The 60948-nt window shown below is 35.9% G+C and overlaps 6 protein-coding genes across 12 annotated transcripts; 1 reads left to right on the top strand and 5 right to left on the bottom strand.

The window, feature by feature from the left end:
• Positions 1–464: 464 nt before the first annotated feature.
• Positions 465–1358, bottom strand: LOC113706515 (phytosulfokines 2-like). The gene is made up of 3 exons (XM_027228439.2): positions 1113–1358; positions 917–996; positions 465–823 (listed from the first exon to the last, which is right to left on the bottom strand). The coding sequence occupies exons 1-3, from the start codon at positions 1210–1212 to the stop codon at positions 710–712; spliced, it is 294 nt and encodes a 97-aa protein (XP_027084240.1). The 5' UTR covers positions 1213–1358; the 3' UTR covers positions 465–709.
• Positions 1359–13479: 12121 nt separating this feature from the next.
• LOC113706507 (arogenate dehydratase 3-like) lies at positions 13480–15434 on the bottom strand. The gene has a single exon (XM_027228429.2). It carries the CDS (start codon positions 15165–15167, stop codon positions 13860–13862), a length of 1308 nt encoding a protein of 435 aa, XP_027084230.1. The 5' UTR covers positions 15168–15434; the 3' UTR covers positions 13480–13859.
• Positions 15435–25012: 9578 nt separating this feature from the next.
• Positions 25013–32523, bottom strand: LOC113706500 (nucleobase-ascorbate transporter 12). Its single transcript, XM_027228416.2, has 10 exons — positions 31652–32523; positions 30994–31091; positions 30718–30888; positions 29779–29879; positions 28808–28943; positions 28613–28663; positions 28228–28515; positions 26804–27038; positions 25741–26027; positions 25013–25607 (listed from the first exon to the last, which is right to left on the bottom strand). The coding sequence occupies exons 1-10, from the start codon at positions 32214–32216 to the stop codon at positions 25386–25388; spliced, it is 2154 nt and encodes a 717-aa protein (XP_027084217.2). The 5' UTR covers positions 32217–32523; the 3' UTR covers positions 25013–25385.
• A 251-nt stretch (positions 32524–32774) lies between these two features.
• On the bottom strand, positions 32775–34385 carry LOC140010579 (uncharacterized). 2 transcript variants are annotated; one of them, XM_072057874.1, is made up of 5 exons: positions 34031–34385; positions 33811–33928; positions 33425–33716; positions 33218–33342; positions 32775–33111 (listed from the first exon to the last, which is right to left on the bottom strand). In XM_072057874.1, exons 2-5 carry the CDS (start codon positions 33895–33897, stop codon positions 32836–32838), a joined length of 780 nt encoding a protein of 259 aa, XP_071913975.1. In that variant the 5' UTR covers positions 33898–33928; positions 34031–34385; the 3' UTR covers positions 32775–32835. The 2 variants fall into 2 exon arrangements, with proteins under 2 accessions (XP_071913975.1, XP_071913978.1); XM_072057877.1 differs by having other exon boundaries at positions 33425–33706.
• Positions 34386–34533: 148 nt separating this feature from the next.
• Positions 34534–44871, bottom strand: LOC113689525 (replication protein A 70 kDa DNA-binding subunit B-like). Of its 4 annotated transcripts, XM_072057871.1 has the most exons (14): positions 44494–44546; positions 44315–44351; positions 44007–44055; positions 37290–37385; positions 37048–37193; positions 36677–36947; positions 36500–36596; positions 36270–36394; positions 36114–36192; positions 35885–36014; positions 35652–35803; positions 35429–35549; positions 35124–35370; positions 34534–35036 (listed from the first exon to the last, which is right to left on the bottom strand). In XM_072057871.1, exons 5-14 carry the CDS (start codon positions 37189–37191, stop codon positions 34909–34911), a joined length of 1494 nt encoding a protein of 497 aa, XP_071913972.1. In that variant the 5' UTR covers positions 37192–37193; positions 37290–37385; positions 44007–44055; positions 44315–44351; positions 44494–44546; the 3' UTR covers positions 34534–34908. The 4 variants fall into 4 exon arrangements, with proteins under 4 accessions (XP_071913972.1, XP_071913971.1, XP_071913970.1 ...); XM_072057870.1 differs by lacking the exon at positions 37290–37385 and having other exon boundaries at positions 37048–37124; positions 44494–44871; XM_072057869.1 differs by lacking the exon at positions 37290–37385 and having other exon boundaries at positions 44494–44869.
• Positions 44872–54380: 9509 nt separating this feature from the next.
• On the top strand, positions 54381–59497 carry LOC113706479 (probable 2-carboxy-D-arabinitol-1-phosphatase). Of its 3 annotated transcripts, none has more exons than XM_027228405.2 (9): positions 54381–54867; positions 55800–55905; positions 56108–56265; positions 56458–56554; positions 56890–56988; positions 58012–58065; positions 58151–58249; positions 58328–58435; positions 58929–59497. In XM_027228405.2, exons 1-9 carry the CDS (start codon positions 54455–54457, stop codon positions 59304–59306), a joined length of 1512 nt encoding a protein of 503 aa, XP_027084206.1. In that variant the 5' UTR covers positions 54381–54454; the 3' UTR covers positions 59307–59497. The 3 variants fall into 3 exon arrangements, with proteins under 3 accessions (XP_027084206.1, XP_027084200.1, XP_027084194.1); XM_027228399.2 differs by having other exon boundaries at positions 54382–54867; positions 56108–56324; positions 56436–56554; positions 58932–59497; XM_027228393.2 differs by having other exon boundaries at positions 54382–54867; positions 56108–56324; positions 56436–56554.
• The last annotated feature ends 1451 nt before the right edge of the window (positions 59498–60948 follow it).

Below are 60948 nucleotides of genomic sequence, written 5' to 3'. Positions count from 1 at the left end.
ATTCGAATCTATCTTAATAAGTGTCCCTTGTGGCCAAATCTGTAATGAAAAACTAAGTATTATTTTTTTTAAGGGCACAAATTAAAATTATTTAGGCCACAATTACATAAATATTGCACGATTCCTAAATCTGCATCCGGTATTTGGCGTTTCTTGATCGCCCACAGAATTGAAGTACTTGGAAATTCGCAGATGCCTCTTATGACGCATGCTAGCAAATGGTGTCCATTATCCAGCAAAAGGAAAAAGAAAAGCCAAAGAGATATAGCGTCCTCAGGCTCCACTTCCCAGCTGTCTTCATTGAAACTGTGTAAAACGTCTACTAATGATGACTGATACTAAAATATGTCTTAAACATAGATGCCATCATCATAACTTCTCAGCTCCAAGCTTTAATAGATGAAGAGGTATAAAAATTAATAATGGAACTTAATAGTTAATAGGATTTATCAGCTCAGCCACAGTAGGGTAATAAAATCTATACTGCGTAGTTGTAATTTGTAAAATAACTAGAAGCTACTACAAATTAATGAGTTCAAATAGTTACAAAAACTCTGATTTGCATTTTGCCCACCTTCAAGATCTGTGGGAGTTCACATACTCCGCCTGGAAGAGGACTGCAACAAGGACACAGAATCCTAAGACATTTTTCTACATACAGCACAATATTGACTTCTTGAATTCAAAAACTGTTGCCTGTTTATAACTTCTAAGGCCCCTTATAATGCTGAGTATAGATATAGTCCAGGTGAGCCTCTGCAAGAACCCTTCTGTTAAAGCACTCTCTCTCTCCATTTTCACATTCTTCCAGCCCCATCAACTTCTAAAAAGTATTTATAAAGAAAAAAAATCAGTTAGATAAATAGGCATTTGAGTTTTAGTGGAAGGAAAACAAGTAGAAGGTTGAGGATATTACCTCAATAGATTCTGTGGTTTCCATGTTCAGAAAAGAACTTTCATCTGCTACAGCATAAACATTGATTAGCTTTCCTTCTCCTGCAAAGAGTATAGAACCTCATGTTGTTGAAGGTACCCATTTAGATATTAATCTCCAGTGTAGGGAAAAGGGAAAGAAGTATATATATCTATGAGCTAAATATGACAAAACTTACCTCCTTGGCTTGCTAGATAACGAGCAGCTATCTGTGAGGAGGCGAGCAGGAGAATCATTAGGATTAAGAGAAGAAAAGAAGAAAAATTTCTGTGCTTCATGTGTTTTTCTGGCTTTAGTTTTAGCTAAGTTGATTGTATAATCCTGTGTCTGTGAAAGAGAGACTTTGTTTGAGGGTAAGTTTCTGTGGGTATGTGTGTGTGATTGTAGGTGTTTTGGGAGTTGGAGGTGGTGAAGGGGCCAGATGCTCGGTATAAATAGATAGACTTGCATACAACAGAAGGCACAAGGTCCTTTAAGCCAACGGAAGAAGGCCCCTCCTTTTTTATTTTTTTGGGAAGAAAGTGAGTGTAATAAAATAAAGTAACCAAGATACAGTAATCCAGTGTTTGGTCCAAACAATGCAGTCACCAACACATATGAAGGCCCCATAAAATGCGGTCACCAAGTTACAAAAATGGGATAATTTCAGAAACCTCCATGAGATTTCTAACAATTTCACCGAGTTCTCTTGAGGTTTGAAAAATTACAGATACCTTTTTTGATTTGACAGTTTTAATAACAAAACTTTAAAATAATATTGACTTGGTCAAATTTTTAAATGAATATCCAAAAATACCCTTATGTAATGAGTTATAATTTACTTTCCTATAGAATTATAAGATTATTTAATGTAATTATAAGAACAAGGAGCCGAATTTTTCATATTCATACCTACTATTTAATAAACGACTATAATAGTAAATTTATCACTATGATATGATACTTTTGATAATATTTTATTATGAATTTAGATAGAGGTATGTATGTATAATTTTTCAAACCTCAGAGGAGTTTATTGAAATTGTTAGAAATCTCATGAAAGATTTCTGAAATTATCCCTACAAAAATTGGCCCAAACAACCATCATCTTATTTTATGCTCTCCATGCTCAAGCGACAACGCCACTCACTATCTAGAGAGAGAGAGAGAGAGAGAGAGAGGAGAGGCTTGTTTGCTTTAGTCATTGTCAAGATAGTGGTCCAAGTAAAGTTCAGACAATCCAAAAATCAATGCAGTATAGTGGCTGACAGAATCAAGTCATCAACAAGTCAACCTTTTGGGCATGCAGACAACTGTTTCCCATCAAGATTTTCCTTTTATACAATCCATGGACAAGTTCCCTTCCTTAAGTACTAAATTAAGGTGTTAATATATTCTATTTTAGTGATAGGCACTATAGCAAACCAAATTAAGAAAGTAATCGACTCTTAATTACACGGATGAATCTAATTGCTTCCCACATGCATGCAACCAATGTAGTGGCACCTCCACCTTCATTTAGTTAAATTGTCAAGTCATTTATCAGCTGACCATTTTAAGTCACACACAAGCATATGCATACATTGGCATCTGTTACTCAAGAATGGTTCAATACTGCTATCCTACCAAACTTCATCCTTTACTTGATGGAATGGGAATGGTGGAACACAGTACTGGACATGGAATACTACTGTATTCGTTTTTGGGTTGAATTTGACGGGCAATGCAATAGTTATCTAGTGAAGTTTTGAACTTTCAACGCCTAGTGAACAGTCAGTCAACTCTCACATGCATGATTCCTTTGGACATGGGGCATCGATGTTTCAAATTTCCATACAGATTACAGACTAGTGCGCTCGTTATTCTCCAATTTGGCCTCTCAGTTATGGCATGATTTTCAATGATGATTTGAATGTTTATGTATTAGCCGAAGGAAGATCACGTTTGTGCATGTAAACAATTCCTAGTACTCCATAAAGAATGTTAAATTTTTTTTTTTTTTATAGATTTTGGATACACTAAATAATTGATTTTCCTAGTGCTCTATGATTTGAGATAATTCCCTCGAAAATGCAGCATACAACAATACTTAAAATGTTTGTCTGCTAGTTCCAGACAGGTCTGGTTAGAAAATCATGCATGTGTTCAACACACAAGAGATACTTAGACGATATATATCATAATGTGTTCAACTGCTGATGCTTTGGGACTTGATAAATTTCTTTTCTTTGACGACATACAAATTGCCATCCCAGCTATCAGTTCTATATATAGTGTGCTTCTCCCCATGTTATTATTGCATGGTGAATGATGATTTTGCACTATAATGGGAGGATAATGCTGTTTGAAGGTGGAGCTTATAAGCATATGATTTTAAGTACCCCCACAACAGGCATGGTCTGCAGCCTGCTAGAATTTGCTTTCGTATATCACTACTCACTAGAGATATGTAAAATGTTTCTTTTGTTTATGCGCCAGTAATCTGTATAGATATCAAGATTGTGTCCTACACATACCAACCACTGATACATATTAACTTGATATCCATTGGTTTGAATCCTCTTCCTCCCTCTTCCCCTCTAATAATATGTGGCTCATGTTTAATTTCGTGGACTATATATATATATATATCAATTTATTAGCTTCGCCTGCCAATAATCTAATTAATTAGTTCACGATTTAGATTAGGATTATTGGATGATATATGCGAAGGTAATCTATTCTTTTGTGGACAATCTCATTCGTCTTATAAAAGAAGCAACTATTACTGCAGTTCTTTCTTTTTGGTTGACAATCATCAAAAGGGCAGATGGTTTAACTCTAACATTGACAAATTTCAAAAGAATCTTTGTTCCCACTTTAGCTTTATGTTTATGCCTTTGTCAGTAAAGAAGCCCACATTCTGATTACATTAGGGCAACTAACCCAACTTTAAAGCACAAAAGCATCTGGTATAATACTTCATTGCCAGAGAACAAATTAATCTGTTCGATGCCTTTTCTTCCTTGAAAAACTGTGACGAATAATTTGTGGGTGTGGCTGTCCTTGGCACCCCTGAAAGTTTGTGTTCCCTAAAGAATAGTCACTAAGCTTTTTCAACTTATTAAAGATTTGCAGGGCAGGACTTTTTGCCATGAAAGTCATCGCATTTCAAAGCCAAACTCCTGCCAATAATTGATGTCCTCCTGGCTACATGCTAAGCTTGTGTCGGTGATTATACTGGAGTCCCCAAGCAGCTGATAAGATTCTTTTTTGGTGAATTTACCCTTATATTGCTAAGATAAATTTTTCCCTTCTCAAAAACTTTACAAGGTTGTCCATATGTGAAGGGATTTATTGGACACAACTGTCATGTATTGAAAAATGAAAACATCGAAGGACACTAGACTGTAAAAGCACAAAAACGTACTGCCGAACTAACCTGGTGAGGAAGAAGACAGTTCATAACAAGCCTTCATAAGAAACCTGCACCTGCATGAACGAACTATTTATGAGAGAAGCAGTATATTGAGTGGATACCTTTAATGGCATATACCTTTATTTTATAGGGTTCAAGGGATAGGTGATAAACCACTGAGCTCGACTCAGTGGCACCAAGGTGGGTCTTAAGATCCTGCTTGGGTTGTAGGTGAGGGTTTAAATCTCACTTGTAGTAAAAAAAAATTCAAGGGTTGTGCCAAAGCACTTCCTTAATCTAGTAAGGTCTGTGTACCTACTAACTCCTAACACAAAACCTTTTTAGGCTCCCCTCCCCTCTAGTTTAGGATAGATAGGTTATACACTAGTTGTCGTCTCAAAAAAAAAAAACAAGGGATAGGTGATAGAGTGTAGAATGATTATCAATAACTTTTCACTATTATGGAATTGTTAGAGATAATTGCCACAACCAACAGGGGTTGGTCCGAGTGGTAAGCGGCTCGGATTCGCTTAAGCAGGTCTCGTGTTCGAGTCCTAGTGTATGCAGACACTCCTGTTGGGAGACTCTCCCACCATAACCAGGTGCGCGACGCGGGTCGGGTCCGGATTAGTCGGGACAAAGTTTCGGATACCGGGCGGGCAACCAAAAAAAAGAAGAGATAATTGCCACAAAACTAGTATTTACCAAATTATGGCTGGCATGGCATAAGTGGTTATGTCAAAATTCATAGTTTGATGTATACATTTCAGTGTTGGATGGGGGCAACTCCAGCTCATCCATGTCCCAAATAGAAAAACGGGCCAGGTAGTGTACTGCCAAATCCATTGAGGTTATTGACGTACCAAGCCTATCACAAAGTGCAATGTGCGCTGGAACTCAATTTGATTGCCAATCATCAAAATGGCTACTAACTACTCACAAGAACAAGTTCCCATTTTGGCCCATTTAAACAGCAATTCCAGTATTTAAGTTTGATAGACATATGTCGATTTGTGCTATGATTATACCAAAGCAGTACTATAATCTTTCATTTGTGGAGTTGAAGAATGCATTTCTTCAAACTTTGGGCCCCAACAAGATAGGCATTAGCAGAGCCTGCTTAGGCCTGCTCGGCTAACGGACCAGGAATTCAACAAATGAAATAGACTTGTCTATTTTGTGGGGGTTCAATCTGGATAGTTTTGGGCTTTTCAGTTTTCAGAGAAATGTATTAAGGCTATTCCATAACTTCATCAACCCCGTTGGTTGATAAATGAGAAAATCGTTGAAAATGTCTCTCGTATTTCATCAAATGAATTTTTTCGTTCCTTATTTTTTAAAATATTAATTTTATTTTTATTATAAACTCAAGTCAGCAAAATTTAATTCCAACTTAAATTTTCGATCACTTTTTAGTCTGAAATCACTAGTTAACCCACATATAATCATCTTTTGCTGGTCTTTTCAATTTTTAAAATAATGACTTTACTCACATACCCAAAGGAGCCTCAAAAAAAAAAAAAATGGATACTACAAATTTTGTTACCTAAAAGCCCTGTCTTAAATTTAGATACACAACAAGAAGCCTATCAAAAATCCCCTCCCTTCTGCAGGGAAAAGTCAAACCAAACATATTGACTGAGAATTTAGTAGTTTGAAGTTCAAAGCATCTTCACAAGCACACAGACGTTTTAGAGAATTCTTAAATCAAATTTGTCTTCAACCTAATGCAACTGCAGGCATGACATCACTCTATTACTTGTTCCTTAAACTAAATTAAAAGGTACAATGAGATTTTAACAAGTACTGAATCAGACAACTTACCCCAGGGACCACTATTTAACAAGTACTAAATCAAAAAGCTAATTTTGTTTGTAAGGGTTGCATCTAAATTTTGACACCATTTTCATAATACAGAAGAATTTGAGGCAAGATGGTAACTGGGCATAGCTGCAAGTGAGAAAAAGTCTTCCTCTTTGTTGTCATTCTTCGCCATATCCACCTTTGTGGTTTGTGCAAGAACTTTCCAGGGATGCTTCCAATTAAGCTCAGCAGGAGCAGGGTAACTTTCTATCCTTCTTCCCATGGACCAAGAAGGGCCATTTCATATTTGCTTTAATTTCTACCAAACTTATAAAGACAAACCCCAAAATTTAAATATTAGTCGTCTTGGATGACTTCATCTCACCAGTCATACAAACTGCAACAATACCTTTCTTTAAGTTTTATTTAACTAATACCACTAAACAAACAAACCAAAGGAGTAGACAGCAAAGAAGCTGTTGGTTGATTCAAACCTTCCATACATATATCTCAACCACCAACCTCTGGTAAACCAATCTTATTGAGTTTTAATTCGACAGCAAGTTTTTAACAAGATTAGTGTTTTCTTTTGTTTTAATCACAATTTGGTACGTATTTGAATAACATACATGATACCAACCCACACCAAAAAAAAACAAAAGATAGAATAATCTTGGAAGAAGTTATACACTTCTTTACCTGTTTAATATAGTAGGGGTATTTTCTCTACCCCTTGAAAGTTTATTCTGATGTTATCTCCAAATTTCTGAAATCTAATCATTCATATTCTTTCTTGCACCTTAGGTACACTGTCTAAGAATCTCACCTTCTACTGTTTCGCAATTTGAAGTGGTCAATCAAACATTAAAAAAAAAAAAAAAAAAAAAACCACCAAATGTGCGAGTTCAACAACTTCATGATGCCTTTATTATCAGTAAATTTCTTTCAATATGCCTTTTTTTTTTCAAACGAAAAGTGGAAAGATCTTTAAGCGAATCTCAGAGCACTGTGATCAAGAGTAGGTGTGAAGATTGAGATTTTGTCATTGCTAAAGGTAGGTGAAGGCCATTTCAGATCAAAACAGTGTGGTGTCCATGTCAATGATCTTTAGACAATCTAAAGCCAAGTGCAAAGTCATTAGACTAGTGCAACATTTAACTTCTACTGTTCGTGCAAATTATCTCATAGTTGAATATATATATTCAGATTTTTTTGAGTTATCCCACAAATTGTCAATTTTTGGCCGAAAACTACTGCACCATTTTTCCTTTTCAATCGGAGTAATTAGGTTTTAGTTTTCACCAACCACAAGTAAGAAGTCGCTAATCCAGATGTCACTGAGACAAAATTGGCAAGCGAAGGAAGGGGTAAAAAATATATATATATATATAGGTAAAGACTATATTGAAACACTCTTGTCGTTTTCTTTGTTAACTCGTCATTGTTGTTGTGTTTAGAGCAAAATCTTTCCAAGTTTTCATTCTCGAGAGACATAGAATTTCATGTTTGTCAAAATTAATCAACACGCCATTGTTTTTCTCTCGAAAATATTTAATAGGAAGAGGAAGAAAAGTTGCATGTTTCTCTCAGATCTAGCATATTTCAAATTGCTAAGGTTCAGATCCCAGAACGTAGAGATTATGAGTTTTAATTATCTGCTTCCTCTCTGTTTCTTAAATTCTATCATTTCTCTGTTAAAAAAAAAAAACATTCTTTTTTTTTAAAAATAGCATATTTCTCTCTTCTTTGCAAATCTTTTAATATTGTCAAAAACAACTTTTAATAGGCGTGCACGGGCACACAGTGCTCTTAAACTCAAGAATTTCTTTTACTAACTATGAACGAAAGGTACTATTTACACCTTGTTGCATTTATTTTCTAGTATTGAACATTAACAAAAATTACTTAAGGAAGAGGAGCTTATCTCCCCAAAAAAAAACTCCGTAGATTGTTGAGCTCATTGAACTGACTAAAATTATTGACCAATAAATTTCAGGTGAAGACCATATACGATTAAAAGATGACCCGGACAACGTCCAAGTAATTAATTAAGGTAGTTTTCTGAGGGGGAAAAGATGAATCATTTACTATAAACCACGTTTAAAATTAAACGATTTGAGGTTGCAGAATATGAAATTATCTTACTGCAAAAATATTAGTTTTTTCTAGACTATTATTGATCAACTGCCTTCTTTATACTGCCTCAGTTTAATTTTTAATTGACCATGCCTATCTTCCTTATTAATTTATATCTTCAAACAAAGACCTAGATAACACTTAAACACGTTTATTTGCAAGCGCAAGAATTTGTATTTAAAAAAAAAAGGATTTTTCTAACAAATGCCCTTCGTTAAGACACCTACATTCCATCTAACCTATTATGTATATGCACACATTAATAATTGTTACTTTCTCTTGCATTTATACATTTTTCCTAGTTAATCCCTTGCATTTATACACTTTCCTTAAATAATCTTATATTTCTAAAATACTAACACCTGAAATATATTTTAATGAGTGTCCATAGGACACCTATTAGACAGAACATTTAAAAAAAAAAACACTTCTATCAAGATGTGACCCTGAAACCCACTATAGCAATCATGTTAGAGTAAAAAATTAAGGTTCTAGTTCAAGTGCTAACTATTTGAAAAGGTAAAGTTAATTATGGATAGTTTATAAATACAATAGTGGGTAATAATTGTTAATGTGCATTCACATGGTAGGTTATGTATGATTTAGGTGTGTTAATATGGTAGGTTAGGTACTCTTTAATACTGACTAATTATTTATACGGTATTGATTTAATTGCCATCACTTCTTAAATATGGCAAAAGCAAAAGAAAAGAAAATGAAGGCAAAATTTTATTTATGACGCCCACCTCTTATATATTTGCTCAAGAAATATATTCGCTCATTGATCTGACAGATTAGAAAATGGGTGTAGATTTTCTTTAAGTGACGACATTCACCTTAAGTGCCGAGAAGGTCTTGATCTGACGACTAATGTTGAAGACTCAAAGAATTAGAGATTCTGAAATCAAATCTTTCTTCTTCCTCCCTATTTCATAAATCCCATCACTTTCCTACTGAAAAATAAATAAAGATGTCCACTCTTGGCTGCATTTTTTTTTTTTCCCAAAAAGAACGGATGGCTTTTGTTTCATCCATCCACCTGAACAAGTCATTTGGTGTCTATTGATAATTCCGGTTCAACTTAAAATAAACAAATACCAAACTAGGGCGGCCATTACATGCACATTCTTTTTCCCTGAAATTTCCACAGTGGAAAAGCCACAAATAACACCTTGAGAGTATATGATAGTGTTATAGCAATTGCCTGGACACCTTGAGAGTATATGATAGTGTTATGTTTGTGGTTTATTTATTATTAAATTATTGTTGTGTACTTGTTTTCTTAGTAGATGGGTCTGTTTGGATTGTAAGTTATTTGGGATATTTTTACTGTAGCACTTTTTGTGATGTGATGTATGTGAGATAAAAAGATATTGGGAAGATAAAAATGTGTGTTGGAAATTGTAATGATGATGTAAGTAAATAAATTTTGGTTAATAAGAAGCAATGTTTACTTCGGGTCTAGATCCCAACACAAATGAACCACACTGATGTATTAATACTTGGATATCTTGTACCTGTTTGCTTTCGTTTATAAATAATTAATATGGTCGTTACAGTGGTGGCAAACACAAGAATTATGCGTTTGTTAAACATAAATAATGATTAAGAGTGTGTTTGATAAAATTGAAATCTGAATCCATTAAATTATTAAATTGAATTGTTAAATACTAAATATGACACATTTGAGTATATGTCACGTTACGTGATAAGTGAATAGTTCATCACTTATTTTTAAGAGTAAATTTTGTTTAAAAATTTCAGTGCCGCTTAATTCATTCGGATATTCAATTTTTTATTATCGAACGCGTTTGAATATATATGTTAAGATCTGAATTCATTAAAATTAAATATTGAATTGGATTACTAATCAGGACCTAAAAGGTGTATCAACGGAGTTGCAATTGCAATATCACCATGTCCCTTTCGTCAGTCAAAGGGAATCAAATTCCAAAATTGTTGCCAACTTTTCAGCAAAATAATACAAAAAAATCTAAATTAGTATCGAAAGACAAAGAAAAGGATTATCCCTAAAATTTCAAATTACATCTAGGTAAAAGGAAAAAGAGAACAAAAATAGTTATACTGAATTCATTAATTGCCCACCGGAGTAAGATGCTATAATAATAAAAATAATACTACGGGTTTGTTTGGATACTCCATTTTTTTAAATAATATTTTGCTTGCATCATAAACATATTTTTCAACTCATTTTTTTATATTTTAAATTATTTTTTTATCTCATATACATTACATCGTAAAAAAATTATAATAATTATTTTAAATAATACTCCGTCCAAAAGGTAACAGTGGCATGTCTTAGTACAAAACAAGGTAATGTGGCCAGGAATGGAGTTACGTCACCAAAAGGTAATGTGGTCATGTCTGTAGTACAAAACAAGACTAAAGAGCCGAAGAAAGAAGGGTGATAGCTTTCAGGCTTCAACCACCAATAAGAGGCACACCTTTACCTACCGCAATTACCCTTCTTGCCCTCCTTCACCAAACCTTCCTCAAGATCTCTGACAAGTAATAAATCATAAAATAAAGAAAAAATCATGAAAATTATTTAAAGAAACAAGAAAAAATTTCTGTCCCTTTTCTAATGAGTTTGTCTATGCTCAATGCAAATGGAGCAGTAAAGTCTTCAGTTTCTCTTGGCTCATAGAACACCTCGTATTCTGTTTAATATTCTTCGAGAATTCAATAAATAGATATGTTCTTACTTTTCTTTGATTGTTTGTGTTGTGTTGCTAAGGATGACGTTTTCCTTAATAAAACAGCATAAACCTTTTTATGAAAATCACCTAAAATATATTTCTCGAAGTTACATTGGCCGAGAATTCTAGTTAATGGCCAAAAAAAAAAGAAAAAGAAAACGCAAATGAAAAATGAAATCTAAATTTTTTTTTCATTCATGCCTAAACCGAATGCTAAGATGTTTCATAGTGTTTGGATACAAAACTTATCCCAAATAATATTTCGCTTACATCATAAACACATTTTTCAACCCACCTTTTTATATTCCCAACCACCTTTTTATCTCACATACATCACATCACAAAAAGTGCTACAGTAATTATTCCAAATAATATTTCAAATAATACCCTATCCAAACAAATGTACTAATCGAATGAAGAAGGGCTTCTCATGCTCGTTGAGATGAACTTGAGAAAATTCCTTCAACTTTACTTTTCAATTTTGACTCTATTTGTGCTCTATGGCTGCTTTGCTTCGTTTTCTTTAAAGCTCCCTTAATTTCTCAAGTTAGAAAACTGTTTTTTCCACCAAATTTTTTTTTTAAAAAAAATTCTCTTACTTGGAACGTATTTTTTTTTTCTTTGATTATTCAACTCAAGTGATAGTTTTCTACCAAGTTAGCTATCTCTACCTTCCAACAAGTATCATTTCACCAAACCACAGGAATAAAGTATTATCATTTAGTTTCCTAAGATGGTAGGTAAGACAATTGTGGATGGTGAGAGGTATGCCTTAATTGCTGTATACACGCATGCTTGCTTGGGCAACAAAGGGGTTTTTCAAACAACTTCTCCTTTGTTTTTTATTTGAAAAAAGTGAAGGCAAGTCGATAGTTTGGGAAGCCAAAGTGCCTTTTAAATTTGTCTTTTAAAAGTCTTTTTCCATTACATCTAATTGATGGAATAGAAGATACTTGACTAAGATATAAGACTATATTAAAAGGTTAGCCAAGTACGTCCAACAAAAATAATAATATATTTCCCGGAAGACATTAAACTTCAAAAGCACGCTTTGTTTGGACAGCCATTTTAAGCAGAAAAATTGCATCGTTTTTCGCGATCATATTTTTCTATTACTTTTTTTTTCACATACATCAAATCGCTACAATAATTTTTCTACAAAAAAATTCAAGAAAATGCAATCCAAACAAATAAGCACTCTAAACTCAATTCAAGGGAGCTACAAACTCTAATTCTTCCAAGTCAAGTTGATTAAAATAGGTCTAGTTATTATCGATGTGACCCTTCCAAATATATCTGAAATTAATTACTCCCTCCTCATACTTTTTTTAAAATAATTTTTGTGTGTGTATATATATATATATATATATATATATATATATATGCATCTGTGTGTGCAGATACATATACATACAATGCTCATTTAGCAATTTAGAAAGGCGAATAAAAATGATCAGCAACTGCTAATAAGCCATAGGTGAAGCCAAAAAAGGGCAGTGTCCTGAATTGAAGCATCCCTACTTCCCTAGCATGTAGAATTCTACAACAAACATCTGATAAGTGATAACACATGACAATGACATCTAATTCACTGGAAACAATCTTGAGCTGTCATTACGTTTAGGCCAATGTCTTTAACCAAAAACAGGTTGGGGGCTGCAGTCTTGTTGCGCTGCAACCCATTTAACAAGCAAAGTAGCAATAATTATTTTGCCTGCAAATAATTGTGTTGGGGCTTCAAGTAATAGCCATGGAAATTTAATACAAGAATGGTAAGCTCAACAAGAAAAAGTTTGAGAGAATACAAGATTGGTAAGCTCAACAAGAAAAAGTTGAGAGAATTGATGTTTTCCACAACAATGAAAAAGTTAAGAGAATGCACCTAATACTTCGCTAGCCTCAAATAGGTCCGGCACAACTTGGTTTAGGGTAATCAGGCAAAAATCAGAAGACGGCACAAACCTAATAGGATTTCCTTGAGGATTAGCAATGTCGCAAAACTCGATCCTCCTAGTGTTTTGGATGGTGAACAAGAGAAGTTAATTCTTTTACACTAACATATGTATAAATGCATATGCATGCCTTCAACCATCGCGATTGATTCAGTGGTGAGTGGAGGACTTTTACAATACTTTTCGTTGTCGAGTTTAGGGTTCGAATTTTGAACCTGACAATAGAGGGTGAGAGGAGTATGGGCGAGGCATGGAAGGTAAAAAAAAAAAAAGTTTATTCATACATTCAAAATAATAATTTTTCAAATTTAAATAGAAATGATGGCTTATGCATTCAAATTAATTACACAAAACTTGCACTTCAGTGCTAGTGACGTTTGAATTGCCAATTTTTGTAAAATATATATATAAAATATTTACTGCACATCTAAATATTCATGTACAATTTAATTGTTCTTACATAGGTTGTTGAAATCGAAATATCCTTAGTGAAAGAATTACAGGTAACAAGGCCTGAAAACTAAAAGGGGAAAGTAAAATAAAAGTACCAACAAAATATTAATTCAACAAATAATTAATTTGCTTTCCATCATAATTGTCATTCCTCCGTTCAACAATTTTTCAAGCATTCACAGGGTTTTGAGGATGTGACAATATATTCACAATTCTTACACACAATTTCCCACATATTTACCAACATTTTCTTGATGACCAAACATTTAAAAAAATCATAAACCCAAAAAAAAAAGTAAAGAAAAAGGAAATTATTGAGAAGAGAACTCAATTCAATTCTTTGAATTCTTAAATCAAACGACCCCATTTTCCATTTTTCAGTTTTCTCCTCCTTCCTTCCTTTCTCTTTTTTTTTTTTCCAAATAATTATTGATAAATGAAAAACGAGAAAATGATTCCGATTCCGATTCCGATTGATTCGGGTTTTATTCTCCTCTGGAAGGGCACCAAGGCGTCATATCCATGGGATAACTTCCCAGAACCCTCAAGAAAGACGTGAACTCTTGAACCTCCGCCAATGCGTTTTGAGCCCTGACTTCCGCCATGGACGCCTCGAAATCCACGTAGAACATGTACTCGAAGTGCTTGGCCGTTCCGACGTTGGCGTCGTCCACCAGTCGTATCGGCCGATTCCGGTGCGGCCGCGACTCGATCTTCGTCAAGCTAATGTTCCGAAATGCGAAGGCCGACAAAACCTTGAACAACACGCTGGTCCCTTTGTCGTGAGCGAAGACAATGCTCGTCTTGAACGGCCGATCCGTTCGTGGGATTATCGGCTCTCTGGCTAGCATGACGAATCTGGTGACGTTACTGGAATCGTCCTGAATGCCGTCTTCTAGGATGCTTAGGCCGTACAGCTCGGCGGCGCGTGCTGAGGCAATCGCCGCCGTGTCGCGGAGGTTATTTGCCGCGACGAATTCTGCAGCTCCCGCGGTATCGTCGACGGCTTCTCGGGTCACGTTTAGGCCCATTTTGGTGAGCGTGTGTTCGCACTGGGCTAGGGCTTGCGGATGGCTGATAACGCGGCTGAGATACTCTTTCCGGACGCCTGGGAGAGCTAACAGGCAGTGGTGGACTGGGAGTTGGACTTCGCCGACGATGTGTAGACGGTGGCGGAGGAGGAGGTCGTAGTTCCGGTGAATAGAACCGCCGAGGGAGTTTTCTACCGGGAGAACTGCTCTGTCAGCGATCCAGAGCTCGACAGCTTGGAATGCAACTTCGAATTGGTCGCAAGGGATGGCTTCGCAGTTCGGATAAGCTTTGCCGGCGGCAGCTTCGCTGAAAGCTCCGGGAACGCCTTGGTAGGCGACGCGGAGCTTCGAGCCGTGCATCGGAGCTGGAGAGAGGTCTGCGATGGAGAGTGGCTTGGGCAGATTGTCTATCGGAACCAGATCTAGACTAGCCTTGTGGCCGTTGACGGTGGTGATTTTTCCACCGGTACAGCCACTTGTCTCGGTATCCTGCTGTTGAGAGACGACCTTGCTGGCTAAAATTGCGCAAGAGCTTTGCCAGTCGGCTCGGTTCGCGCCGACATGGCCTGAGACGTTCAAGCTCAATTTCCCAGTGCTAGCATTCGGCGCTGGAGCGGCAGCTGCCGAGCCGTTCGTACTAGTGTTCACACTCGTGTGAGTGCTGGCCGAGTCGAAACGGTGGACAGCCTGGATAACGAGTCGGGTCGAGCTGACACGGTGAGTCAGGGTGAGACCCGGCGGAATTATGGACTTGAGATTCATACCCGACGACGACGAAAGAGGGAACGGATTGCTAGCTCTTTATTCGTTCGGATTAATTGTAAAGAATGAAAAAAAAAAAAGGGACTAAAATGAAACAAATGTAAAAGACTTGGGGCCCTAAAAAGCTTGTAGTTCTCTTGGCAAAAGAAAACGTCCAAGCTGAGAAAGGAAAGAAGGGAGGAGGGAAGGCTTTTATATAGGGAGGGGTGCGGGGTGGGTGACGGTGAGGGAGCTGATGGGAAGAAATGTGATGATGATAAGAGAAGACTTGGAGGGGGAAGGGAGGGGAGAATATGGTACATGGATGGTTCGGTCAATCTCATACCTACCCCCTTCTCTTCACTTGTTTTACTTTTCTTCTTCTTTTTTTTTTCCTTCCTTATAAATTATCTATACATACATATGCTATACAAGTGTAGTATTTGGTGTATGGGTACATTAGGTGTGCACGTGGGTGTATAAAGTGGGACAATTCATGTATTCATACGAGTAGAGGTGTCATAAATTGACACCTAAATCTTTTGCTTGATACATTGATTTGAGATTGAACTGAAAAGTTTTTTTTGGGGGGGCAAACCTTTTGATAGCAGATCTGCGGAATTTATTTTTACGGTGAAGGGGGAAGATTCATGTCACTGTCATTTGTAACACGATTTTAGATTTACGCATTTATTAGTAATAGTGAGTGTGTTTAGATAGTAGATTATTTAGATATATATATTTTTAAAAAAAATATTATAATTTTTTTGGATGTGATATATATATATATATATATATAAAATAAAAGGATGTGATTGAAAGATATGCATGTTGATGATATAAGTAAATAAATTTTTGCTAATAAATCACTAACGAAACAAGACTAATTACCAGCGTCATTTGTCAATTTGGAGATGGGGTTCTTGCTGGCAAATGGCAACATCAAATTTGTTGGTTTCTTTAATCTGAGTAAAATGAACCCTCTGTTTGCCTTTTAGGGTCTGTTTGGTTGGATGTAAAATATTTTCCTTGGGAAAATATTTTTCGTGGAAGTAATTTTTCATGAAAATCATTTCCCTTTCATCATTTTCAGGTGTTTGGTTAGCTTATTGAAAATATTTTCTTACTTCATTTTTCTGGTGTTTGTTTAACTTTTGAAATATTTTCACTTTTATCTCTATCTTTACTTTCTACACATTATAACTACATACTTCTTCCCATGCAAAATAAGAAAATTTATCTCATTGTTTAACTTTAAAAAATCTTGGAGAAATGTATATATGAATAAAAAATATCTCCTTAAACAATAAACAAATTGCTGGCCATTTAGTGTCAAAAATCAATCATATGCAATGCTTATTGTGACATATATCTTACACTCTCACTGCTGAAAGTTTCTCTAGAAAAGAATATTCCTATTACACATAATTAATTACTAGCATAGGATGAGCAGGATGAGGTTTTTTTTTTATTTTGAATATACTAGGGGGAGGGTTGGGTGGTACGGGGGAGGGAGTGTAAGGAAGAGGTTTTGGGTTCGAATCCTCCTGTTTATACAAAAAAAAAAAAAGAACATACTACAAGATGTTTTCAGTAAGTTTGGAACATACTACAGGCGGGATGCATGCATTTCGGAAAACAACTTCAGTAAGTTTGGAAGGAAAGTTGTTTTCCATAAGATGAGTGAAAATATTTTACATAGGAAAATGTTTTCAGTAACTTTTGTGCAACCAAACACGGAAAATTAGGAAAACATTTTCCTGGAAAACATTTTCACCCGAAACAAACGGACCCTTAGTCTTTCAAGTCTAACCTTCATGTTCCAAATTCTAGTGAATACAAAAACTTTTACTATATCTGCAACAAAAGCAGTGGCTGCTGGCCTAAAAGCAGTGGTTGCTGGCCAATGGCTGCTCCCATGCCTCGAGGAGCCCCCCAATTCATCCTTTGTCCTCCGCAATTACGCATAAAACTTCACGGCCACCGACCCTCTCCTCGGTCCTCACGAGTCCGTCAGGACCGCAGACTAAAATCCAATCCTATGGGCTATGACAAGTGACAATTGGAGGGGTGGCGGGGCACCGTGTGAAGTGAAATGAAAGCTCTGGGGCCATATGTTAGAATAGACTCTCAGAAAAATTGAAGTCACGTATAAGGAGTTATAACTGCACGTTTTTATCAGCTAAATTGATAAGCAGGTTCTGTTACTTTCTTGTACCTGTGCTGCCCTCTATCTGTCATATTGGGTGATTGAACTTAATGCTTTTTCAATTATGCTGTGCGTTTGAATTTTTCTCTTGGGGGTGCTTAATTCTACCACAAAAAAGAAAAGAAAGGAAAAAAATTTTTCCCATGAAGGGCAATTGTGATCAGATCTTTCTATGCTATTTCCTAGCAAATGCAGATCCCACAAAATATATATATATATATATATGGAGGAAGATTCCATGCTAACTTAGGTCCCGTTTGGATTGCATTTTCCGTCATTTTTCATGGAAAAATTACTGTAGCGATTTGATGTATGTGAGGAAAAAAGGTAATAGGGAAATGTGTTCACGGAAAATGACGAAATTTTTCTACGGAAAACAGCAATCCAAGCAAAGCCTTACTCTGCACATGTGCAGAAAGCTAACCGACATTCAGCCGGTTTTATCCTTTTCCATCACGCTCATTACTCATTAGTCATAGGCCTGGCTTTGTCTGGACAGAGTAATCATTCGAAATAATTACTGTAAGTGATGCAATATATGTAAAATAAAATAATAATTAAAAATATAAAAAAATATGTTAAACAATATACTTACTATTCAAGCGAAATATATATTGTTATTTTTAAAAAATTTGCTATGCAGACATATTTGAAAATCCTTTTTATCGTACCGTATCTTAATACTGCTATTTTACTCGCCGAAGTTACTAGGATAACGTACGAGTAGAAGATTAGAAACACTCTGTAAACTGGTAAGTTTGGTGGGTAGAATTAATTACCAGCATTGAAAGACAAGTAACAAAATCCTCTTGATCACTGGGTTATGAAATGAAATTTCACGGCACGAAATTCTCCATATCTTTCACTTCATTTCTGCTTTCATTCCACTCTTTTTCTCCCTTCAAAGTTACAGGTTCACCATGAAGATGAAGGACCCTTGTTCTCTTGCTGCGTCTTTTCCTTGAAATTCTGCCAAGCAATTATTAATTAGTATCAGAGACTTCTCGCTCTCAGCCGTGTTTTGGACGGTCAAGCAGACCAGCACCTTTTTATCCCACGATGGGATTTTTTTTTTTTTTTTAAATTAACTGACATTCTAGATCGTATTGACTTAAACAGGAGTTTCATTTTAAACTTCATCAATTAATTAATACCCATTGGTCACCATCCTCAGATCACTTTCCAACTTGTCAAAGACTAAAACCAGATTGCAAGTTTTGTTTTAGAGGTTAATAGAACTACACGACTGTCCTGAGTGATTAGGTATGGAATGTGTAGCACAGAGTTTCTGGCACTTGCAATTCTCACCTGTTTATTAGACAAAGTACAGTTCAAAGAATAGGTAAACAATTGGGGTTTAAATATATGAAATGTATGTAATCAAAAACTAATGAGATTATTTAAGAAAACTCAGTTCGTAGTTACATTCTTGTTGGTATTAGTACTTTGACGGCCGGTCATGTATTCCAAGTAGACAAAGGGTTTCTACCTTTCTCTACTCATACATGTATTCTGGACTGAATATAATCTACACAATGATTTATCTTAAGATGCTTCAAAAGCAATCACATTCTCACTGATTAATTTTATTTATTTTTTTGGAACATTGTGATCGCATGGGTAAGGCCTTTTCAAATGAATGCAAACTAGATATTCAATCAAAGTTAATTATCCATTTTAGCGACATTAATTATAACTCACTTATTAATAATGGCACTTGATCTATATCTGTTTTTTTCCTAATTGGTGCTAGAGAACAAGAATCATCCTTCCTTCTACCATATATGTCTGGAACTTTTGGAATCACCTTATGTCTTTGTCTAATGTTATTATAGAAAGTCTAATGTTTATATGAAAGCTATTTCCTTTTTGTTCAATTAGTGTTCTAATTTTTTTTTGTTACTATTAGTGAAAGAACTAGAATCCGAGACCTCTAATTTATACTCTATCCCCCGAAATCATCCAACTCATCCCTCATCCGTTCAACTAATATGCACTAATACAACAGACACTACAACAACAAAATTATACGCTCAGATAACAAGTTAATTTTATCTATTATATCATCAATTATATGATGTAATTGCTTTTGAAGCTTTTCGTAGTACTTTTGTGTGTTAGTAGTCACAGGTACAGACGAATGAGGAATTAGAACGATTATGAACTTAGATACTTAATTATGTTGTACATATGGGATTAATTTCACTTTTGCTTTTCTGAATTTGTAAATTATTCTCACTTTGCACTTTCAATTTTAATTTTGAATGCTTTGAAATCTTAATTTCTCAAATTTGTCTCATTTTAATCTAATCAGCAACAACAATAGCAAAACTGATAAAATAAAGGTTCGTACATACAACATCCTTTTTTTTTTTTTGGCCTAACTGATAGGGATTGTGAGATGATGATAATATACTTCTACTACTACTGCCTAGTACAGTGGCTGGAGTATAAGTTGTGCGTACAGTTCTCTATTCGTTTAGAGCATCTCCAATGGATTATACCCCTGAAGGTATAATCCACATGCCATATCAGCATTCCACTATCCCACATCAGCATTTCACTATTTCCTCTTTTTATTACACTCTCATCCACAATAGATTACACTTAACAGAGTATAATAGCATGGGTCCGCATGCCACGTCAATATTCCACTATCTCCTCTTTTATTATACTTTCTACCCTCTTTCATTTTAATAATGCACAACTCATAATAAAATTAAAATGGTAAACTTTAAAATTTTATTTCCAATTAACATAAATGACATGAAATTATAAGTAATATTACAAATAAACAATTAAAAACTCAAACAGTGATTAGAAAATTACATATAGTAACATAAATTAAAAATAGACTAAGAAATATTATGTTTGGCTTTTAGGATGGAGCACATGGGAATTTGGCTAAATTAGGTGACGGATACATGGGAATTTGATATGAAAAATGTGGTGGATTTTGAAATTTTGATGGATGATTGGAATTGGGTAAATTTGGGTAATATGGAATTGGAAATGGATAATTTGGCAAATTTGGATAATTTTGGAAATTTTGGTGGTTTTGATTTTGTGAAGCGGATGAATTTTCTATATTTGGACTATTTAACATATTTCTAAAACTACTAAGATTCTCATCCATAATGATAAAATACTGAAATAATGGAGTAGAAGATTGTGAGATGAAATAAAAAAATTACTTTGTATATTTATAGGAAGTAATTTAGCCGTTGTAAAATTATCATCTTGGCAAGTAATTGATCCGTTGCTGGAGCTTCCGTTGCTTGGCTATCCGTTGCTGGTGCTGATCCCACAGATATGATACGTGTAATATCCATGACACGGCTCCCAGGCTCCAATGGGAGCCGTGTCATGGAGCGGTGTAATGGGGGGTATCATAGAGCGGTGTATGGCCCCCCATTACACCGCGCTGTGGATGCCCTTAGTTTTACTAACCTTGGCCTTGTTTAGTAGTCAAGTTTTTTGCTAAGTTTGTCTGCTATAAGTTTTTTTCAAAATTTTAGCTATAGTAACCTCAAAAAACTTCTCAAAAATTTTAAACTATACACTTCAAAATATTCAAAAAAAAAAACACATTTCAAAAATTTTTTAAAAAACTTCTACAGTAAGTTACAGTAAAGTTTTAGACAAACATCCAAAAAACTCACTTGTCAAACGGGACCCTTATTATTAATCAGATTTAAATGGGACAAATTTGAAAAATTACAGATGCAAAGTGTTCAAAATTAAAATTCATGATCTAAAGTGAAAATAAGGTACAAGTTCGGAAGTGAAAAATGGAATTAGCCTAAACAGTAGTAATAGTCGAAAATACGTATTATCCATGCTCTTCTTTTTTCTTTTTTCTTTTTTTGAGGAAAAATATCGTACATCAAACAAATGAAACAACCTATATAGTATGAAGTATGAAATACTACCATGAATAATGCTTCCACCTTCTCTACTTATAATAATATTTTTGGTCCCTCCATCTTGGTACAATTATCAAGTGGTTCCCCCCCAAGTTTGAAATTCATACAGGATGGCCGTCACTTGTCAACAACCATATGAAGGCTTCCGGTGTTGGCAGCTTCATTTTACTTGCGCGATGTCACCAATAATGGTAGGTGAAAGAAACTGCGACAAAACTTGCTGCCAACCACTGGCCCTGTTTGACAGATCAAATTCAATATGCCCACGTTCCAATATGAACACTGACTCATTTTTGTCGTGCCATGGTATTCTTTTTTCGTAGAAAGAATTACTCCACGTGCAGCTTCAGAAATGAGAAATGTCTTCGGCTTTTCATTTCAATTTGTCTTAATCTGAATTTCTGCAAAAGCGACGCCCTCAGACTTATTAGTTTGATTTTCTCCTATGTATAAATGTTACAGGAAATCTTCATGTATCATACTTTTACTTTTTTTTAAGTGCTAATCATGTCTTCACACATCACCAACTCGATCATGTCTTCAACTAACATCGTTTGACTCTATTGGCACAAAACAGATTAAACTTTAAAAACAAAAAGAATTGATGAAAGTGAAAGATGACAAGTAATTTTTTCATCTTCTTGTTTCTTTTTTATTATTTGGGTTGTCAGCAATGATTATTAATTAAACCCTGTGTACAAGTGGAACATGCTTTACGTAGCCAGCTGCGAGGACACGCATACATAAAATTGGAGTAATAAAAGATACTGGTGGTGAATTGACCAGCTTACCTGCAAATTGACGAGTCATTGGGAAGATTGGTAAACAAGTTTTACCCTCTTTACATCAGCTGCATACTATATTGAAGCCTTAGGAAATGGTGATTTAGTGCCTTGAAGCAACATTTGGTTTCGTAATTTCAAGCCTTTGGTGTCTTCTTTGACACGAAGTTGGTCAAATTTGATATTTCAAGGGTAAGACATGTAGCTCTCTCTTCGAATACGTCAACTAGAGTTTCGGTCGGTGCAGGAAAATTTTACACCTAATCCAAAATTGCTAAACTAATATATATATTATACACACACACCAGAAATCTTATTAATTACAGACACCAAAAGTTACACTATATATATATATATAGAGTAAATCTTATAGACACTGACAGTATATATACTATTACCGTTTAATTTATGATATGTATGCAAAAGTTGCATTTCAAATTTAAATTTTACATAGTTGTCAGTGGATACACTATTCAATGCTGATAGTGTATACATCGTCAATGTTGAAAAAATTAATCTATATATAAGCCTCTATTGCTACAAGAGACCTACAAGAAAGCCATGCTTGAATAAGCACAAAAGTTCTCCCTTTACCAAAATCCTTTTCCTTGTTTAAGAAGCATAAAGTAATCCCCTCCTCTTCCCCCTCTCTCCCTCTTTACCCCAACCCCAACAACAACAAATGCAACATGGTAAACACATATAAAAGAAAAGAAAAAACTCTGGTTAAGAAAAATCCTGGTAAAGGTAGGTAATCACGGTTTAATATTATCAAGTGACAAGTGCAATGTATGAGGACTAGGTTTAACAACTTTAATCTCATAAAACGAAGATTTAGACCCTTTTTAAGTGCATCACTATGGGAATAAAAGGTCTTAGCAGTTGCAAGTTGCATGGGCTCCCAACCATATAAAGATTAGTGGGCAAGAAATCACAGGTTAACCACTTGCTAATCTATGCAAACGTCCACTCATACTCCATAGTTATGATTATGGTGTGTCCTATTTCAAAGAGGTTGGTAAAATGCTTCATTGATGACGCCACATGACCATCATGATCAGAATTATATTGGAGGTTATTATCACTTTAGTGATTACTCCCATAGTTAATTCAACTCAACATATTAACAAATTTTGGATAAAATACTCTTTTATTACTACATTGTTATTGTCACTTTATTCCTTTAACTTATAATGAATTAACAAACTTGGTTAAATTTGGCCATTAGTTTTGGAAGTAAAGTGATTAAAAAGTAATGTCAAGGGGAAAATTGATACTATTATCAAATGTTAAGGGGATAAAATGATAATAATTCTTATATTGGGTTCAAATTAAAATTTTATACTCAAGAAATTAATATTGCCAGACATATAAATTGTGATCAATTAGGTGTAGAGGCTGAGATTTTGGGTTTATCTTTGGTGCTTTAGTTTGTTTCATTTCTTACTGATACTTTATTAGTTGCTTCACATTGGCTGACTGCATTAAACTACTAGTACAAGCTTTAGTGATTAAAATCTTCACACAATTCTCCCATACCTCTAAGTGGAATTCTTGTCAACATTGTCCTTGCAATATGTCAACCAAATAACTTCACTAAGAAGTTGAAATTCTTAAAAAAAAACAAAGTAGTATTCTATATAATATATGTTACCGACTGATCATTGACTTGTTCTGGTACAAGAGGGAATTTGCAGTCTCTTAACACATGGGCATGGTAATATTTCGGGGTTGAAGGGTCTTGGCAATATTTCGGGATTGGCAATTTCGTTCAAACAAGAAACTATTTCCTACACAAAGACTTGAAAACCTTCAACGAACAAATTTTTTTGCGCATGTTTTGGAAGGAAAATTCAAAGGATTCCATCTTGCTTGAATTTGGTCATTTTCTTGTCTGGGTTTGTCAAGTTATTGAACGAAGAAGTAGCGGGAATTTATGCACGACACTTTTGAGGACTAGTAATCGATGTAGAGTTTTTGGATGAGTTGAGAAAAGAAGAATGAGTTTGGCAATGTTGAAAGAGGAGGTTCGTGGTTTTTCAGCTTGAAGAAGTTGAGTGGCATCCGGAAAAGAAAGAAACATGTAAATTCATAAATATCTATCAATGGTGCAAGTTTAAGGCCCCCCCCCCCCCCAAACCAAGCCCACGCCAGCCCACCACAACACAAAGCAAAAAACACCAATCATAACCGACTTCTTCAAAACAGGGCGCCACACCCGTCAAATCTAGTCGAGGAATATTTGGATTTTGAGCTTAAATAATGGCATCCTAACAATCAATTGACCACAGAAATATCCCCAAAAAAAGAAAAAGAAAAAAAAAGAAAGTGACATATAACAAAAGAAAATGCATTTGGAAACCAATAAGAAAAACTTTGAATCATGATAGATTCCCTTGCTTGAGGCGGCCCATAAGTTACTTTAAAATCCACAAACATTGGGTCGGGCAGGATTGCAGTTTTCATAGTTCTTGGACCCTAGTATCTGGTGTAGGCCAATTTCGCATTTGGATTTCAAAGACGCTCCCAATCCCGTTCAAGGAATAGGGAAAATAAATTTATTATTGTATGAATAAATCTTTTATACACTGATAATATATACACTATCACCGTGCATTTAATAGTGAAAAATAGGGAAAATAAATTTATTATTATATGAATAAATCTTATATACACTGATAATATATATACTATTACCATGCATTTAATAGTGAAAGTACATACACTATCAGTGTATAAAAAGATGATGAATAAAAGCAATCATCGAAGAAAGAGTGTGTAGCGAAAACATCTCTATACGTATATATACCCTTAGTCTTTACAACAAGTTTCTCATCAAAATACGAAATAAAAACACAAAAGAAATTACACAGCCGCTTCAAGAAGCACTGCAGCTTATAAATTTTGAATTTCTCAAAAAAATAAAAAAGAATTAATTCAGCCCCCCGCTAAGCCAAAAAAGATTACATGCAAACTTTTTTATATAATGGATGAAGAAGTAAATTCTCATTGCTAGCTACTGTGCAAATGGAGAAGTCCATCCAAGGACCTTACCTCAAAATTACATACAGGGCTTTTACAACTTTAAATTACAACACAGATTCCTTCTGATCCTCCAATGTACACAAAATTAACTCTCTATCAGGCCACTAGTCCCAGAAAGCCCCATTTGCGCGTCGCTGCAAACTAAAAACTCTTCAATAGATCGCCATGCAAATTCGAGGAGCTTATATCAGAACATCAACCACACTCTCCAGAAATGGTGGCTACCAATGTGTGACAAAACTTGTAGCAAGGAGAGTAACATAGCATCATCCTCCTCCTACAGTCCAACCCACTTTACCCATCTGAAAACTCTCCCAACTCTAAATGGTAACTCGTAGTCTTTAGCTACAGCAGGTTCTCTTCTTGCAGTCTCAGCTTCGGACCACACATACACTCCACGTTCCTGCCGACTTCCAGGTACAGTATTGTCCAGAATTACAGCTACTAAGAATGCGATCACCATGGGAAGTGAAAGCAGCGTGTTCACAAAGTAGTTTAACTGCAACATTCGAGTATAAAAAGCCTTCAAAACAAAATATTAAATGATGGAAAGCCGAAAAACTGTAATATTAGAAAAAAGGAATATGTATTTGGGGTATATCAGGCAAACTTGCTAATAGCTACATGCATACCCCTCCATATCTGGTGCGGATAGGACCATGAGAAGCCACAGCGTAGGGTTGAAGGTAACTTGGAACTGGTAAGTTGGTATTCGGAGAAATACCATACTGTTGGAAGTAAGCTGGCACTGAAAGGGAGAAAAACAATGACAAGCCCACTATGATTATGTTCCTTGAGCTTCCTGCCTCACTGTATCGTAAATTTGACAAGCCTAATGCAGTAAGCATTGCCCACATGAAGCACAAGAGAGCTGCAACCATGACTTCAGGAATTGATGCAATAAACCCACCTACTTTACCTGTCAACATAGCAAAGAGGATTTACGGTTATAACTTGGGTGAGACTCGAATCAATTTGAGGATCTCCTTTGAGTAAAGAGGACATAGGCAGACGTAGCTAGTTCGCAAGGTAAAAATTGGAGTCAACTAGCATACTGACAATGCATATACGCGCACACACGCGCATACATATATGTATGTATGAATGTATGTATGTATGTATGTGTATGTAGCATAAAGTATCCTGCTAATATCAGTGGGAAAAGCATTAAATTTTGACTGCTTGGAGGAGCAAAGGAAGTTTGGTCTTGACTACCATGTCTTAAAACTCCCACATAAACAACATTCTAGGGATCGGTCATCAGACAATAACACACAGAATCCATCAGAATTATAATCCAGTATAGGCATTAAAAGTTACAGATAAAATGATTGACCAAATTGCCACAATTAACGAATGGAAGCGTCCCAAAGTTTATCTGATTGCAATGATGCTTTTCAGTGATTATTGGGGCCACTCAGAGGCCTTTCTCCCAACACACATGATACATTACTTTTAGTACTGACAATCAAACAACCTTTGACATCTTAAGCATTATGAGATTCACTTAAACTTCCAAACAGTGCCCACAACCACCAGATATAATCCAAGCAGTAACCTCGCATCAGCTGAGTCCTATCTTCTAAAACACCTTGAACTAATGTTCTAAACATAGTTGTCCATGGTGGCAATACATTCCCACCATTATTGCCATGCTCTTGCACATATATTAAGCAAAAGTGCGAAAACACATACCTATGAGGGAAAGGACAATTAAAACACCTGCACCCAACTGAACCGCTCTTCGACTGCCCATCTTTGTGACAGCAATTGTGTGCACATTTTCAGTCAAGGTGGTTGATCCAGTCCCAGTTCCCCATAGACCAGCCAATAGACTAGTTAGGCCTTCAAGACCAATTCCTCGACTTAAAACACCAGGTGTTGGAGGTCGGGATGCCACCAACAAGGATGATGCATGATATGACCCAACCTAAAAACATAAATGTGCTATTGGAAATCAAATTGAGTCCAAGACTCGAACATCATAAAATCAAGTTCTATTCAGCATAGCGCAACAAGGACAATAAAATTTGTTGCCTATTCACCAGCTTAAGAAAGTTCTATCTCATCAGGGTAACAAACTTGAGATACTTAGCTTATATAGACTAGAAAATCCAATCAAAAGCCTCACAAGACCCAAGTCGGGGGAAAAAAATCAATGTAAACTCACAAGTAACCAAATTTTCATAAAAGATGTATGAATTTCAATCGTAATTTTCTTTTACCAAGCCAATTTTGAAGATTCCCTTCATCTATTTTAATATTATTTTCTATTGCCATCAATAACAGCTCTTTCAATATTCTAGCATCATGCTTAAAAAGGAAATACACAAATTACTTTAAAAAAATGTTGCCCAGTAAATTGGTTCTGTATTGCTCAATTAAGTCAAAATCAGCCAATACTTGTGATAGTCAAAGAATCGGGTTTAGCATGCAGAATGGAAGATTTTCACATCTTAAGGCCAGCAACTCCAGAACCAAAGCCACGATTTTAGAACAGATGTTGGAATTCCAGATATTGAACGTCATTGTTTGCAGTTACAAAATCAGACACATCCCAGATATTGTCTAAATTAACAACAGAGATAGGACACCAAAAACTAATTCATCAATTCCCATCACTTAACAGAATTACTACCATTTGCAAAAAATTAAGGCCGTGTCTTCTATTGAACTTCAAATCTTCCTGGTCGGTAATGTTTGCAATTACAATTACTGGATGAACATATACATCCAATGCACATAACCATCCTTTCATTTACAAGGCCTTAGCAATATAATAGGATTTTAGCACAAGGCACTAATGCTCCAAAGCCACACACATAGCTTTAGTACCAATAGAACATTATCCACCCCCACCACCACCAACCCCCCCCCCCCCCCCAAAAAAAAAGAAAAAGAATAGAGGCTGTCTTGTAAATCAAGGAAAGTTGACAGGACCAAGAAATCTAAAACTTAACCCATCTTAAACTGTGCAACATATATCTGTAAGATTGTGTATTTACGTTAGCAGTAAAATTTAAACGACAGACTAAGAATGTCCATAGAAACATAATCCAGAAAGAAACAAGGGTAAAATATACATGAATATAAGATAGCAGGAAACAGGGAAGACCCACCGAATCCACTGATGTGATAATGGACACCACACACATCACAAAAGCCATTTTCCAGTGAAACACAGGTGTACCCCACTGCAATGGGTAAGGAAATCTAAACCATGGAGAAGAATTTAGTGCATGAGATGTATCAACTCGACAGTGCTTCACTCTAGAAATATGCTTTCTGCAGTGGTCTGATATTATGTTCGAGGCTGGTATATTCGCATCACAACCTTTGTAGCTATATACTCCAGCTTCAGTCAGAAGGAAAGCCAAGGCCCATGTAATTGCCAGGCCCAAAGGTACCTGTATGCATATATAGGTTAAATGTGCAAAAGACTAGACAAAGTACATAAATGACAGCAAAAGTCCAATAAAGAAAAAAATTAAAGCTTCCACTTACTGCATATATTAGAAATATTCGATGACCCAAAACAGATATTTTACGAAGGTACTGCAGCACAAGAGAGAGACAATGAAATTGACAAAGTGAGACAGGATAAAGGAACCAAGAGGTAACAGCAACAAGATAAAGTTGTAATATAATGTAAAATGGATAAGAGAGGAAAAAAAATCAATTGGTGGCAGACAAACTTACAAGAGAAAAAATAACAACTAGCAATATCTGCACAGCACCAATCTCAAGACAAGTACCAACTCGTGGGAAACCATAACTGTAGAACGAAAGTCCAACGGCAGCAATGGTAGGGGCGACAACCACTGGATTAATGAATCTGAAGAAGGTCAAATGTGGATAAGCATGTTAATCAAGTCCAGAAGAATATAGGTACTACTTGGGTAAACTTAGCTTTATACATGTATGTGATTAGCTTTATACATGTTGCAGACTCTAAATGTCCAGAATTTCGTTTTTGTAGAATACAAGAAGTTTTGGTCACAATGCAGTGGAATCTTCCTATATCAACCCTTTAACATCTGTCCACATCTGGTAAGAAGGTTCAACTTCCAATACATAGCTGAAGCAGAACCATCTTAACCAAGCTTAACATCCCTAAAGACAGGCATAACATTGTTGTGATAATTATCAAACCTGTAGTGTTTAATGTAACTAATTAAAAAAAAAACAAAAAAAAAATCTATGTAGGTATGTGCTTGTAGGAATATGACAGTTTATATGTTGTAACGTGCAGAGCAATATATCTGTATCTAGTAATCTGGGAATCTGAAGCTTATGTTCTTAAACAACTATAGGACCCCTTGGCATTTTATTTCCCCTTCTAATAAGAAACAAATCCTTGGATATGGCAAAAGTAACAAAAAAAAAACATTGGAATTGTTATTTCTATATGTGCAAGAAGTTTATTTCATACAGCACATTGGAAATTCAACCCTTTTGGAGTTGAAAACATAAGCAAAAGAGTCAACAGCATCCTTAGTATAGCCAATTACACATGCCAACTACTAACATCTAGCATTGTTAAGGCATCAGAAGCACAGCAATAGGACATTTAACAACTGCACTCCTGATGAATCAAGCTTTTCTCAACTCATCGAAACAATGATCAATAGGAAATTCTTTCCTGATAAGATGCAGTAATAATATCCTACCTCAATAATAATGACATCAGACCACTATATCCCAGGATGGTTTGGAAAGCTGAACCAATGATTATAGCCCCCTGTAGTTCTTTCATAATATGCTTGAAATTCTGAAGCATAAGAATTAGAACTCAATAAGAAATGTTATTAATTACCAAAGACAAAACATACAATTTCATGATACATTTTCATTGAAGGCCTGACTGGTCTATCAGGAAGAGGATTGAAGAGAAAATTAACTTTCAGTTGGAAAAACAATAAGAAAGCATTTCCCTATTCCATCCTCCTACAACGTACCAACATACTACAAAATCCAAACTGCTAGTGGGTTCATCTGCTCAACAGCTCATTACACTGTTCATGACTGATGCAAGTAGCAGCATAATTCAACTGGAGATCAGTAAAAGCAAGCTAGACTATTATCAACATGCAGGCACAACATTCAAGCTCCCCAGCTGATTCTTAGCAATCAAGTGCAATATTATTTCAAAGATAATCTTGTATGCACTATCAGCATATAAATATTTTTAATGAAGGGGGCCTAGGTCTTCATCCCATGTGCATTAAGATCTAATTTGAATTTAAGAAGTGCTTTTCTTCAGCATCTAAACCTACAAGTGTGAAGATTAATTTAATCTGACAGTTTACAGAAGATCAATCATTATTTTAATTAGCCTTTGACAAGCCAGTCCACAGCTTTAGGGCCTATTCTCCTGAACTAGCAGAAATACTGTCATCGATCTACCTAACATGAGGCACCAGCTTTATCTCTGTTATTTGGGAACAACACTCTAGTTTTTTTTTCAGGAAATCAATGCCTATGCGTATCAAAATCTAACCGAAGAACAAGAACTAGGGCTGAAATTTTTTTTTATGGTTTAATAAGGAAAAAAAATTTATGTACAAGCAGGTGTACTTTATAAGTCTAATAGAGAAGTTGAGATATACATTCCCATTCAGCCGCAAAAACTCAGGGGAGTTTATTATTGCTAGAGCTGGAGCAAGATAAACAAAAGATGGACCCTGTATTAGGGGCAGCCTTGATCCAAAGGCTGTATGTAGAAGTGTCGTCAGCCCTGAAATGAAAAGCACAGTGGAAACCACGTTTGCCGTATCCTCCTGCACCAGTTACTTCATTAAGTTCAACATCATGTGATGAACATAAAGCCAAAAAAAAGGCAGAATCTTTCCTAGATATCAAATAAAAAAATTACAAGTGCTCACATAGTTGCCGCCCATTGCTGGAACTATAACCAGAGGAATTAGTATCAGTGACCCCAACATTGAAAGATAGTGTTGAAATCCATATAGCCCGATAGGAACTGAAAGATACCAGATTCATACAATACTCAGCATTTTAGACTACAATCTCCAAGTACATATTCTTTTCAAAACTATATTGATAAGATCATCTTTTTCCACGCTTTAGCAATTCAAATTCGCAATAGTTTTATCAGTGAAGCTTACTGTTTCATAGAATAACAACGATCAGCAGTGATAGCATTGACGTATTTTAAGGAAAAAATGAACAAAAATAAAAACTTTTCTGAACTACTATTACAAAATAAGCTAGCTATTGGAAAGCCAAAATTGGCTACAGTCAACAGACACTCACAGAGAGACAAGCATAAAAACCCACTTACATATGTCTAAGTACAACAAAACCCTCACTAAAAAGTGCCAGGTTTCTACTTTTAAAATTAACAACTACACCAAATTCTCGCCATATTTAGAACAGACAGCTAAAACCCCTTTCACCTAAAACCCATTTCACTAACACAATAATAAAATATTAACTATTCAGCCAAACACCACATATCTGGATTATAATTTAAACAACTAGTAGTTACTATCCAACACTACTCGTCTATCAAAAGCTCACCAAGACCAGGTGAATCTCTAAGCTCATACTTCATATGTGATTGCTTTGAAATAAACCCATCATCTTCCACCACAGTCTGCGGCAACATATCCACCACCTCTTCATTCCGAGTGGCCCTCCGACTCCCCGACCCCGTCCCCTGCGCCGTCTCCCCCCCACTCGCAGCCTGCCCATTGGGCCTCGAACCCTTGCCAGCCCCCGCCCCCGCACCCGCACCACCACCACCACCTCCATCAGAATCCCTCCTTTTCCTCACCACCTTATCCTTATCCTTCTGCTGACCGGGCTTTTCCGGCACAGGAGACAGCTCCCCATTTGACGTTGGAGTGGGCCGAACTCGGCCCGCTTCGAGATCGAGATTGGGTTCGGGCTCTTTAGGCTTCGGCTGCGGCTGAACTGAAATCGGACCGGAATCCGTGGCATTAGTCTCCCCCGAAAATTTAGGACGAAAACCGGTCCTTTTCGCCCAAGAGGAAGGTGGCATTGCGGGACCGGATTCTGGTGCAGCAGCGCCCGGCGGCCAAGGACCGGGCCTGGGTCGCTTACTCGGGTCGGAGCTCGCCATTGGGTCCTCCAAACTTTCTAAACCACCATCTTCTATAAAAAATCAATAATTTAACCGGAATGCGGCTGCAAAATTTAGCAATCACAGAATAGCAGATCTGGTAAGAAATACGGGTTAGGGTTTTAAAGACAGAGATCTAAGCCACCAACAAGGTGAAGTTCAATGAAACGAGTGCGTGTTGTGCGAGAGAGAGAGAGAGAGTGTGTGTGCGTCACTGCTGTGGGAAATGTGTCTGAGAGGAGACCTGAGAGAGAGGGAGAGGGAGAAGGAGAGAGTTTAGTGCGTGTTGTGCGTGTTTTTTAGGACTGAGAGTGAGGAACCAGTAATAGTAGTCGTAGTAGTAGTGAGTAGTGACTGATGTTGTAGTGAAAGAAGCGTAAGCCGCGTTTGCTGGTGCAGGACACTACTAGGAGGTGATCACCGCGCGATGCGCGGTGGGCGAATGTAATGATGCCCAGTAATGCCCAGCTGAGTAATTAATTTTGTAATATTAATTAATACAAACAAGAAGTAATGTATTAAGGTTCACGGGCCAATAGCTGTATAGGGTAGCTAAGATGAAGCTGAAATTATCGGTAATGTATTTAATTTATAGGTAAATTACATTCAGTTAAATTCGTCAAGCATCTGAACAAATATTGAATGCGTGATACCAAGGAAAAATCTTTTCAACTCCGGTATCGTCGAAGATCAAAGCCGTAAATATATTTTCAAATTCCGGAACAAAAACAAGGGTTTCGTTGTGCTGCAGTTGATGTTCAAGAATGAAATCTCTCCAGTTTTTGTGAAGGCATTTATGCTTTACACCTATCCGAGCACTTTTGTTTCCAGTATTGATAAGCAACATCGGAGTCTTGGTACCATTGATGAAGTGATCAATAAAGCGTGGAATTTTCTGTCATGAAGAGGTTGAGATCAGAAGATATGCAGAAACAAAAGGAAATTGCTTGCAAGAAAGTTGGGATGATAAAGAGAATGCAGGTAAACATGGAATAGCTGACCAAATTGTTTGGAGTTGCAGAGTTAAATATTTGATAAAAGCAAACCGAATCAGATAGATCTTGGCAGAAATTTGGTCTGAGTGACGAAGCAACTTGCTGGTGTCTAGTAGGTGCATGGATATCATCTGGAATCAGTGATAATGAGTTAAATTTAAAACTATGTATGATATGGATGAGGATATGAGATAGATACAGTGATATTTTCACCTCGTGATGCAACGCTATTCAAGTGCAACAGGTCTGGCAGGGGAACTGTCCAGGGCAATAAAACTTCTTTTTGTAGTTCACAGAAGTGAATGACATCAAATATCAGATTTCCGCTATGTCGAAGTAACAACGTGTCATGTCTTTTAACAATGTTGTGTTCACAAAAAACATCCCATCCTTCTCCGAATGCATGATCAGTAACTGTGATGGTCCATTGCCGTAGTCCAAACCTTAGAGTGATTCTATTGCAGTGATGCTGATGAAGCAACAATTCAAACTGAGCTGGTAATACCTTGAAAAAATGAGACAGGAAAATAATGTCAGAGAATACCATGCTATTCAACAATAAATGCCGCAATGCAGGTGAACATGAACTAAAAGTTAACCTGTCCTCTGTGAATGCATTTGAGCAGAAAACAGCAAGCTGGTAAACAGCTATTTGTCGGAGGAAAATTCGCTGGAGATACAGACATTGCATCTGCTATTGATCTATAAGGAAGAAAACTGAAGAATTGAAAAATCAGAAAAGTGCCTTGTTAATAAAAATTGTAAGCACAAGCCTATATTATCTTATGAGTGCTAGAAATAGATCGCAGAGTTATTCACCTGTGGACAAGTTCTTGTGCAGAAAATGTGCCAGTGCAAATGTATGGTGGACAGTTTTTATGTATGATTTTGCAAATGATAAAGAGGATATATATAAAGAAAAGATGAATGCAAAAAGAGTGTATTTTTCATTGGTTTTAATGCTAAGTTCAAGCTCTTTCCTACCACGGCTGAAAAGATTAATTAGTTGCAGCAGAGGATGGTAAGAAATAATGAATAGAAAAGACAATTGAATGGCAGAAATTAAGTGCGAGCTGCCAATTGACAGCATGTTATAGCTGTGCATTTGTAGTGCTTTAATGGTTTGAAGGGAAAATTATAAGTCATCGTGTACTTGGCATGTTAAGTGGAGCAGACAGTCTGACATGTAAGCAGCAGGAACAGAATATATAAGTTTTATTTGAAAACTGGCAAGAATTTGTGTAATAAATGAACAACTATGTACACAGAACTGGTTGTTCGAAAGTGATAATAACAACTGTAATGCAGAAAATAGAACGAAATGGAAAGGAATCCCACATTGTATAGATTACAAAGCTGTTAGTTCTACAGGAAGGGAGTTCATTGTCAGGAATCCAAAGATATCTGTAAAAATCCCCATGGTTCTGCTAAGATGGAGGATTTCAGTTAATCTTTGAAAACCTGGCAAGAACCTTGATACAGGTGCCATTATCAAAGTTCAATGATCACGACAAAAGCTGTTTAGTAGATAACCACGTACAAAAGCCAGGGAATTGTGAATGGATGAGCAGTATTTTCAAAAGCCATTAACAATCTGCCTATTAACAAAAGCCATTAACAAAAGTCATACAAGTGCAGATCACAAAACCAAAAAAAAATATTTATGTCTGAGCAATCCAAAAGGCAGCGAAGGCAATTCAGACTAATTTTGCTTTCTTCTTAGAGTCAGCATCTGGACTGTCAAAGTCATTGGTGCTAACAGTGTCTGTTTCATCAAACTTTTCACTGAGCCGAAGGCGCACTTTTGAGCTAGAGCTGCCATGTTCTGCAAGTGCAACGCTAAGCTAAGTTAATAGTTCAGTCAAAGAAAACATAGTTATGCATCACAATTCTTCCAGGTATATTCATCAACCTGGTGTCAACAGCTGCTCATTTTCTGTCTGCTGGTCAGCTGAAAGAGAGACAGATTCTGGTTCATGTGTTAACTGAGGACGAGCAATTTTTGGTTCAAGTTCAGAGCAATATAGAACTGTATAACGCTGTCTGGCATCAGCGAGCTGTGTTTGGACTGGCTTAATGTGAACCAGATATGTCTTTGTTTTAAGCTGTGCATGAACAAACTCAAGTGGCAGCTCAAGATTCTGGAAGAAGCAAAGAAGCTATAAGGGTGACATGGAAACATTGCACTTATTATTAAATTCGATGAATTAAAATAACCTGATTAAAGTTATCCATTGCTTCAAGGCCAGTAAAGGTCAGAATATTTTCTGCTAGATCTCCAAAAATAGAAGCAGGTATAGCTCCGCTGTCATCGCTCAATTCAATGTCAAACCGGCATCTGAAAATAAGTATACAAGCTGTTAGGCTATACACTCTGTAACAGTAAGGTTAAGAGAAATTAAGTAGCAGAATTAAAGCCAGTGATTTAGTAATACAGGACCTAGGCATAGCAGGTCCCTTTTCTTTGCATGAATTACAAGTAAATTCAATTCCATAATCTGCCGCTGTAGCTCGGTAACATTTTGCACAACTCATGTACCAATATTTCTGGAAGATGTGTTCAAAGGAGAGATTTGCCTTGACCCAAGCAGTCTAAAAGATAGGCATTTATCAGGTGAAAGACTGAATAGATACGACGTTATAAAATTATAGAACAGGTTATCATTTGATCACCTTGTGTGATGGGGTAACATTGCAAATCAGAGTAGTTTTCTGGTCTCTTTTTAAAGAAAGTGCAGGATTGTATTTAATGTAGCTCTTTGCATCAACGATCTCTGCAATTGACTCTGCATTTCTCATTGCCCTACCAAAAAAAAACATGATGTAAGGAAAATATCAGTTGGTGTAAAAATATAAGTGACATTGAAGTACAAAAAGAAAATGTCAGTTAATGCCATTGCACCAATTCTTGAGTTGTCTTGCTTCCTGTATCGGTGGATCAACAAGCAAAGCAGAGTCGAACCAAGTAGAGAGAGAAACACCTGTAGTATAAAGAACAAAATGAATACCGAGCTAGAAGTAAAGGTTATAATACAAAAAAGACAGCATTTGAACAGACCATTGTAGTTGTTAACTCTCAGTCTTCGACCAATAATTACAGGATAGCTTTGCATGTTGTTCAACAGAGCTTGGCCTTCATTGTTCAGAAAATCGTCCCATAAAGATAGCAGGACAGTTTGAGACCTAACATTGATATAAAGGCCAGGATGAAAATGATTCAAAGATAAAGGAAAAGTGAGATAAGGTCAGCAAAAGAGTGTTGTGCAGTATGATAAAAAGATTGCATACTCTTCATTAAGGATGACAAATTTCTGAACGTTTGACTGTTTGGAGTTTCTAGTGATTGTCTTCATGGCTAATGAACTGATCACCACTCCGAGGACATCTGCGAAGGGAGAGAAGGCAAGCTGAGAACAGAGCGATGTGTGATAAAAACATGATAGACAAGCCTGGTTGCATACTCACCGACGGACTTCGTTCTATCATCCATGTATTCAGCTAAATCAGCAAAGTCAGTGAAAGCAAATTTAACAGGCATAATGTCCTCATTGGCATCAACCTCTTCAATGACAGTTTTTGAAGTGATAACCCACTGTTTGATTAATCCAGCACTCCGAAACTTTGGTGGAATAGTTCTGACATCAGCATTTGAAATTTTATATCTCTTATAGACCTGAAGCATAGGACTCATCCTTGGAATATCAGTATTGAAGATTATCCCTTCAACTTTAGAGCCCTATCATCAAGCAAAAAAAAATTTTCCATATAACAAACATGATAGACAAACAAATAAAAGATTAAATAGCTAATGGTCATTTAAGGATCTAAAATTTTACCTCTGAATCATAGAAGATAAACTTTTGCTTCTTGGTCGGTGTTCCCATAGAATCTGTGACTTGTTGCTTTTCTTGAACTGTGATGATACAAGACCAGTTCTTCATATCAGGCATGATATTATCAATCAGCAGGAGGTTAGACATTTCTGTAAAAGAAGGTAAAATGATTATAATGCACAAGGTTGGGTATGCATAAGACATTAGCAATAAGTAAACACAGCCATAGACCGGTGCAAGTATACCTGAATATAAGACATTCTACTGCTGGCTCAATTCAAAAACTTCACTGAATACAACATTTCTAGTTTTGCAGTCCGTTTTTATACCATCAAAAGTTCCTGGTACAATAAGTATTTTCAGCTCAGCTGAAGTTCTAGCTCTGGACAAGGCTACATATAACTGTCCATGAGAAAAGACAGGTTCTCGCAAGTAAATGCCAACATAATCTAGAGTTTATCCTTGAGATTTATTAATGGTCAATGCAAAACAGAGTCGAATAGGAAACTGAGTTCTTATGAATGCAATCGAATTCTTTTGGCTGTCAGGAGTTTGCAATGGTATCCTTGGAATGAGAACTCTGTTTCCTCGATGCTGGCCGAAGACAATTTCTGCAGAGATAGTATGCCGGCCAAGCTCTCTACATATAAGCCTTGTGCCATTGCATAGTCCTTCAATGGGATTTAGATTCCTTATAAGTATAATCGGGCAGTTTTCTTTTAACATTAACCTGTGAGGAGGAAGGCCTTTTGGATTCTGAGAATTAAGAAAATCTAGATAATCCCCCTGGTGCCGCTGATCTACAGTTTTGTCAGAACTAATGTAAGCGTGAAGCTCTCCAGGAAACCTTCTAATCATTATATCATTCAGCTCGTCAACTGAACTATTTTTGGGGGTAAGAATACATCTATTAATCATGCTATATGGATCATGGGAATAGAGAGCTAAATCTGGGAATACACAGTTCAGTAACCTGTTAATAAAGAAGCTTGATCAGAAACCGTATACACTAAAGAGCAAATAGATAAGCCAGAATTTATTAAGCCATGTAACCTGTTTAAGGACTCTTCTTTATCGTAATAAGGAATGACTAAATCTCTAGGCAAAGTTATTTCACCGTTGATGTCCACAGGTTCACGCCTTTCGCCAACTCTTAACAAGAATTCAGAAAATTGAGGATCCAATATAGCTCGCATGTTTTCCGTCAACTTCAGTTTATGAAGTTTATACCACAATGGAGAATTCAGAAAACATGACTGCAAGAGGATTTCCTTTGTTGCTTGCTCAATAACAGGTAGTGTTTGGCGAAAATCCCCACCAAATACAACAACTTTACCCCCAAAAGGCAGTTCAGACTCCATTATGTCTCGAAGCAAATCATCAAATGCCTCGATAGTTTCTCGTTTTGCCATGGAAGCCTCATCCCACAAGATTAGTTTTGACTCTGAGAGCAGTCTTGCAACCCCGCCTTGCTTGCTAAGCTGGCAGGTTCTGTTCTTTGAGAAATCAAGAGGTATTTTGAACCTTGAGTGCGCAGTTCTCCCTCCGGGCAGAATAGATGCTGCAATTCCAGAGGTTGCTACTGCAATGGCTATATAGCCCTGCGATCTCAGAGTAGCAAGCAGAGACCGGTATAAAAAGGTTTTACCGGTACCTCCAGGACCATCAATGAAAAAAGAATTTCCTTGGGAAGCAAAGCATGCTTGTAGGATGATGTCATAAGCATACTTTTGCTGGGAATTTAATTTCAAAGACATTAATAGATCTTCAGGCAGTATGTCTATGTTTCTTTCAGCTTCTATCTCCTTTGTTAGGTGAGCCTGTTCTACACTAACGAGATCATCTAATGGTAACTGAAAGGCAGCAATGTTTGTACCCATCTGCTGAAGTGATTTGTTAATATCAGCCAGAACCAGGCCCCTAATTTGAGCGGGAGAGTAGTCATGATATTGTTTATGCCGCTCATAATCTTTAGAAAAGTGCAATTCAAATTTTCTCCATAACATCACAGGATCAGTTGGAGAACAATAGACCAGAAGAGTAGCAAATAATAATCTGAGGGAGGATGGCATTTGAAATGCAGCAGCTTCATCAAGTGTTTCTTCTATATATGTATCAGATTGCAACAATCCAAGCGCCAAAGCAGCCTCCCTAAACGAATCCATTTTTTGATCATGAACAGTCAAGAGATCATCGAATGATAGCGGTCCTGGAATATGATTTAAGAGAAGCCTTAGATAGTACCTTTCTCCCTCTCTTGGATTAACACTGACGAGTCTACCTATGACCTTTCGACGCTTTCTTTCTGTCCAATGCCTATACTTAGAAGACCAAACGAAATGCTGAGGGAAATCCTAATAAAAGCATTTAAGGTTTTCAGCAGTTGGGTTGGTTGCATTCATTTTGAAGAACTCAGTTAGCATGGTTTTAGAAAAATCAACTTTAGCTAACAACTGCAGCAAATCTGAGCTCTTTGGAAAGGAAACAAGCTGTTGATTCGGAAGGTGAACTTGGAGAGAATAAACAGATGGGGTCATCTCATTTAAGCGGAACTCATAGATGCGCCAAAAAGCTTCTGGAGGTGAAATGTATCGGCCTTTTTGAAACTCTTTAATCTCGTCAGTATCAGTAGCACTATCATCTGTCATAATCCTAAAGGAAACCTGATCATGCCCCTTGAACACATACTTATACAAGTACTTGACCAATTTAATGGTAGAACAAATTTCCACGTTCATCTACACATACTTAATGGTAGATGCGCCAAAAAGCTTCTGGAGGTGAAATGTATCGGCCTTTTTGAAACTCTTTAATCTCGTCAGTATCAGTAGCACTATCATCTGTCATAATCCTAAAGGAAACCTGATCATGCCCCTTGAACACATACTTATACAAGTACTTGACCAATTTAATGGTAGAACAAATTTCCACGTTCATGTGACAATCGAACAAAGCAAGAAGATAGGGGTTGTAAGGCACAACCCACCTATTATCAAGGGTGAATCTGCGAACTTTCACTTTTTTGCCATCATCCCTTCTCCTATAAGATGGATAACTATCTTCACCATGGGTCGTATGAGGGCAGAAATTTTTTGGATAGCGATTCTTGCAAGAACCGTCTTTCATACAAGGACAACTTTTATCCATATCTCCGCAGGGGCCATGGATCATATGTTTTACAACAAGAGAGTAGAGATGAGGATATTGAGACCGATCAGGTAATTCAGCGCAGACTACCTTGTCATAGGACTCCGGATTGAGCAACTTAAATTGAGGCTTTAAAATGAGCAACAAATGAGCATGTGGAAATCCCCGTTTTTGAAACTCAATGACATAGACGCATGCTGCCACTTCACCAAAAATCTGTTTATTCAAAAGTTCATGCTTAAGCATCTCAAATTTAGCTCTAAAAACTCTAGCTAAAAGATCAGGCCTATCCTGCGGCTTCTCATGATATTTCAAATTGCACTGAATTTCTTTCCATGCCGGATTGCAGGTCATGGTAAGGAAAATGTCCGGCTTTCCGTACTTTTGCACGAGTGCCATTGCATCAAGATAGCGGCGCCTCATGTCTCTAGGACCACCTATAAAGGAAGCAGGTAGCACTATCCTACGACCAACTTTAGAACCTTCAGTTTGGCCCACAGAGACACTGTCTAATACCCCTTGAAGAATTTTTGACCTAACCACATTTTGTCGGTGTCTATGAAAGTCCAGTCTAGAAGTTTCTATCTTCACATATGAATCAACTGAAAATTGTTGTAGAAGTCTAAGACAGTGCAGCAACATTGACTCATCATCTTCTCTTATTTGAAACCTATAACAATAATACTCTCTCGCTGATACAGTGTCCTCTTCATTCTTTCCATGTTCAACAGCTATAACGAACCAAGGGGAAAATGTCAAACGAATTCAGAAAAGTGTATGATGCTTACTCTTAATAGTGATAGACAGCAAGAAATCCACTTGCCTCTACGCTCCAAATCAAGTAAATGCGAAGGGTCATCAACAGAGGAAGGGTCGACATTGAAATCATTCTCACAAGAATCTGCATTTCTCTTTCTTTTGTGAAGTTTTTTAACACCATGGTGCCATCCACATTCACCTTGAGGAAAGAGAATAGGGTATTGCAAAGGATCATAACAGCCATAGTAATGCTTAATTCTATGGCTGGTATTAGAGTGGGTATAAACTTGAATATGAACATTTTTATCTGTTGATTCATCGTCATCCTTAGTCCATATGGCAGCAACTTGAGAGGCCGTAGGCAGATTATACACACGCTGGTCTAAACCAGGATAGCAATTCAAAACAATTTTATAGCTCTCAATGGTTGGGACATTTCTGAGATTCTTAAAGAATCTAGCATAAGGATTGTTCGAGAGGATACGCATAAGTAATTTTAAAGTACTTTCACGCAGCTTATCAGAACTTCCAACCCTCCTTGCTAATTCTTCATCAGAATCAAAAAAGTAAAACTGAATTCCTGAAGGTTTTTCGCTTGACTGGAGTAAACTATTAAGGAAATGGTAGACCTGACCTTGAACACGAAAAGTATAAACACCTTTTGTGTTCTTGGTCAGTTCTGGATCATATTTTGCAGCAAAGGACGTGAATCCTAAGTTGTTATTATAGGTCCTCACATTATTTCTGAAATGAGCGCTTTCCTCATCATTTTCGATAAATAAGCGCTTAAGATCGTAAGGCATAGATGGAGCAACTATAGAAATCTCTCCTCCAGAGCAGCAAAAGTTAGGAGGTTCTAAATGGAACCTCTTGGCTCCACAGTGCTCACAATTAGGAGCATCTGGAAGAGCCAAAGCTTCATGCGGGATTTCATTGATTGGGAAAATTCGTCGTTGCCTCCTCTTTTTAGGTGCAGCTGCATTCATTCGCTGGCTCCTCTTTTTAGGTGCAGCTGCATTTATTTCGAAGCTACAATTGAGAAGCGATCTAAGGGGGGCCTTTATCAGGTTATTTAGCAATGGCATCTAAATAGCTACTGAGAAATAAAATGCCAACCCGGAGCCTGCTTCGGCACACGGCGATGAGAACAGCGTTCTCGGGTAAAAGGCTGCTCTCTACATGGGAAAGCAGAAGAGCGGGCAATTTCCGCTGCATTCATGACCGAATCATTTCTTTCAACAGTATCCATAGAGCGACTCACTTGAGCAGAGGTGGTTTCTGCAAGCGTATAAAGAAACAAGCTAAACAAAACAGGCTGATGTCATTTGAATGAATATAATTTGGATGTGGTCAGAAGTAAAGAATATTCAGAAGGGCTGCATTGAGAGTAGCCGCTGTTCAAAAAATATACCTTGAGATGTAGAAGCTGCTTCAAAAGGTTGGTTCTCAAAGGGTGGCATATTTTTCTCAGAATGAAATAGTCGGTGCTTATCATTGAAAGGAGATTGCAGCTGACCAGGTAGCATATAAACCTTGGCCAAAGGAGAGTACGTAACAACATTTTCAAAAAGCTGATGAGCAAGTACAGGATCTTTATCTATGCTGGAAGGTTGCATAATGCTTCTAAAAAGATGAGAAGAACTGTTGGTCCTGTTAACCGAGATCACAGGAACAGAGGAAGCAGATCTAGTTATAGAATCGTGCCTCTCAAAAGATTTGTCTTTTTGGTGCAGAAATGGGGCTGCATGAACAGCAGTTCCGAGGGGATAAAGATTTTCACAATTCATAGAAACATGGGCAGAAGAACAATATTCTACTGAATTCTGAAAAAGACAGCTCGTAGGCAAATCTTCTTTGCCAGAGCTAGTACCTGGGATGACACAATCCGAATGATCAAAGCAATCGCTCGGACGTTCATGCAACGCTACAGGTATGGAGGTCCTAATTTTTCTCCTAGGCAGACAAAAATCAGGCTCAATAGTGGAAGAAGAGAGGTTCAAATTTTTTCTTTTTTCTGGAAGGAATTTTCCTTTGCAGCTCCTAAGATCAGCCTTAGCAGCAGGTGGAAGCTCTGCAGATTGTAAATGAAGATCCATCCATTTACATAGAATTGAAATGTAAAAACAGCAACCAGTAGGCAGGGGAGTGAAGGCGGTCAAAAAACAACCCATTGGATAAGAAGGAAGAAGGACATTACTGACTATACCTGCAAGAAGAGTTGCATTTGGAATGTGGCTTGCTATTTCAGCAGTAGAAGGAAAGGCAACATGAGGAACAAAAGAAGCAGAGTTGCGAGAGGACATATATTGCAATGCCTCAGTAATGACATCGGCACTGTCATGACCGCTCTTCAATACTTCACCTCCTAACACGTTACTATGCAGAGAAGGGTGATTCGCACTATCAAGGTTTCCATGGTTCGAATCAGGGAAAGAAACACCTGATTCTATATAACCAAAGGGAACCTTGCGAATACGCGAGAGTAAGCGTGTATCTTTTTTCTTGGCAGATCTATTTTCTCTTCGACGTTGAAGCAGTTCTTTTTTTTTCAGCGGTGGCATTTCTGCATACTTTTTTCGGCGAACAGCATTTCTATCCATTCAAGATCGCTAAGAGTGCTAAAACGCCGAAGGATTATATAAAGAAAGGAACATCTAACTCAGCAAAAAAAGAATGTAAACTAAAAAATGACAAAAAGCAGAGCGAGTAAAAATCAAACAAATAGCGAGATGAAAAGAAGCTAATGGCTAACAGTTGAGGAAAAAGCAAATATTTAACAGGGGAAAAAAATCAGGCAGGTAATTACAGTGCAAAAAGTTGGCATTTTCTTACTAGCAATGGAACAACATCAGGAACAACAGAATAACGTATACATGGAATGTATAAAGATCATAAAAGGGTTTAAAGGTCAGAAACAGGCAAACAATAAAAGGTAGAACTGGAGCAGGATGAAACTAACGATGCATCAGAAAATGAACGTCAAAGAGGTACAAATTAAAGCATAGAACATAGAGAAAAGAGTAAAAGAAGAATAGAACAAAATAAAGAAAGCTAACCTGGTTGTACGAAGAAGTTAAACACCGTAGAATCGAATAAGAGCAGAACCTGTCAAAGAAACCATGAGAATGTAAGGGGTTACAAGAAAAGGTGGGAAAAAAATGACAGACAAAAAAAAAAAAAGAAGTTGATTTGGTGATAAGAATTTAGCAGGGACAGGGGAAAATAAAAATGGGCGATCCAGGTCGCAAGAGAGCAAAGAAGCAAGGAAGAAATAAAAAAGCACAGCAGTATGGCAGCAATTCTGAAGTATTCAAACGAGTAGAGGGAAAACAATAGAAAACAAACTGTAAAAGCAAGTGCTCACCAGGAAGCAGCAGCAACAACAGCAGCGCAAATCGGAGCTAAACAAATAAGGCAGGGAAAAGGATGGTTCAAAACAGGTAAAGAAAAAGAAAGAGCAATGCTTATGAGGTAGTTCCTTCTGTTCAGCAAAGAAACAAGAGCAGTAAAAAAGGGTAAAGAAAGGAGCAGATGCACAATTACCACTGTTCATGATGTTGAGCAGCCGAAAATCTGGTGGGGGAAAGCGGAGAAATTCTATAACTGTTGGAAAAATGCAAAGAAAAGGGGAGAAACTGTATAACCATTATACAAATGCAAAGCAGAGAACAGTGTCAATCGACGGAAGCAGAAGAGGTGATGGATGACAACGAGAAGAGGCGGGGGCGGATTGCAGATTTACAGGCATGACCTCAGAAAAGGACAAAAAAGACTACAGAAGGCTCCTATGAGGAAGCGTAAATGGAGGCAGAAAGGATGGGCAATCTAATAAAAATGAGCCAGGTAGTACGCAGCTCAGGTAAAATCAGCTGTCAACAAAAGGAGGCTGGAGGCTGATGACAGGAAATATGAGCGGCGGATGAAGAAATCGAGAACCGATGCAGCCAAACTAAACAAACAAAATTTGTCCGTTGCAAAGACCTGGTAATAAAGGGTGTTACTTTATAAGAGTAGTTAATTATGAAACAATTAACTATTAAGCCCGCCAAAAGCAAAGAAGACAAGAGTAATGAGTTGAGTTAAGTGTTTGTCCCTTTTTTCATCTAAAAATAAACCTTTAAAATTGACTTACATATAAACTTACTGGGCATAATTAAATTTATCACATATAAAGTTGTAATGAAAATTTGATAATAATAGGCGAATGCCTCCCCCTCTTATATTCAGAAAAAAAAACGTGTTAATAATAATTAATATGTGTCAATTACAAGGATTTTTTAATTAATTGTCATTTATTTGGAAACAAAAAAAAAAGCTAATAATTGTATGAAGTTGGAAAAAAAACGTGTTAATAATAATTAGTATGTGTCAATTACAAGGATTTGATAATTAATTGTCATTTATTTGGAAACCACAAAAAAATGCTAATAATTGTATGAAGTTGAAAGCTAAATGTTATGTGTTAGGTAATAAAAAATGAAACAATTGATTAGATAACGAAAAATTAATTGGGAAAAAGTATTACAAAACGGCTGAGCAAAAAAAAAAGAAACAAAATCCAAAAGAATTGTTAAACGTTTGAGATATGTTAAAAAAACGAAAGAATTCAGGCGTGGGAATGGAAAGAAAGAAACAATCGGCAGGCCAGCAAATTCACACAAGAAGCGGACGACCAAATTCACACGAGCGGACAACCACCAATCAACCAATGCAAGCGGGCCACGTCAGCAATCAGAATTCGATTGAAAAGCTCCCCATTCCCGCATAGACTAGATATGTTAAAAAGTTGGATGAGGTCAGCGCTTAAAAGTAATTAATTATGATAATAATCTTGAGGCCCGTTTTTCTAAGGAATTAAATTATTTTAATTAAGCATACATCAATCACTATGAGGAGGATTTGTTCCTTTTTTCTTTTTAACGCAAGGATTTGTTTTTTCATCATTTGTGGTCCCTTTTTGATGACTTTTTGCTGTATTTGTTTCAAATAGCCGTTGATTTTGCAAGAAATTAGGGTAATTAGGAATCTTTTAAATATGGTATAATATGCATAAGTTAGGAATCTTTACCCATTGATTGATATATATATATATATATGTATATTAGTTTTTGTTTTGGTTCAAGAAAGGATTTCAAACCTTACAAGACATTTAACTAATAGAGATGAAAATTGGATCAATATATAGATTATTTTTATATATAGTGTATACATTTTCACATTGAGATTAAACGTACTTCTTTATTGTTATTATTTTTTTTAATCCATGTATGATGTACCATAACCTCTATTCACCAATTTGGTCAATAAATTTGAGGGAAATTTTTCCAAAATGGATATTGAAAGTGATAAGCAAAATCCTCCAAGACTATATTTATACATGGAAACACTACGTTCGTTGGACTGTGATTTTCTACTGAAAAATTTTTAAGAATTTTTCATGAATACATTATCTTTTTATCTCACATACATCAAATCACTATAATATATTTTTTTACAAAAACTCTTAAAAATAACAATTCAAATAGGTAATCTTAAGATTTATGCAAACGGTAAAGAAATCGTTAGCCTATGCCTATGGAAAGTTTTGTTCAAATATCATTTGTTGAATTTTAGTGCCAAAATTTAAAATCTCAACAAGCAAATGTTCATCGTAGAAAAATGTAGGAAGAAGATAAGTAAAATTAAGCGGCAATGTTGGTAATATGAAATGTAAAGTTATATAATTATTTCCAGCGGCGGATCTAATGGGGCGCCCCGAGATTCCAAAAATTCTCTGTTCGTAGCCCTTCCAAATAATTTAGAATTTTACCCATATCCTAGTAAAAATTAAATTTTGTCCCCCCCACAAAATCCAATAAATCCTTGAACGTCCCCTTAAAAATGTAATATTAGAGTTTGTCCCCCTAAAATTTTTAAATATGCAAGGGTACTTTCTTAAATAAACATCTTTATCAATCTTGCCACCCCCAACCTTAACTGTGGTTTCGCTAGTGATTATTTTCAAAAATACGGTCCAAAACAAGCTCAATAAGACCGATAATTAAGAACTAACTGGGTATGTTTGGCTATTTTTTGGATGATCAAAATGGTTTGTTATCCAACTAAACACATCGTTGTCACGCAATGCCAATTTTTTGAAATTAATTCTCCATATGATCATGAAGTCTCCAATTTGTTCTTTTTTTCTTTTGGATCTTTTATTGCCAATGTTATGAAAACTACTTGCCTTGGGACTAAATGAATTTTCTTGCCTATACTTGTGAATCATCATCATCATCATCATCATATATGCCTCCCTATACTATTCATGTCATTCGAAAATCTCCCCCCCCCCCCCTCCCCTCCCCAAAAAAAGAAAGAAAGAATGGATTTCTCTTACTGCATTAGAGGCATCCCAAGTTATTGTGGCCATGTGATTTGTAGAAAAGACAACATACATGGTGGCTGATTTATATTAGAGGCAACTGGCTAGATTACAACTACTACTACTATAATATAGTAATTTGCATTTGCTAGCTGGACAAATATGGAGATAATAATAATATATTGTGAGTGATTTGCTCTTTCTTTCTGTCTCAACAGAAGTGAGAAAGAAGACCCCATTTGTGAAAGTAACAGCCCTTTTTGGCTTGGACGATGAGCCAGCTACATACGCCCAAAAGATACCACAAATGCCCGTTGATGACTGAAAATGATGTTTGTGTAATTATATATGCAGAAAATGCCACTTCTATTAAGCAATCCCTACTCATTACGTCAGCCAAAAGATGGATACATAGCAACAAATGCATGCCCCATCCTTGGCCAGCTTGGTTGTTGCTTACCTGGATTTTGATGTTGCCTTTAGAGCCTATCTATATACTTTAAAAAGAAAAATATATACCATCATAATAAAATGAAATAAAATAAAACTTATGAGCCATCATGACTCATGTGGGATACAGGGCTTTTTTCTTTTTTTTTTTTTTAATTGTGAGTCACTATTGTACGGTACAATAGATGGACCAACACAAAAGATGTAAAATTCAAAAAAATATATTATATACATTACATATGATAATGCATAAAAACACGACAAATTTTTAATACTTATCAAAGACTTTCTTCCACAATCATTAATTTCCATGCATACAAATCTCATATTGAACCGATCGAACCACTACTAAGGTTGTAAAGGCCCCTGACTTTAATTGATGTATATATGTTGGATTTTAAAAGGTACGCATGAATATTTATGTTGGATATATTAGGACTGAGGAATTGTATTTTTTTTTTTTTAAAAAAAAGAATAAAAGTTGTAGTAGCTAATTGATTCCTGTAATCTTCATTTGTACCATTTTCCTAGGCAACATCTTTTTATTAAATTTAACCTATATTATAATTCCACTAGACAGCTTAGTTGCAACTTGCAAAATTGCCTTCACAGCTGGTTCTCAACCCTAGCTTGCAGACCTAATGGTCCTGTAACAGCAACTGGCCATCTCAATTGACAATACACCTCAGATTTTTTTTTCACATTGACCGCTACCATTAAGTTGATCAACTTTACTTTAAAAAAAAAAAGGTGCAACTATGCTGCACCTTTTTGCTTTTCTTTTTCTTAAAATTTTCTTGGGGGCTCTTTTACTAACAAGAAAAAAAAAAATATACCCCATGCTTAACTCTTTCCTTTTATGAGTAAAAATTTACGTGCTTAAAGTTAAAAAAAGTACTAAAACTCATACGTACCAAGAGAAAATAAATATGAAAAGAAATGTTGGTATAGTTGTATAAATTGACGTGCATGCATGTAAAACAGATTCCTGGAATCATATATGGTAATCTTTGTTCGTAACAAAACCGCAAGAGACGATTTAGTGGCCTTCAAATCCCTATAAACTTCCCTCGATAATCCGCTCGATCATCCCGTATTCGCAGCTCAAAAGAAAAGAAAACCAGAAAACAACATGACGATAACCCGCTCGATCATGTCACATTCATCCTTATCATGTTTAGTCGAATGTCGTATAAAAATGGTCCTTTTCACTTGGTTAAGACAAAGAACACAAGGATGAAAACGAGAAGCGATCCATCAGTTGAAAAGCAAAGATGGAATACAAGAGTGGAGGTAGCTGGTAGAATCTTTCTCAAAACTTCTGCTGGTTTTGCCCTTTTTTGTCTCGCACTCGGCAAAATTTTGTAATATAGCACCAAGCTATTAATTGTCTGATTAATGTATCTCAAGATATATAATTTGGTTTCAAGTGACCTTGCCGAACTGGAATTTTCAAGAACTGGTTTGGACATATCTCTTAATTTATTGCATGAATAAGTTCAACTCATTTTTTTCCCTCCTCTGTTGCTGATCTCTGTGATGACAAACGTTTGAAAACTTATACTTTACCATGTGAACCTTGTTCTGGGCATACTTTACCATGTTGTCGCGTTGATCGGCATGTTAATTGTACTCTTTCAAGGTGTAATTATGAAGTTAAGAAGTTACTTGGGGAGCTAAGTACTTGCACTTGAAAAAGGATGGGAGCCACCTCTAAAATCCGTAGGAGTGCCTCACAAAATCATCTCATATTAATGTTGCACTGACATTATTTTATGATATTATCTTCATTGAGTTCACTTTGACACTAATATAGGGTACACGAATCGACCCTTGTTTGGAATAATTTAGTTGAGCTCGTGATTCTAAAATCAAAGATTGTGTGATTGGAAAATTGATTAGAGGTTACATCCACGGTCTATTTGGAGATGGGGCAGGATTAAGACAATTGGAAAGTACTTCATTATCAATAATCTTTTTGGGAGAAAATATCTTTTCTCAAAATACACTACTATTATGTCAACATTACAAATCCACAGGCCTAATTAGCTTATTGTGTTTTTATTCCCTGAACTGTACCTTCAAGTTTTTAATGCTCAAGGTCAATGATGGGTTGGAAAGCTTAGATCGACCTTGGAAGTCATGTAAAACTGGCATTTGGATTTTGTCACTAGAAAATTAGGCGCCGACAAAATCTTGGTGACCGTTTAAGAGTTTCCTAATGAACCAAATTTATAAAGGCTGAACTCAAACACCTTTATAACGTTGATAAATCTAACTCGCTTGTAATGGTTTAATACACGAACCTTGTTCATCTCAAAATACTTTGATTGCTGATTCGTGAACACATTTTTTATTTTTCATGAACACATTTTTTAATCACTTTTTTAATTTATATATATCAGTTGCTATAATAAATTTTTTATAAAAACTTCATAAAATAACAGTCCTTCGAGTTACAATATTAAATTATGCCTATTCGAATGGTTAAAAGATCTAATGACCATTCAAAGCATGATAATGATTCCGTGAGAACATTAAATAATATTTTATGGAAAGAGGTATATGTTCTACTGAAGCGTTCATCATAAGTATTTTTTCCCCACAACTAAACTAGTTAGAACATCTCTTATTGTCACAGCATTTCATTCTTTCTTTCTGAAATCTCTACTTTTCTTTCTTTTTTTTTCTGGGTGAGCACATTGTGTTATCTTGAAAAAAATGGGATCAATTGACAAATAGAAGTAAAAAGTTCTATGAGAATTTATGATCAAGAATAGCTTGCTTATAAAAGTTGAATCTAATGGAAGCAAAGAGATTTGTAACAAATTCTAAAAAAAAAATTCGCAGGTAATTAATTAATTTATACATATATATTTTCCTTGTTAATCTTAATTCTGTTTTCTCAACTGAAATAGTTTAACTGTTAAGAAAAAACAAGGACAAAATTCTAAAATATTTTCTTTTTTAAGAGAAATTAAAATGAAAAGAAAAGATATCACATGTACTTAGACATTAGCACAAGTGGGAAATGATGTGCACTGTCATTGTTAATTTTCTTGTTTATGCATTCTGGACAATCTGCGTACACATTTGGGATCACAAATGGTAGTCTCCACTGAATTTTGCGTGCTTGTTGATGATCACAAATGACAATCTATGTTGGGTTTTGTAATATAACAAATAAAGATGAATGCATTCCTTGCTTGCTCTGCAGTCTATCAAAATTGAAGGGCATCTTGGAATTTAGATACTTGCAGGGAAGGTTGGATTGGATGGTATGGTGGGAGGGATTATAAGTAGGAGATTTTGGATTCAAAACCTCTAACTTATCCTAAAAAAAAAAAAAACATTCTTGCAGACATAATATATTCTGCTTTACATGAATTTACCATTAATACAACTTGATTAGAGATTTGTGTTTCAATGGTGGACTTGCCAAACCCCTTAGATATGCATCTTGGAATTGTAACTTAATTTAACTGTAAGAGGAGAGGAAGTGTAAAAAAAAAGGTGGTGGATTCAATGCCTTCCACCTACACTTAAACAAGAATAAAAGTCAAAAAAATCAAAAGAATACTTTGACTGCTTTATTTAAATCTTGATGATATACTATTTTAACACAACCTGATTAGAGGCCTGTGCTTCAATAAAAAAACATACCAAAACGTCTCTTATATGTCATTTTGGTATGTTTTATCACGTGGACTTAGTGTGTGATTATGGCATTAAAACAGGGAAAATTACTTGGAGGTGTTAGGAAAGTTCATAGTTAATTGGAGGCTATGAGACGGGTGTGAAGGAAGAAACAGTGAGAAAATAAAACCAAAGGCAATAATGATGTTTTGACACAAGGGAAAGCCTAGTAATCCTTTCAATGCGATTAGTAAAGGTTTATACGATTCGTTGAGTAGATGTCAAGTCTTGAACCGGGATAAAGAGAAGCAAGATAAATTAGTTAATGTGCTTGGATAGTTAAGTAAGTTATTCCAAATAATATTTCGCTTATATCATAAATATATTTTTCAACTTACTTTTTTATACTTTTAACCACTCTTTTATTTCACATACATTACATCATGAAAAGTATTGCAATAATTATTCCAAATAATATCTCAAATAATAAAATACTATTTTCTATTAAAAAAAGATTAAAAAAATGAAGTGGTGACCAGAACAAACACGTGACGGTCTGTTTGGATTGTAAGTTATTTGGGATTATTTGGGATATTTTTACTGTAGCACTTTTTGTGATGTGATGTATGTGAGATAAAAAGATATTGGAAAGATAAAAAGGTGTATTGGAAATTATAAAGATGATGTAAGCAAATAAAATTGGGGAAATATGAAGCAATCCAAACAAAATTGGGGAAATAAAATTGGGGAAATATGTGACGTATAACTCCATGTGTTCAAATGAGCATCAAATTATAAGTTCTAACAGAGTTTACACACTCTTGAATATCCTTCAATATTTTTGCAACAACAAACATGAATTTATATTTGGCATAGAGCTTACGTTATACAAAAAATTCAAACAGTCCAAACAAAATGATGGACTAAAGGGATGATTAAGCTAAAATTTTATATACTTTCCAATTTGAGACTTGTCATCCTGTTTAATAATTCAATTCAACACTTAAAGTTAATGGATTTAGATTTTAATATGTTCAGTTATATTTGATAGTAAATAATAGAAGATTTGAATTAATTAAGTGACACTGAATTATATAGGTAAAACTTAGTTCCAAAAAATAAGTAATAAATTATTTACTTATCACTTAATGTGATATATATTCAAATATATCAAATTTAATATTTAATAATTTAATAACTTGACGGATTCATGTTTCACTTTTATCAAACGCATCCTTACTAGTAATGATTAGCGTTTGAATTACTGATAGGTCGTTGGATTCCAAAATATAACAGAATACGAAAAGGGACACCATCCAAAAAGAGCACCCAAAGCCCATTCTCAGCATTTTCACTGGGTAGGAGGCCCAGATCTCAACAGCCTTATAGGAGAATTGGTAATGTATCAACATCTACTTTAGGAGAATCAGAATTAGCAATGTATCAAGAGAAATTAATAAAGAAGCCGCAGGTACAATTCTAGAAAAATAAATATTTTTTATGTTTTAGATAAAATATTATAATTTTATTAAAATTTATACTAATAGTAGAAATGACATCATTGAATATGTACAAATATCCAAAATCTACGAATCTTAAAAATAAATAAAAATTGCACTGTAAAATTTCAAAAATATTTCAATAATAATATCAAACCCTACCTATTGGGGCTATAAGTAGGTAGTATTCTTCATCAAATTAAATACTCAACTACTTTTCCCAATTAACACATTGGGAGGAATGTTACTCCTTCAACTAGTAAGGGCCAAGGAGTACTAACAAAAGCTTATTATCTCTTTCTATTTCCACAATTGGTTAGAAAATACTTGTTCATAATAGGTGTGTGTTGCTTCTTTTTTTTTTAAAAAAACAATCAATGTTCAATTATTTCAGGTTTCTATATGCCCCCCAAACCACCTCTCTCAAACACCACCCAAAGAAAGTTTCGAAATACATAAAAGAAAGGACAAAGAAAAAATGTCTCAAAAAACTCTACCAAGAAATGTCCTCTTCTAGTTTCATTTAGTTTGGGAGATTGCTTTCGAAATATTTTTCTTATTTACTCATACTAGACTTAACTTCTAGGTCGCATTCTTTTGGAAATGGAATTAGATATAAATATGAAGACAGCTTGCTGTAATCTTATTTGGAAGTTGTTTGAAAATAATCATGGCAAATTATAACACTTCTTTCCTCCAAATCAATAATTAAATACATTTGTTTGTATTTTATGAAACTTTTTATTCCCTTCTTAGCTTTAATAGTTATATTTTCTACGATTTGAGAATCAATTTTTTAGCTCAAGGACAAACTCGAAAATTTACGAGGAAAACGAGAGAAAGGAGAGGGCTGAATGTGAAATTAAAAATTTCACGGCCACCTAATTAAAGTCCTCACCAGCTAAATTTTGGGAATCAATTTAGTGACTAATAATTAATGTTCCTACCAACTAAGATAGGAGAATCAATTGAGTGGCTAAGAAAAGCTTCTCTAACTTTCATCATTTATAGGTTACTTTTTCTCAATTAGTGTTATTGCTTCTTTGTTTCTTTAAGTTTGTTAAACTTAATAGCATTCTTGATTAATAAAAGAATAAATTTTATATACATTGATAGTGTATACACCATCACTACTTGATTTATGACATGCGTGTAAAAGTTAAATTTCAAATTCAAATTTTATATAGTTGTCATTCATCCAACATTGATAGTGTATACACTGTCAGTGTAGGAAAGATTAATCCTAACGAAAAGATATCGTCCGAGACAAATGCACTGGAAAAATGTAAAAACTAAATCTTGTAACTGTATATATGTAAACCTATTTGGCCTGTCCACAATTTCACACGTATATATGATCAAGTAAGAAATCAAAAAGAAAAATAAAAAAACCAAAAAGAAAAAAAATAGAAAAAAGTTGGATTTGCCACGTGGCTTTCAAATGATTGTCCTATGATCCTATCTATGTCTTAAACCTTTCGATCAAATCAACGGAAACCACAGATTATAACTGCAACAACTGTTTTTAGCGCGAAAACAGAAAAAAGAGAGAAAAATGATGTTCTTCGCAGCACCAACCTCAATCCCAATTCCAACACAAACCCATCTCACAATCCATACTGCCCATCAGTTATTCCCCTCAAAGATTCAAAAAAGAACCTTAAAATTCACAATTCGATGTTCTTCCACAAGTTTACAAGAGAAAATTCAAGAAAAGTCATCAGTGAATGAGTTGACGGGAAAGGGGGATTTGTTGAAGAGTAAAAAGGGTGATTTACTTGATTTTCTCCCGCCTATAAAGGTTGCAAAGAGGGTGGTGCTGGTGAGACACGGGCAGAGTAGTTGGAATGCAGAGGGGAGGATTCAGGGCAGCTCTGACTTCTCTGTTTTGACGCAAAAAGGAGAGGCTCAGGCTGAGACTTCTCGCCAGATGCTTATTGATGATTCTTTTGATGTCTGCTTTTCAAGGTTGGTTATTTTTCAGCATTATCATTTTCAGTGTTATGTTTTTCCTAGTTGGGGTTGAAATATGAAAATGAAGTAGTACTAGTTAAGCTCTAAGTTTGCTACTATTAGGCAATTAGTTAGAAATGAGTTTTCCTCGTTTTTGGGATTTGTAGAATTAGGAGAACTCCTGGCTTTATTTGCCTTCGCCAAGCCTCTTCAAAGTGTCAAAAATAAGGAAACAATGAAAAGAAAACTAAAGTGTGAAGAGAGAAGTTAGCGCTTGCCCTTTTGGGATTTATTACCATGAAATATGAGTCAGGATAGTGGACACGTACTTGTTTCTCCTAGTTGTCTGGTTTTTTTCCCATTGACATTCAATTTTTGTTTAGTGGACTTAAAGCTTCAATATATTACTGAATAATCATGTGGTACACTTTCAGATTTGCAGTTTTCGAATAGCTTGTTTCTTTTCCTAAATATTGTGCATTAAAACAACTGTTTTCAATTAAAAAAAATTCTCATTAGAGCTTCAATTTTATTGGTGGAATCGAACTGCAACTTGATTTCTCAGAATGAGAAATTCAATCTTGTAGTCACATGCAGAAGAAGACACTACCAATATGACTAGTTATAGTTGAAATTTCAGTATAAGATATGACTATATGTAAGGGGTCCTTTCCACCATGCCCTGAATGGCAGCAGTTAGATGCTTATGAGTGGGGTAGAGATGTCAGATGCACAGTGATGACATAATGATTTTGATACTAATATATTTGATTACATCAGAATCATGCTATGTATGTAGTTAGTTGAGTGTATTCTTTACTATTTTCAGTCAAGGCACTGAAAGACACCAAAGCTTTTTATCTTCAAGATATCTATGCTTTACCGTTTCTTGTTTTGTATCTTGTACTTTCTTTTGTCCATTGACCAAGTTCCTTTATATGTTTCAGTCCACTGATTCGATCAAAGAGGACAGCTGAGATCATATGGAATGTTCGCAATGAGGAGATGATCACTGATGCTGATCTGCGAGAAATTGATCTTTATTCTTTCCAAGTTAGTTTCATTTTCTTTCTAGATGTCAATTTTTCATGAATATTCTTGATGATGTTCCAATAATTGTGGGTTTATGCAGTGCATTGTTTACTCATTGGCCACTGATGCATTGTCTGTACAAGTAAAATTAGCATGTACCAGAAAGGTTTCAACTATTTAAGATATGTCTTATTTCCCATCCCGTATCTGCTTTCTCCTCTAGGGCCTCCTCAAACATGAGGGAAAAGCCAAATATGGATCAGCTTATCGTCAATGGCAAGTTGATGCTCCAAATTTCAATATTGATGGTCATTATCCTGTAAGGGAGCTGTGGGAACGAGCAAGAAGCTGCTGGACAAGAATTTTAACTCATGACAGCAGGTCCATACTTGTTGTTGCTCACAATGCTGTTAATCAGGCACTTGTTGCCACAGCCATTGGTACTCTTAGGTTTTATTCCAGTTATTTGATTAATGTCCATGATGCTCATTTCATGTTGAGGACAATACATATTTTTTTTTCCGTTGTCTTTGTCCCTTTGTCTCAATCAGGACTGGGCACTGAATATTTCAGAGTTTTACTTCAAAGCAATTGTGGGGTTAGTGTCTTGGACTTCACCCCAAAACCTGAAGGTGGATCGCCCAATATTTTTCTTAATCGCTTAAACCAGGTAAAGATCAAATGCATAAAAGAAGATCAAAACCAAGAATGAAACATATATCTGAAAATCAAGGCTGAACTGACAATAACCTTCAGTGAAGAGCACTTTATTTTCTGTGCTGATCTGCCAACTGACTTGTGCTTTTCATGCCATGAATTTTATTTCTTAAACTGCATATTTTGTGCATTAAACATTTCTCTTTCATTCTTAATTTGGTTTTGATTTACTAAAATCCTATTCTATTCTTCCTTTCATTCCCATCTTTAAGCTTTATGTAGACTTTAATATCTGTTTCTTGTAGGTTGGTTTGAGGTTTATCCTGTATTTAAATGTAAATGGTGCAGACCCCCAATTCACCTATAGCTGCTGGCAGTTCTGGAGGCAGGAAAACTGGTATGCGGATCATACTTGTGTGTCATGGAATCTCTCAAAATGATCCTGAGGTATGCAGCAAACTGCCAGGGAGCCAGAAATTGTTTAGTTATCCTCTAGTCATGAAATTTGTGGCCCAAGGCAACAGTATTGGTTCTATTCTTGATCACATCATTAAAATGAAACCTAATCTTGCCATTGAATCAATGAGGCAGTTTTAGTTTATCAGAAACTCATGCATTAAAGTTTGGTAGATAAACTGTTTAAATCATGAGTCAGTGACCATTAGAATTGTTGAATATTTGGAAGGGGGTGGTATTAAGCTTTCGCCCGCCTTTTCATCTAAAGTTGATCCTGCAGCCCCAAACACACAGAGCTCTCATGGTAATCCTTGCATGTTCTAAAGGCTACCATGTCATCTCCCAACTTGAATACATGCCAAATTATCACATACATGATTGAACATTTGGAGCATATTGCCTAGAAGCTACATTCAACAGTTGACAATGCAAGCATTTCTATTCCACTTGGCTGCTTTTCATGTGCAAAAGCACTCTAGTACTTGATTTAGTGGAATCATCTATTTGTTAATGTTGATGATGCAGCTCTTTCTTGCCATACAGATATAAAAGTTTGTTTGTTTGTGGATATGATGGAAAATGGAATTTTTCATGTGTAGTTTAAGTCGAGTTGCGTTATTGTTTCTTAAAGGTTCTAGTTTATGAATGGAAGAATGCAGAGGCAAGGTGGGGATTGGAGATATTTTCTTCCCTATTACTTCTTTTGCTAAACTTGAGCAGCTTGGATGATCCAAATGCTCAACTGGAACTTTTAAGCACCCATAACCAATGATTCATTAGATAGACTGGCGTCACTTGGATCACTTAACTGTGAGTGTTGATTAATTGTTTTGGTATTGAAATTTCTCTTCCTCTCAATTTGAGTTCTTGAATTAAGATGTCTCCCCCTCAAAGAACTAATTGGTGCACCTTAAAATGTGGCTTAGTAGTTTTGTTGCCCAAATGCGACATCTTTCTGTTATGGTATGTACTCTTCCAGTTAAGAATGTTTCGAACTCGCTACTTAAATTGTAGGATAACTTTCCACACTCTGGGGATGGACCATTGAACATGCTTGGTGTCATACAGGTGAGTAAAATTCTTTGCAGTTTCTTATGTAGTATTTGCTACTTGAGGGTGTATATCTAATTTTCCTTCTCGAGATACAAACCAGGCGCAGAAAACTGCAGAGCTTCTTCTTGACCTGAAGCTGAAAACTATAGTCAGCAGCACTAAGATTGCATCAGCAGAGACAGCTAATACAATCTGTAGAGTATGATCGTCTAAATGTTATGTTGAATACACAAACCTTTTTCCTTTGTTGTATTTGTGTGATTGGATAACCTGACAGGTTCAAGAAGCTGCTGATTGCCTCGGTGCTGACTGTGTTCCACGGTATGTGGAAACAAAGCAGATTCAGGACCTTGATGTTGGACAAATCCTTAAGAAATCAAAGAAGGTAAGGGCATTGCCTTTCGTGCAAAAGTTGGCTAGTGAGCTTTGTTTTGTTATTGAAAGTGATAGTGCATGTAACCTCCTATAGATGTCCAACTTCAGGCACCAAGAACACAAGAATTAGATCAAAGCCAGTCACTTGTAATCCAGTGATGGAAGTTTAAATGAATATTTTCCCTTTTTGTACTTTTAGCAACCAATAAAGCAAATGAAAAAGAAAAATCCCCACAATCTGGATATGAACTTCTAAATTTTGCTCTTTTTCAGCCATCCACGAGGCTTGGCCTTTTTCCATCACGATGTTCATGGATTTCTTGTCTCTTATGTCTTGTCTCAGTTCCTTTCCTCAGTGAATGAACTGATTGTAGCTAGAAGTTCGACTCAATACCTTATGGTGTTAATGAAAAGCATATAAAAACTGCTCATTATTCTCTATTATCCGATCTGGAATGCATTAATCATTTTCACTAAAATATCATTATTCAAATTTTCTTTAGCAGGATGCAGTAGGATCTCGGCCTCTTCAGCCTGGCTGGTTGAATGGATACGAAAGTGAAATTGCAACATCACTATGGGGTCAATCAGCGAAGGCATGGAGATACTTGTTGGATGAACTTTCTAAGGGCTCAGAGCAGGAGAATGTTATGGTTGCAGTAGGCCATCCTGCCCTTCATATCGCAATGTTGGGGCACTGCTTAAACTTGACAGAGGAATGGATGGGGACTTTTCATCTTGATGCCGGCAGCATCAGTGTAGTGGATTTTCCTGATGGGCAGACTGGTAGAGGCATTGTTCGCTGCATAAATTACACTGCTCACTTAGGGAGGTGGTCAATCCCCATCACAAGATCAACCTCAGATGATGAGGAATTCTGATACATCATTCTGAAACTCAATAGATAACAGATTTTTCCAGTCCTATCATTCCAGAACCATAAGTGATAATGTGCAGTTCCTGTATGCAAGACCTGAGAGCACATGGAAGTAATGTAAAGTCCGCATGTATTCTTGTACAAGACATTTTAATACCCTGGAGACGAAAATTAAAAACCATGCCTTGGATTTTACGTTTCAAGTTGCCATTAGGACAACAGTTTAGATAAAGTCTTGAGGAATGCAGTGGATTAAGATTTGGCAAGTCTCCAGAAGATCATGACATCCGACAGTGGCCATAAACTCAGTAAACAAGAGAAAATTATGCAAGGCTGCTAATGGTTTGCCTTGACATGTTTGATGTAACAATGACCATAATTAAGGGAGTATTATCATGACTAAGACATTGGAGCCTAAAGCTACGTGGCGTAATCAACTAGGCAAACTGAAAATCAACCTTTTAAACTCAAGAAAAGATAAGAGTTCAGATGTTATAAGATCCGATAGTGCAGTATTACCTGCATGTATTGACTTTTGGATCACTTACACACAGACCATCTGCCATTTAAACAATTTAGCCATAATTTTTGTAGGGTTTTAGCAGCTAGTTTCCATATCCATGAGTTGGATTAAAAAAAAATGTTGATTAGTGCCTGTCAATGAATAGGAACGTTTAGGAGTTTAATTACAGAAAGCAACGTTAATTTTTGACGATGTGAAATTAATTAAATGGGCTCAAACAATTTCGTTTAAGTCTGGTTTACTAGCTAAATTGGTGCAAAAAATTGCTTAAAAAAATGGTGCAGAAAATAACAATTCTTTTTTGGTTTAACTCCTAGTAATAGTGACTGGTAATGCCATTTGCAGGACGCATAGTATTTTTGGAGCTTACAATTTCAATGATCTTTTAAATCAAATCAAGTGAGTCGAAAGATAGTTCTTTAAAACCAAAAGCAAGGAGCAACTCGCTGAAACAGTAGCAAGTCAATTGTATTTAACCCTTCATTTTTCAATTTCATATTCTTATGCCCAAAGAATAAATAAGATTTCAAAAGTCTTCAAAGACGATAAACAATTCTTGGTGTTGTCCAAAGGGCATCAAATTCTGGTTTAAACTTCACATAAGTTGTTGAATAGATTGAGATACTCGAGTCTAGTGTTATTTTGCACGTAAAATGTTAAATTGTTTGTCTTAAAATTTAATGTCACGTTAACATATACATAATTTAGGAGGTGGATGATCATGTCAAGGTTTTATAGTTCGTATATTTATGCCCTCTGGCTACAAAATACCGAAGCAAGAAAAGAAAAAAAAAAAGGAAGAAAAGAAAAGTTATTTACATAATGGTTCCATGTAGCTAGTAAAACATGAGCAACATTAATCATAAGAAGTACGGGACTTTGACCTAAAAAAGTTGAAAAACATGAAAAACAGAAAGATAAGGGTGGACCGATGGGATGGGAATGGCTCTCAAGGCAAATGCAGAAGTTGACATTTGACAGATAAAGAAAGCATGCAATGTCTAACAGTAGAATTTCAAGCATGCGTTGATGCTGCCATGTCTTTAGTAGTGAAGGACCACTTCTGATTATCAGTAGTTGGCTTAAGAGTTCGTTTGGATTGCTTCTTTTTTTCAAAGTTTTT

The sequence above is a fragment of the Coffea arabica genome, chromosome 1e (assembly GCF_036785885.1).
Source record: "Coffea arabica cultivar ET-39 chromosome 1e, Coffea Arabica ET-39 HiFi, whole genome shotgun sequence".
NCBI classification, from domain to species: Eukaryota; Viridiplantae; Streptophyta; class Magnoliopsida; order Gentianales; family Rubiaceae; genus Coffea; species Coffea arabica.
The sequence above is the reverse complement of the archived record's forward strand: the minus strand, read 5'-3'. Positions and strand labels throughout refer to the sequence as shown.

What these genes read in the sequence shown, in the direction of transcription:
- LOC113706500 (XM_027228416.2), bottom strand. Translation starts at nt 32,216, where the DNA reads ATGGCGAGCTCCGACCCGAGTAAGCGACCCAGGCCCGGTCCTTGGCCG. An exon ending in CAGCAATGGGCGGCAACTAT is followed by an intron (nt 30,889 to 30,993) that starts GTGAGCACTTGT and finishes TAACTGGTGCAG; the next exon opens with GAGGATACGGCAAACGTGGT. An exon ending in AATTGTCCTTTCCCTCATAG is followed by an intron (nt 26,028 to 26,803) that starts GTATGTGTTTTC and finishes CTATGTTGACAG; the next exon opens with GTAAAGTAGGTGGGTTTATT.
- LOC113706515 (XM_027228439.2), bottom strand. Translation starts at nt 1,212, where the DNA reads ATGAAGCACAGAAATTTTTCTTCTTTTCTTCTCTTAATCCTAATGATT. An exon ending in TTATCTAGCAAGCCAAGGAG is followed by an intron (nt 997 to 1,112) that starts GTAAGTTTTGTC and finishes TACTCTTTGCAG; the next exon opens with GAGAAGGAAAGCTAATCAAT. An exon ending in AAACCACAGAATCTATTGAG is followed by an intron (nt 824 to 916) that starts GTAATATCCTCA and finishes AATACTTTTTAG; the next exon opens with AAGTTGATGGGGCTGGAAGA.
- LOC140010579 (XM_072057874.1), bottom strand. Translation starts at nt 33,897, where the DNA reads ATGTCTGTATCTCCAGCGAATTTTCCTCCGACAAATAGCTGTTTACCA. An exon ending in AATGCATTCACAGAGGACAG is followed by an intron (nt 33,717 to 33,810) that starts GTTAACTTTTAG and finishes CATTTTTTCAAG; the next exon opens with GTATTACCAGCTCAGTTTGA. An exon ending in CTGCAACTCCAAACAATTTG is followed by an intron (nt 33,112 to 33,217) that starts GTCAGCTATTCC and finishes TCTTCATGACAG; the next exon opens with AAAATTCCACGCTTTATTGA.
- LOC113706479 (XM_027228393.2), top strand. Translation starts at nt 54,455, where the DNA reads ATGATGTTCTTCGCAGCACCAACCTCAATCCCAATTCCAACACAAACC. An exon ending in TCTCTCAAAATGATCCTGAG is followed by an intron (nt 56,989 to 58,011) that starts GTATGCAGCAAA and finishes CTTAAATTGTAG; the next exon opens with GATAACTTTCCACACTCTGG. An exon ending in ACATGCTTGGTGTCATACAG is followed by an intron (nt 58,066 to 58,150) that starts GTGAGTAAAATT and finishes GATACAAACCAG; the next exon opens with GCGCAGAAAACTGCAGAGCT.
- LOC113689525 (XM_072057869.1), bottom strand. Translation starts at nt 44,597, where the DNA reads ATGGTTATACAGTTTCTCCCCTTTTCTTTGCATTTTTCCAACAGTTAT. An exon ending in TGATAGAACGAAGTCCGTCG is followed by an intron (nt 36,597 to 36,676) that starts GTGAGTATGCAA and finishes CTCCCTTCGCAG; the next exon opens with ATGTCCTCGGAGTGGTGATC. An exon ending in AAGGGACCTGCTATGCCTAG is followed by an intron (nt 35,550 to 35,651) that starts GTCCTGTATTAC and finishes ACTTATTTTCAG; the next exon opens with ATGCCGGTTTGACATTGAAT.
- LOC113706507 (XM_027228429.2), bottom strand. Translation starts at nt 15,167, where the DNA reads ATGAATCTCAAGTCCATAATTCCGCCGGGTCTCACCCTGACTCACCGT.